Source organism: Corapipo altera, unplaced genomic scaffold (assembly GCF_003945725.1).
Source record: "Corapipo altera isolate COAL_440 unplaced genomic scaffold, ASM394572v1 1b, whole genome shotgun sequence".
NCBI lineage: Eukaryota > Metazoa > Chordata > Aves > Passeriformes > Pipridae > Corapipo > Corapipo altera.
In genome coordinates, this window is record NW_020884881.1 from 12,442,753 (window position 1) to 12,514,841 (window position 72,089).

General features: G+C 38.1%; 2 protein-coding genes across 10 annotated transcripts in view; one reads left to right on the top strand and one right to left on the bottom strand.

Annotated features, from left to right (window-relative positions):
• The first annotated feature begins 4,181 nt into the window (after nucleotides 1-4,181).
• CD36 (CD36 molecule) lies at nucleotides 4,182-35,488 on the top strand. 6 transcript variants are annotated; one of them, XM_027639768.1, is made up of 15 exons: nucleotides 8,583-8,716; nucleotides 9,479-9,591; nucleotides 12,659-12,895; nucleotides 20,456-20,616; nucleotides 22,573-22,717; nucleotides 23,525-23,704; nucleotides 23,852-23,943; nucleotides 24,376-24,422; nucleotides 26,727-26,796; nucleotides 28,393-28,580; nucleotides 29,383-29,501; nucleotides 30,844-30,917; nucleotides 31,668-31,722; nucleotides 31,920-32,084; nucleotides 33,054-35,488. In XM_027639768.1, exons 3-14 carry the CDS (start codon nucleotides 12,776-12,778, stop codon nucleotides 32,082-32,084), a joined length of 1,416 nt encoding a protein of 471 aa, XP_027495569.1. In that variant the 5' UTR covers nucleotides 8,583-8,716; nucleotides 9,479-9,591; nucleotides 12,659-12,775; the 3' UTR covers nucleotides 33,054-35,488. The 6 variants fall into 6 exon arrangements, with proteins under 6 accessions (XP_027495574.1, XP_027495569.1, XP_027495571.1 ...); XM_027639770.1 differs by having other exon boundaries at nucleotides 12,662-12,895; XM_027639769.1 differs by having other exon boundaries at nucleotides 9,502-9,591.
• Nucleotides 35,489-58,111: 22,623 nt separating this feature from the next.
• Nucleotides 58,112-72,089, bottom strand: part of SEMA3C (semaphorin 3C) — a 113,021-nt gene continuing 99,043 nt past the window's right edge. For all 4 annotated transcript variants that reach the window (XM_027639788.1, XM_027639786.1, XM_027639787.1 and 1 more), the window contains 6 exons: nucleotides 70,971-71,059; nucleotides 68,864-68,905; nucleotides 67,438-67,595; nucleotides 64,085-64,152; nucleotides 61,316-61,446; nucleotides 58,112-59,580 (listed from right to left, as the gene is read on the bottom strand). In XM_027639788.1, the coding sequence (XP_027495589.1) occupies nucleotides 59,167-59,580; nucleotides 61,316-61,446; nucleotides 64,085-64,152; nucleotides 67,438-67,595; nucleotides 68,864-68,905; nucleotides 70,971-71,059 (902 nt within the window). In that variant the 3' untranslated portion in view covers nucleotides 58,112-59,166. The remainder of the gene's footprint in view (nucleotides 59,581-61,315; nucleotides 61,447-64,084; nucleotides 64,153-67,437; nucleotides 67,596-68,863; nucleotides 68,906-70,970; nucleotides 71,060-72,089) is intronic.

Consider the following 72,089-nt stretch of genomic DNA (forward strand, 5'->3'; position numbering starts at 1 on the left):
CATCCTTGCTATGATAAAAGGATTTCTCAAAGATCCAAAAAGACTGGCAGAGGAAGCAATACCACTGCCACTTAGCTCAAAAGTTCATTTAGACAACCAAATTCTGAACCAAAGCCTGTGGAAATTGCTAGAAGGAGTCCTGTGAATTTGAATAGCTGTACTCACAGCTGGGATCCCTCATCCTGAACTGTCTCTGTGTTTTGTGTAAGTAAATATAAAAAGCCCAAATTGGAAGAGTTATCTCTAATATGACACATTTCACCTGGCTTCCAGTACATTGTGGGGATTAACTGGGATTAGACTATGTTTGCAAAGAGTTACTGCAAAGAGCAAAGTCAATTAAGCTGTTCTAGATTGGCAACAGGGACCTGAAACATTGGTCTGACTGCTGGGAATTGCAGAAGGTAAAGATATCAAAGGCAAAGGCTGGTCCTGAAAGGGTTTCTTGGAGCTAGTCTTTCTTGCAAAGCATAAGTGTAAGAGTGTATTATCTTGGGCTCACAGGTTTTATAGTTCCTTATCACTTGAGACAGTTTAGCTATTAGGGAGTTTAAAAGGTCTGTGCAACTTTCTCTTTGTGAATGATGAAAGATCAACTGGCTGGTAGGGCGCTGGGCAGCAGGGTTGCTTTGGGTTGCTACAGCAACTTGATTTTTCTGTGAATAAGGAGATAACTTTGCAGGCTCTTCTGCACCTCTTCAGTTCCTGGTGGCAAGAGCAGTGAGAGCAGCTCCCTGCATACAGGTATGTGACCCTGCTCCAGGGTTAAGGGCAGTTTCTCAGCACACAGTTGGATATTGTATTCATTTCTCGTGACCATACTATTGCATCCTATAACTTGCAAAATGCTCTTAATTGCTAGTTATTAAAAGCAAAGACAGATGTCATCCAGCCTCTATTTCGTGCCTGTTTATAACTCTAAGTCGATTCACTAAAATTTAGAAAGAGTAAATATAGTGGTAATCAAATGATTTCACTTGCATATTAGTATCTTGATAATATTGTACATATTACTAATGTTTCACTGTGATTAAGAATAAATATATTGATATTCAAAGTACAACAAGTGTATTAATAATTTACCTGTGAGCCATTATCTTATACACCTTTGTTATAAAAATATTAATGAAGATATCAAATTTATGGCTGTATGCATTTAATAACTGTGTTATAAAATAACATCTGTAAATACTGTAGTAATTATTAATTATGGGAATTATGTAATTATTCATTAAGGTAAAAGGCATATGTCTGCATTTCTGTGTCAATTTAAAATTATAATTTGTGTGCAGTAATTATGCTGATGTAACAGAAATTTATTTTTATATGAGAATCCTGAGATCAACTCAGTAAATACAGCATAGTCATTTACTGTTTTAGTGATCTGATTCTCTCAACAACTGATATAATAACTGATATTTACTCAGTGTTTTGTTTTTATTTTTAACTTGGCAAAAATATCCTATTCATAATAAATGTGTAGTCCGTAGTTCAGTTTGGGATTTTTTTTTTTCCCTCAAGTGAGACTTCAGAAGCTTTTATATAATTGGCACAACCAGGAAAATGGTCAGAAATGTAAGGGGTTTGGATTAAATTACTGTATTTTGGAACTACTTTTTTTTTCTTTTTTTTGTAACTGATAGTTATATGCATATTTTTGTATCATGTTTTCATCTGACAGAATAATTTCATGTCTTAGCATCAGAAAATTACATGATCTCAGAAGTTTAGTATATTTATTAGTTCCTTCTTGCATTCATTGCTAGTGCACAGAAATCACTGCTAGTACTTTTCTACTGCTCTGTTCTTCATAGCTGTTAATGTTTCTTAATACACAATGATAATACACAATTTTTTATAATCTCTTTAGAACTTCAGCTTCTACCAAGATATCTCTTGGGACAAGGGTGATTTTATTTTTCAGTTTAGGGTGGGGGGGGGTTTTGTGTGTGTGTGAGCTACATTCTTTCATTGTGGTAGTTAAATATCTTCTCAAGAAAAATATGTAAAAAGGAAAAATTCATTTTTTTATCACACACAAAAGAGCATCACATTAGCTCTTAGAATAAAGAAGATTCTTTGATGTAAACATCCTTTGATATAAGAAAATTTATATAATTAATTTTCCATATAATCAAGTCGTTTAAATAAAGTCTAACTAACCAGCTCCATAAAGAAAGGCTATAAAAGGTGAGAAACTCTATGACAGTCATAGCACATGTTCTTTAAAGTACCTGAATGTTTCTCCCTCACCCAGAGTGCCAGGCAAGACTCCCCCAGTCTGCACCTCTGCTGCAAGCTGGAGAAGAAAATCTGCTTTTCTGAGAGTGTTTCCATCAGCTTCATGCTGCCACTGCCATAGTCTCTGAGATTTCCTCTGGAGGGAGAAAACTTACTTAGGAAGGTCTTGGGCCTGTATTAATTCTCAAGAGGATTTGCTATGTCTCCCTTTCTATTGGTAGAAAACACACATCTGGATGGCAGAGGCCTGGATCCTGTGGAACAATCCCAGCCACCAATTCTGGTTCTCAAAGTGGGGCTGGGCAGCTGCCCCAGGACATGGGATGGCTTCAGTAAAGGTTTCTTCTTGTGCTGGCCTGATAAGGAGCAGGGCTTTTCCTAGCAGTAGGCTCATGTTTTGGCTTTGGTGTCTGAGGCTGAACCAGGTCCCAGGGAAGATCTTACGCACATTGTTCAGACCAAGGACATTTCTCCACGTCTGGAATATTTGAACTGAAAGAAAAGGATTTCAGTTATTTCAGGGGTCCTTCAACACTTGAGAAGTCATCAAGAATTTGACCTTAAACTTAGGTCTTCACGACTGGAAAAATCCCTTGTATGTTTGTTGTTCTTAATTATTACAGAGACAAAATTGCAGTGTAGTTGGTAGGCAAAAACTAACATAAGGACTACCCAGTCATTCATCAAAGCCACTGACATTGTCTGAGGTGATTCATTTGGTGACTATTTCTCAACTGGGTATTGCACTGGTGACAGATTTTATAATTACTCCATTATTCTGTGACTTCTGATCCAAGGAGAAGAGTTTTGCAAGAAGTGGAATATATCCAAGTAGGGGCAAGATTTATTAAATTTCTCTTGACTTTCAGAAGATGCCTGCTTTAAATTTTTTCTCTCCTACCATTGGAATTTCCTCTCTGTACCCTCCTTGTGAAGTGTAAGGCAAATTTTTTGTCAGTAGAGTTGCCTTATTAAAGTTTAGAGCCTGACCTGCTTCAAATGTCATAGACTCAGTGCTATAAAAAATTTTGGGAAGAGTGTGCTACTGCAGGTCATTCAGATAAGAAGAAACCAAAGGGTGAAGCAGAACACCCAAGATAAGAAGAAAGTAACAAACCCAGCTCAACAATAATAGAATATCAAACACTGATGACCACCAGGCTGTCCAAGATAAGAAGCCAGATCAGCAAAAAACAGAAATAGTCAAGTAGTAAATAATGAATATATTAGATAAGCAGAATATATCAAAATTAACAGCATATAAAGAGTGCTTGTCTTTTCTGCTTGGTGTGCTAGCTTTGTGTACTTACCACCTAGCACCCAAATTTATAAAAATATTGAATAAACAAATACCTTGGCTCTGGGTGTGATTGGCTTACTGGACATCCTGATTTTTGGGGCAACACTTCGGTTGCAGTGAGAAGGGTCTCTAGCATTAATAGACTGATCCAGCCATTTAAATAACAGATTTTTATATCTCCTTGCTGTTTCAGACTCACAAGAAGCGTATATTATTATATCACAGTTTCTGTATTCAATTCTTTTGTACTAAGTTCCTCCCTATCTATGCCCTGAGTGACTCTCACATGAATCCACAATCAGTGAAGAAGAGCTGAGAATTAATATTTCCAGGGGAAAAAAAGTGAAGCAACTGCTGGGTCTTCCATCACCCATTTTCCCCTTAAAGAACCTAGTTACAGTTTGACAGAGGAACTCATCGGTGACAGGAGCCAAATATATCACACTGTTTCCACTGTACTGCTGCCAAGTTGGCTTGAGCTGTTGGTATTTTAGGACGTTTTCCATATCGTCAGGAACACTGAGAATCACAAGGGACAGCACCTTAGGTCCTAACTCTTCACAGAGTTGGGAAAGCTACAGCTGGGAGTCTTTAGTGGGTAATGATGGAGCTACACACCAGTTTGGAATGAGTCTTCCAAGCTCTTGTGAGGAGAAATCAGGTATTAATGCATGTTTGGGAGCATCTTTTTTCAGGGGATTGAAAACTGTTTGATATGAGTGGTTGGAATATGCTTCAGGGCATGCATTGGCAAGCCTTGAAGGCCAACACACCTGCAGTAAAAGTCTGTGACGTGAGCTCGGAAAAGAAATGCTACACCATGTCTGCAATCTTTGGCCAAACTTTCCATTAATGTCAGGTGGTTAATATTTTGAAGTTTTCTTCGTACATTTTCTTCTTGCTTCACAAGATGTATGCATTTAACAGAACCTTGTATGGCTGCCCTGGTACTACTGTCAGCATGATGCACTGATGTGGAGTGGAACTGAAAGACCTGTTTGGAGAGTTTGAGTGGAATTGTTCGAACGTTGACCTTCTAATCATTAGAGGTCTAATTTAAGTCAGCTGTTTAGATTCTCTGCAGTTAAAGGAGAGACATCTGTAGATCTAAAGGTTATGCACACCCTGGAAGTGTTCAAAAACTGACTAGATATGGCACTTTGTGATATGGTTTAGTGGGCATAGTGGTACTTAGTCAAAGGTTGGACTTGATGATCTTGGAGGTCTTTTACAACCTTGATGATTCTACGATTCCATATATTCTTGCCTAAGATAAGCATTTAAATCACATGGGATGAAATGTGTTCATTCCTCTCCATTGAGAGGAATTCCTAATTCCTAAGAGGAATTAATTCCTCTTCCTTAGGCCAGCTGTCTGCTTTTAGCTGGATAAGTTTATTTGCAACAAATATTTGCAATTAACTTTACACAAAAAAAGAATTATTAATATGAAACTATGCCTTTCTTTTATTTTAGGTCCTTAGAGATAAGATATTAAAAGCAAAACTGAAACAACTGAAATATCTTTTTACTTCCTTCCTTTTTATGTGAGGTGACTATTCCTGACCTACAGAACTCTGTTCTATCCTGTGCCTTTTGGAAAATGAGGTGGTACAAAGTAGCAGTCACTATGAGACAAAAAGAGTAAACACAAGGAAGAAAAATATTAGTTCTGTATCATTATTTTATAATTTGTGTGTTATATATTCACGTTCCTTATAGGTAATACCTGAAGATAGCCCGTGTTCACTCTAGGGGAGGTTCTCGTTCAAAAGAAGTGAATTCACATGTGGTTTGGATGGATAGCTCAGGTGCTACTTCTCATGTATTATGAGATGAAGGTTTTAATTTCCTTAGGAAATCAAATTAACTTTCATGGATACAAAATTCACTCTGTATAAAACAACACCTTCTAGTATCTCCAGTACACACAGAGGATCAAGTCTTATGCAGCTGGTGGCATATTGCACATTTTCTTCCCTAGACTGTTCATCTTGATTATTCTTCTCCTCAGTAGAACTAAGTGCACATGGGCGAATATGAGAGCTTATTTGGGGACAGGAGCAACCAGGGGGTTTTTTTGTTTGTTTTTGGTTTCGTTTGGGTTTTGTGGGTTTTTTGAATGATTTAAGTCTTTCACTACTGAGCAAGGTACAACACTTCCTGTGGGACTTCTTCACTTCCCACGAAGAAGCCAGAGGGCCACTAAGTGGTAGCAACAGGATTTTCAGTAGAGAGTGTAAAAGCCACATAAGATGATGCTAATAAAATAACCTGGATAAACAATAAATTTGTGCTTTTACTTACCATAGAAAGGGCAGAAACATAATTCCTCACATCTTTATTTCAAAATAGGGAGAGTACCCAAAAGTTCCTAGAAAATCATGTTTTGAATGCTGAGAATATTAACTTCATCTTTGGCTTGGCACTTTACCTAAGAACTAGAAAGTGGATTTTGTTGGGTTTTTTTTAACAGTTAATGTCCTTAAAAAGTTGTTAGGGTGCAAAAGCACAGACAGGAGTTTCCCAGAGCGTTCTAGTTTGCTTCCTAACCTCATCTAACATATGGTAATATTTCCACATCTGAAAAGGAATTAATGTTAAGATTGGCTTTTATAAGTTTCATGATAGGCAGCTGAAGAAAAACTCTGTGTCATGACAATGGAATCACAGGAATATAAAATTCTGTGCTGTGCTGTATATCAAAGAACTCCCACAGGGATGTGGGAATGTTTATGTAAATCTCCTAAAAATTCAAATTATATGTACTGTAAAGGTATGTCATACCCTGATGGAATGGATCTTAATGTAAAAAAAAAAAAAAAAAGGAAAAGGGAAGCATAGACTGTTTAAGACCTCAGGGCATGTAGGAAAGAATCCCAAATAAAGTGCTTAAGTGCTTTCCAAAAGACCCAGCTATGAGATACCTATTAAAGGCATAAATAACACCTCTTCAGCATTTTCTTGTCAGCAGCATGTTTACTCCAGGAAATGTAGGGGGACTTCATTTGGAGTTAACAACTGCATTTCTCTTTTTATGCTTCTTGCAGTTTTCTGTGTCTTCATCAAGTATGTGAGTGTCATTTACCCTATTTCTCCTTCTTGACAGTTTTTCCTGGTGGGGCAGCTTCTTTGTTGTTTCACCACTGGGAACTCCGATGAAGTACATAATTTTTTGGTTTTTGTGTCTTTGCTCTGTTGTTGTGTGTCTCTACTTTCTCCTCTATAACCTCTGAACTCTGATGTGAAGCCAAAGAACACAGGACCATTAGGCACTTATGGTTTGTTTTGGTTTGTTTTTAAGAAACAGAAATGACTGACATCCAGAAGTTCACAGCTTCTCTCTGAGTTTCCAGTCCTTATAGCTGGTTTCTGCAGTTGAACCAAGTAGTCCTCATTTCCTGGGTGAGCACTGCTGCTAGGAGAGATTTTGCTTATATGGGATGATAATAGGTTATTGTAAGTCACAAAATTGGGTGATACAACTCAGCATGTGTATGTTGAAAACTGAACTTCATTACATCAGCATTAGTGCCTTTAGGATTCCAACAAAAAACAATAGTAGATATTTTCATCATGAATGGTGCACAGTGACTCCCATAACACTGCAGAAAATGAGCATGGCAGGGACCACCTTCATGGGCAGCAGTGAAAGAGGCAGTTCAGCCTGGGAGGAAATCTGGGGGATCCCAAACAAGAGTATCCTCAAGGGAGCATCACATGAAGACATGTCCAACAGAAACAATTAATGACAATATTGATAAAAGTAGTGTATGGGACACATAGCGTGGAGGGCTGCTTCTTTCAGTGCTTAAATTCCACTCTTTAATTACAAAATAGAGGAAAACAGATGTACTGCACTTTTCAAGGATGTGAAACTGGAGTTAGCCAGGGTCACTGAAGTTCCCTGGCAGCCAGCCTTGTACACAGACTCCCCTATAATAGGTTTCCTTCAAAAGGCCAGGCTCACTTTCAGTCTTGCCTTCACTACTAGGAGATAAAACCTCAAATTCATTAATCTTCATCCACTTTAGATTTACTGAGCAGAAGTAGATTAGAAAACAGCATATTCTTCCACAGAAGCTTAACTTCCTAATAGGGTAATGTGAAAAAACAAAACAGCAAACACTAAACATGGGAATCACAAACTATTCAGTGCTGTACTCTGAAAGTCTGGACCTAATAATCTATTTTTAGGAATATTTTCTCTCTTATAATTAGGCCAAGTAAAGATCACTTCCTCTTGCTGCTGCCAGAAGAATCTTTTAAAACAATGCATTCATTTAATTCACCTGAGATGAGGACATATTTAGAAAATACTTGTGCAAAAGCTTGGCAAACTTCATTATTAGTAGGCACTATGATGGCTGGTTCACAGAGATAGCAATGTAAAAATAAATAATTTTTAGATATGTTCAGAAAAAGAAGTTTCTGGCATGATGTTATCACAGAATATTGCAGAATATCACAGAGTATGATGAGTTGGAACTTGCAGTAAAAGAGGAAGGGCCTTAGCACTTTGTGAGGAAATGTCATAATCCAGTATCTGAAAAAAAATCCTCTGAAAAATATTCTAACATTTCTTGATTCTTATTACTTTCAAATATACTATCATGATGATTAAACTGAAAAGATATTTAGTCTGTATTTTAACAGGGAATGACTGCAGTAGTAAGGCTTTATTTATACTTATATAGCAGACCATGCTAGATAGAAAAGAATATTTGAAAATATTCTGTATCTTAAAGAATCTATCAGGAACTGGTTGGTCATAACCTACTAATGTGAGCAGTTTTAAAGCAAATGTATATTAAAGAAGTGACTAGGAACCAAATAAGTAAGTTACCCTTTTGTCTCCTTGACCTTTGACTCACTTGGATCAAAATTTGATAAAGACTGCAGTTGCTAAGTATATTACCACGCGATGTAGGTAGTGGCTTTTAGTCAGACTGTAAAAATAACCCCCTCCCCCAGCACGAGTACAACTTAACTTTTTCTTCTGGCAAAAAGATAAAGAGGGAACTGACGTCTCTTGGAATATATAAACACTCCCTCAGAGTTCAGAGCCTATGTGCTTGGTGGGAAGATTTAGCTGCTTGTCTGCTGGTAACTTGATGCAAGTCATGTGTTAAGTACTCGTTTGTTCAGCTGAAAAATCAGTTGCCCTTATTCAAGGTGAGTCATATGATACAACATTTAAAATCAGAAGGTTTTCCTCAGAAATACTTCACAGGTCAGCTGGTGGAAAGCTCTTGAAAATGTTTATTTGTAATGCAAAAAAAAAAAAAAGATTTTGCAAAGCTGTTTGCAAGCAAGAGTGAAATTGTACATGTATTAGTAAAATGCTTTGGTGTTATGATAACAATGGTATGTTATGTTCAGTATTGCTGGCTTTCCCAATTGCATTCTATCTTTTGATATTTAATATTCTTCAAACTACTGTTCTGAAGTCATGTGAATTTATAAGAAATGCAGATTTTTAAAGTGAGATTTCTAGCATTTTCTATTGCAATTAAAAAGCTTGAAACTATAATTTCTAAGTGCATCAAATATTAAAAAATAGCAGAAATAATGTCTTTTCTGCAAATGCATCTCTGAAGAATTTCAGGATTTTTAAGTCCTCCATCTGACCTTGAAGAAAATGGAATTAGAGTATGATATTGTGTTGCAACTCTTAATAGGAATTTTCAAAACACATTTCAATTTTCACTGCTTTTTCACCACATAATTGCTCTCATTTGGAGCAATAAAGATGATGCTGTTTCAGAATTGAAGTAATGTCGTGTCAAACAGTGTTTAAAAATTACTGTTAGAGTTGGAGAAAATATAGCTGAAATTATTTGGGTTTTATAAGGACTTGTTTTAAACTGAAATGTACAGAAGTCGAAGTTGAGAAAAAAGAATTTAATAACATTTTGCATCTTTCCTCCTATACAGTTGCTTATAAATTGTCTTTTCAGAGATTTGAATGGACCATTTTCATTGTCAATATTTTGTGAAGGATGTTTGAAACAATACTGAAAAGTACATATCCAGCACTCTAGAATGGGGTAAATATTCTTATTAATCCTGTAGTCAAATCTAACTTTAAATGATACTATAGTCTCATAGACCATATCTAATTTAGTTATGGTATTTTCTATTCTGCTTAGGGTACATAATAGTCACTTGAATATGAATCCCCAGAAAGTACATTCTCATGGGAAATTTCTACCTTAATCTTTATATTTTGCATTCAATTCTGATAGATGAGAATAGTTTGTTGACTTCTCTGTGCAATTGAGTGTTATGGTGTGAGTCTCTTCACTGCAGTTGTGTAATGGATAATTTGAATTGCATAAATTGGGATGTCTAGACTGCTATTACATTGTGTTTGGTGGGAGAAGGGTGAATATTTTACAATTTGCAGAACTTGGAATAGACATAAGTTGTTAGCAGTCAGTTGCTTGCTAGCTGTTTATTGCTAGTGCTCATGAGGGATGCCTAGTCTGCCTAAAACAAAATAAAAACATTGGAAAAGCTTGCAGAAACTTAGATGGAAATGTTTCTTGGTGGAAAGTGTATTTCTGTTGAATTTGAAAAGCTGGAAGTTAAGTCAAGAAAAAAAGCCTGATGATATCTAAAAGACCTCTTTAAACACTTACGAAAAAGAGCTAATTTCCATTTTAAATTTTAAAACATGTATTTCCACACTTTAAAAAAGATCTGCTGAATAGATAGTATTATGGGAAAAATCAACTGGAAATATGTACTTTTCAGAATGTGTTCAATTGAGAATTTTTTGCTTTTCCTTGGAATTGCTACAATGTGTAACCACAGTCAGGTTTTCAAATCCCCACACCAACTATCCAATGAGTTGCACAACCATATCACAGTCCTGTCTTTGCCAAACTAAAACTCCTGATCTGAACCTACCTACAAAGATATGAGATTTGGTCCTAATGACTTTCACTCATAAGTTCTTCAGGTCTAATGAATTTCTAGCTGAAGTTTGCTTCGAAATTTGCCATTAAACACCTTATGCATCCATCCATTATATCAGAGTCTTTAATGACTTGACAGTTTTATAATTCAGTTAAGTCAATTTTCAGTTATCTTTGTGAAAAGTGCAACAAAATGCATGAAAAGTCTGAGAAAACTGATTTTTTTTTTAATGTTACCCCTGTGATGAGTTTCTATTGCTAAACAAGCACAGAGTAACAGAGCTGGTAGTAAACCTGCAGTTCAAATAAGGTATACCACCTCCAGTAGAAAAGCCAGTTTTACTGATGTAAAGTGACTCTTCTCAGTCCCTAGCGAGTGTCAAAAACTTAAGACAAATGTAGCTTCTTTTAGCTCCCTTGTATGGCAGGCCAAACAATCAAAGGTTTAAGCTTTGAAGTGGGAACCATGTGGAATGACCTGGTGGCAGGTGGACAGACCGGATGACTTTTATAGTAAGGACATTTTTCTGAGGTTGCAAGCAGTCTTTTGGTCATTCTGCTTGCAAGTACCCAAGGAGAAGTTATTAACATACCAAATGAGCTCAAATGTACAGAAATAGACATTGTTAAAGGCAAGAGAGCCATAAACTGCTGATGGTGCAAGAGCCCACAAAAGGTGGGTTTCCAACGCATCTAAAAGGAGTATCAGATGTATCAGATGTGATACATTGTGAGTTTGGGATGACAAGGGAGGACACATCACTGGCCTGATGAGCATGCTAACTTATCTGTTAGGGCATGCTGTATGTCCTTTCTTTAATAAAAGGACCTCATAACTGATTATGAAAATGCAACACACACTATTCCTATAGCTGCTTTACTATGTAGAAATTAATGAAATCCTTTTAGTCCTTTAGGTATCATGAGCAAACCAGTTCTTTCATTGTTCTTCCACTTCATCTTTCTGTTTTCCTTTTCTCTCTGAGTTTGCTCTTGAATGCAAAATTAAATCTGCAACTAATACCTCCATTGAAATTTATTTAGAGATGATAACAACATATTAACAAACAGAAATTGATAAGAATAAAAAGGACATAGTGGCATCTAAAATAGAAAAGAGCAGATTTTCTGTTAACTGGTGGTCTAAAACAAATAACAGACTTGCAAATTCTCTGAATGTGATTAATTCCTGACCAAGAATAAATTTTAAATTAGGCACTTCTTTGTCTAAATTATTCATAAACAATAACAAGTCAGAAAAAATATCACTATGAGCTTATGTTTTACCATATCTTTCAACACTGGTGCCATTCTGATTTTCTTTGCGACTCCTTTCACTAGGGGCTAGGTCTTAAGGTATGTTAACACATATTACCAACGACTCTTGTTTTCCAAGTAATTGCAGATGTTTTTCTTTTGAGACTGAATAATCTTGAAATTTAAGGTATTACATCTTTCAAAGATCAAGCTCTAAACTCGCTTTAAAATCTCTGCTGCTCTGTAAGGCAGTTGGGATTGATGAAATTTGGTGGTAGGAATGCAGCTCAAGGAAAAATCCAGTTGTGCCTTTGTCATGAAGTTGCTGAAACAAAGTTTTATCCCTTCAGTAGAGGACTGTGGACTGATGGACATCTGGAAAGAGGCTTCTCACAATTGTCTCTCTCTAGGGACTGCCATTCCCACCGAGGTGTTGATGGACTTGGGGACTATCTCACTGGCATAACACAGAAACAGCCTGAGTAGCTCACACCAGTGAGTGGTGTAACTCCTGGTTTTGCCTGAAGTGGGAGCCATAGGCATGGCAGGCTGAGATCAGAGAACTATCCATGGCCTCCTTGTTTGGCAGAGAGAGATTTCAGAGATGTCTACATCAGGAAGGGTGTCAGCTGAATAATAACTATATCAGATTGCCCTAGTGCAGCAGAGACGAAAACAAACAAAAACAAAAAGGCTAATGAAAGAACTTATTAATCTGTTTAGAGAACCAGAATGAAGAAAGATAATCATACATAATAAGCGATCAGCTTTCCAAAACTACCTGCAACTTGTTGTTTGTTTGTTTTGGTTTTTTTTTACCAGTGGCTGGCCACTGACTGGCTGTTGTAGACTTGTTATCTTCCTATCTTCTTCATGTCATGTACTTTGTACTTTGAGCTTTGGAATTTGATTTTGGTTCACTTTTTGCTTACATTAGCAGCTTCTCTGCTGAAGATCAGTGAGACTGTTGGGACCAAGAAGTGAGGAAAAAGCATCAAGCCTTACAGCAAGGATACTTGTACATTGTCTACCTGCACTCTGACAAAGGAGAGGAATGGGCTGTAACAGAAACTGTGGGCTCCTCACTGGGGCCATTGTCGGTGCTGTGCTGGCTATCTTTGGGGGAGTCCTAATACCAGTTGGAGATAACCTCATAGGCAAAGCAATAGAAAAGGTACGGTTTTTTTGATTTTGTTATTTTGGGTCCATTATTGAATAGTCATTATTTTTAAATCTTGTATTCTATTTTTGCTTTGTTTCCTTTTTCTTTTTCTTTATTAAACCTAGTTTTTGTAATAGATGGGATCCAAACTTCTGTGGAAATACAGGCTACAGCACTATTTTTTTAAAAATATATTAACTATATGGCCATGTTTACTTGCTTGCTCTCTTTTATGCTTCATATTAGAAGTAAAAATATTTTTTCAAGATGTGTTTTCATTATGTAATTTAAAAGTAAGTGGGGTTTATGTTTGTTATATTTATGATTGCTTCTAGTTTCTTTATCTTTTTCTTTATGTATTTTACTGGGGCTTTTTTGCTTATTTTGGTACTCATTTCATGCACTTATATTTATGTACTGCAAATAATCTAAACAGTATTCTGCTGCAGAATCCAATCCTACACTTCATGTATTCAGCTACATTCTGTGATTATATGATCCAAGTCAATGCGCTCCACAAGATTGTAGGATCTGATCAAATACCTCTCCCTGGCTTAAGTGTGGAGAACAATTAAAGTAGAACGTTGTAGACCAGGCAGACAGAATTTTTTTTCTGCTTTTTAGATAATTTTATATCTCAAGTCTAGTTTTATCTTTAAAGGAAAATGAAAAATAATTTGTTAGACCTTTGGTGAAAAGGCTATATAACTGAGGGTCTAAATCATGGAGTAATCTGGAGCAAAAGACCATGGAAGCCCTGGCATGTCCATTATGGAGACAAAAAGTCTCCTTGGGGTCACTGCAGCAAAGGTGGGTTCTCCAACAGTTAAATATCTAGAAATCTTAAGGTCTGTGGCTATTGCTTAGTCCTACCAGTGGTCTGCTGTGGTGCTGAAGACTGTGGAGACACTTATTCAAAGGCTTTTCTGGAAGACTACCCTTAGCTCAACAGCTGTTGAGTCAATTGAGGAGGTAGATATATGAACTATCAGGAAATGTGGAACTGTCTGTTGAGTCCCCGCCTAGATTATAGAATCACTTTTTAAAAAATGAAAAATAGATGCTTCTATATAACATCTTTATTTTGTCAGCCAACTCAGTGAAAGCCCAACTGTAGAGGAATTTTCCAACTGTTGTATTTTTCAAGAATTTTTCAAGTGTATAAAGAATAAAAAAAAAATCACTAGAGAATGTCTCAACCACCTTGCAACATTTAAAAAAAAAATCATACTCTATATTTGCAAATAATTTTGATTGCTGTATTGAGGAAGCGAGATGTTTTCTAGAAAACACATCATTTTGAAAATGTGTATCTCCTTACATTAAATATTTACTTTGAGTTAATCCAGTGTTGTCTTATGCCATCAAGTATTTTGAAAGCAAATTACAAATATTAGGAGTATTATGTGTTCATCTGTTTACTTACAATAATGAACCAGTTATACAGCATGGTTTGCAAATGTCTACCTATTTAATTATACCTGCATGAGTGCTTAGTGGTAAAGCATTAGAGGGAGTAATTTTTCCCTGCACCTCTTTATAATTTTCTGCATTGTGATCATGTTTTAGATGCTCGTACCTATTTCAAGGCAGCTTGTTTGATGTGTATAAAAAGGAAAATTTGTATCTGTAATCATACAAAACATAAAAGAGTAAATTTGTAGAGGCTTTATTTATTTATGTAAATGAGTAATTTTTTTCTAAGCACAAGTCATACTAGACTATTGTCTTTCTACTAAGTGTGCTGACTGTTCAGTGAGACCAAAAGACTCTTAAGACAACTCCTTTTCAGCCAAGGTGTGCCAACGTACAACAGCTGACATATGTGATCATTTCAGCTGATGCTCAAAAGGGACTTGAATATAACTAATTATGATTTAATTATGTTGATGAAAGGTTTATTAATAAAAGCAAATTTGTCATTCACTGCAGTTATATTTAGGATAAATACAGAGCTGACTGCAAATCAAACAGTTTACTGATCACGGTGTACTGAAAATACATTTTTTCTGGAATATTTCACTTTTGGAAATGTAATTTTTACATAAAATCTTTGGTAGAAACAGCTCAGTTTCAAAGACAAATTTTTTTTGAATTTTTGAAGAATAGTGACTCTAGGACAGGAAAAACCCAAGGAGTGAGTTATTCTCTCAGATATGGCCTGTAAGCATTTATATGGAAAAGACTGCCTAGGGAAGTGGTGTCATAACCAGCCCTGGAAGTACTAAAAAAATTAGTAGATGTCACACTTCAAGATATGGTTTAGTGAGCATTTGGTCAAAGGTTGGACTTGATGATCTTGGAGGTCTTTCCCATCCGTATTGATTCTATAATTCTATGATATTTCCATTTGGACTCATATGACGCAAAATTTAAACTTAGGTACTCACTCGCTGGATGAAATAAAAACTCAAAATGCCATATTTTTAATGAAAGGGAAAAACTGTTTCAGATACAACCATTAAATTCAAAATCTTGTCTTAAATTCTGCACAGTCAAAGCTTGAAAAAAGGCCCCTAGTTTTTCCTCTGCCTATCCTACCTCAGTGTACATCTCAGTTCCTTACACAAGTTAACACCAATGTAGTTAAGACCAAATCTATATTTCTAGGGGAAATGTTGCTATCAAATGTTATTGCTGGATTAGAAAAACAAATATTGAACAGTTTTAGGACACTTCATACTATAACAAGTCAAATTCTCATAAATTAGCTTCTTATCAAGATTTGGTGAAATAACATGACCATCAGTTTATTCTCAAGCAAGTTCAGCTAAACCTCTTAGCATCTCCCAATAAATAGGGAGAACTTTAATTTCAAAAATCAATGCAATCAATAGTTCTGTTCTTTTCTGCTAGCAGTGGAAGCCTAAGCGTGCTTCTCTTGAGCACACATCTTTACACTTCATCAAATCCTACCGGCCTCATTTCTCCTTTATTGCAGTCATTGTGAGATTAGCCTGAGTAAACACTGCAGAATATCTTTTGCTGGAAGGCTGCATACTGTTGTTGAAGCAAAGAGAAAGCATCTGGGTGTAGGAGTAACCTCAGGTGCCATTAGAATTTGTACAGAGACTTTGAGGCTATAGGTTCTTATCTCCTTGCAGGCAGGTGTTGTGCGCCACTCACGAACAGTCCATAAGCAGACAACCCAAGCAAAGTCCATGTAACATGGAACACCTAAATGTCACCTCTTGTTGTGTTCCAGTTTATTATTGGGCATCCGTGCTTCAACACAGAACACATGGTGGTGTTCTCTAGCTCCAGACCTTTTTTGGATAAGTTGTTTCAACTCCTACCTCCAGCAGGGGACGGGTTGTTTTGGGTTTTTTTAAATCAACATTACATATATTTTGTGAGTCTTTTTCAAGGCTCTTTAAAGAAACTGTTACTTGAAGAGCGCACTCAAAATGACACCAGCAGCAGCAGCATCTTGGCAGGGATCCACTGCAGGAGATTAGTAGTAAGCTATTTCAGCCCTGATACTATTCATGGATAGGAGACTTCCCCCTTAAAAGGTGTCTTTGATTTCAGGACCAAAGGGCAAAAGTCCTAGTTTCCCCAAACACTGAATCTATCCAGAGGGGAGGGACCTTTTCATGAAGGTCTTAGAAAACTGGCCTTGGTACAGTTACAGTGAAGTAGGAAAGTTTCAGAGTTCTTTATGAAAAATATTTTGTTTGAGATTGTCAAAATGTACCTTTTTAACTGACTCCACACATTTCAGTTGCACATTAGCATGTCTGTTGTCATCGTTACTGGATATTATCGTGTCTAAAATTAAAAAAAAAAATACAAAGAAAAAGAAGTGAATTCAAAACAGCAAATTATCTGATACTGTTGAATGAAGATATTTTGACATGGCTTAGTTACTACTTTTTGCCTTTCCTTCCTTAAAACAATATTATCTATTTAGGAAAAGTTCCCATCACTTCAGTTATATTTTTTTTTTTCAGCTTATCAACTTTTGTTTCCAGCTAGGTTTAACCACTCAAAGCTACTGGTAAAAGATTCATTTACCAGAAAAGTCTCTATCACCACTTCTCTAAGATCTTCTGCCTTCTGAGTGCGTGAGCTCAGGAGTTTCACAGAAGTTACATAATAATACTTAATACATTGAATTCCTGGTGAATTGATAATACAGAATGGTGTATGATTTGCCACAATGCCTCAGTGCTGCCTTGGGTTAGTCTCAGTTATTTTTAGAAATAAGGCTATCTATTTTAGCTATTATTATGTTTAGTCACCTGTCTGTCTACATATATCTTTTATCTATGATTGGCCAGATTATATCTTATCAGCTATCAGAGGCATTGGAAACACTTCTAATTTAAAACTGCGTTCATGAAATTCATATGCCAGTTCTTTATGCAAACTAGTGAAGCAAGTTCTAGCTCTCAGCGGAACATAAGTGATCTAACCACACATATTCCTGCATTATCAATTATAAACTTGATTGCCTCCCTTAATTTTTTACTTTCAAGGACTGAAAAAGGACTAAAAGTTTTGATCCAACAAAGCCTGAATAGAAAGGCTAATAATAAGCTAATAATCATCACTTAAGAAGTAATAAATGTATTCCTACTTCCAGCTGCAAAATGGTTTTCTGGAGCTTAATTTGTTAGGGTTTACACAATTGTATTGTTTTTTTCCTCCAGTTTAAATAGGCAGACTGACACATACAACACATAAACTAATAACAATTTTGTTACAACCAAAAGTATTTGTGGCATCTCTCAGTTTTCAGAAAAATGGCATCTTTTGTCCATCTGGCCAGATCCTTCATCAAGACAGAAACCTTGCCTTAAATTTTGTATTTCTTTGTCAGAAATCCTGATGGCTGAGTTTAGTGTAAGTTCAAAGTACAACAAGCTTCTATTGCTGGCTGCTCAGCATTCCTTTGAATTTATATGTTGCTAGTTGACCCACATCAAGTGGGGAGAAAATTATATCAGAAACAAAAAGGTGTTAAAATTCCCACTGGTTTCACTCAATGTTGCCCAGATAGGTCACGATATGAACTTGGCTGTGTAGAAATTAGATATTGTATAGCTACTTTTGCTAACAGTAATTAACTATTATGTAAGATATTAGAACTGATGTAGATTGAATAGGGAGTTGAGAAGTGTTTTGTATTATCAGTTGCAAATCACTTTCCAAAATTACTCCATGTAAGATAGCATAGCAGTATTAATAGAGAAATATACAAATGACCAGCCATAGAGAGGTAATATCTAGGGATGGATCACCTGTGATCAAACAGTGAAAAGCAAGGACTTGCTGGTGTGAGGATATTAGTTTTATTAAATGAAGACATGAATAAGGACAGAGCTCTAGATTGTCTTCCACCTTAACTCACCATTGGCACTCTCAAAGTTTGTGACAGAGAATCAAACCCAGCTCCTTTGTGGGAGAAATGTTATTAACAATAATGGCTGAATGCCACTGAAAATAATGGTTTTGCTCCCTTCCTCCCCCTCCCTCTTTTGTCTTTCTGCTTCCCTTGTTTTAACCCTGGTTCCCCCTACACAGACCCCTGAGCCAAATAGCTAACTGGTAGAAAGGTAATACAGAATGAAGAAAAAAAAGGGAAATCATCTTCCTCCTGTCCAATAGGGAGAAATCCCTGAGGAATGAGAGCTGGCATAAAGGAAGAGGGAGGCACATAGATCAGGTACTGCAGGAGCCACTTGCCTCTTTGGCTACAGTACTGTAGGTTGGATCAGCTGTAGTCTTGGAGCATCCCCCAAGAGTGTTCACAGTGCATTAGTACAGAGTGAGTGGTGGGCTGCAAATCCACAGTAAATCATTGTGACCTGGCAGAGTGCAATGGCTGAGTTAGCACATATTTCTGAGCTGCTCTAACCCCAGCAAAGGGTTATAAGGGGAAGGGGAATGGATGGAGAAGAAAACTTTTATAAAGCAAGTAACACCACCTTAAGATCTATTGAATAGATCTATTGTCACAAGGTTGAAAATTTATCCACCTATGTTCCTGAATGTTGTCTTCTAGAGAGATCAGTTTGTCCTCTTGACCATATAGCTGCAAAGAATCCTTAACCATCTCCCTACCCCAGTTACACAGAGGTGGGAGGTCAAATCCCACCTCTGTCCCCATCTCAGGATCCTGCTGAGTACAGATCACAGGCAGACAGATTTGAGCCTTTATATCAGCCTGTTTCTCCCAGATGCTTTGAGCAATTCTCTGTGAAAACTGCAAGGGTGATTTCTGAACCATGCAAGCGTGATTTCTGAATCATGCAAGCTTTTCCCTCTTCATCAAGGACATGGTCTGTCCCACGCTGGATCACAGCTGTGATAGTCTTTGACCTTCTGAGGTTTTCGAAACAAGGCTGAATAGAATTTTAGCTGTCAGGTCTGAGTGCAAGGCCTCAGGTTTGTAACACACTTTCTGTGGCAAGGTTTTCTTCCATTTTTGCCCATAAATTATAGCAGATATTTAGACAGCAAGCCCAGTGCTTTTACACTAGTGATTGCCAAGCAAACTTTGGAGGCATAAACTAGAAAGAAAATCTAGCAACTTCTGATTTAAAATGTCTTTCCTTGCTATCTAGAGAAATTAGAGCCTTTTTATTCCTGGAACTCCGTAAATTGTGCAAATTAATTCGTATTGAATCACTCCAATAAAAAAAAATATATGTTTTATGTTGAAGACAGGCAGCCTAGATTTTTCTTCTTATTGAAAAAACTTCTCTGAATTTTTATGACCAAGGGGAAAAACTACATTATCCCAAATCTTTGGGAAAATCCTATAGAAGATGATGCAAACCAGGCAAAGCAGGCATTCCCCTGACTATGCAGGTAGCATACTTTCAAACTCTCCTCACTGTACAGTCCTGAGGACTGAATTGACATTTACCAGATGGCTGAATGCCACAGACTTAAAGGTACTGATTCCTCTAATGTGGTTCCTGATGTACTGTCTTGTCCTTATAGCTGTATTCTACCCTGATTCCCTAGACCTAGGAAACTTTCCTAACAACATGTTACCAAAAGTAGAGAGATTTTTTATAAAGTCTCAGTTTTGGTGATGAAAGTCTTCTGACAAAAAAGCAGTTCTTCAAGAGCACTATTTGACTTCTCTGGGTGCATAATTATCTAGTACCTGAATAATGCTCAGAGATAACACTTTTTTCCTCCTTTGGGCTATTTGCAAATGTATGAAAAGTAGTTTATGAATTCTATAATCTGCTGGGTGTCATTCAGTCACTCAAAGATTTTCTCTTTATAAATAATCAGTGGCTTTAGCAAGTGTCTGAGAACTAAGGCAGTGCCCCACCACAGCAATAGGAAAGTTCTGCTACTGGGTACATCAGCAATTATATCAGCTTTGTGGTCATTTGTTTTAGGGGGACTCACTTTCACTCTCACTGAGCAGGAATGTCAAGCTGCCTTCAGATGCTGGCCAACTCCACTGTATGCCTCATATTGATGATAATGGTGCTTTTTTTCTGTTTCCTTGGGAATCTTCTACAATAATCCATAAAGTAAATGCAACTTGTCACTTGGGGCTTTTTTTGTGGATACTTTTAGCTTTGATTGTTGTACTTTCAGGAAGCTGTCATTGCAAATGGTACCACTGCTTACCAAAATTGGATTGTGCCAGGAAGCTCAGTTTACAGAGAATTTTGGATTTTCCATGTGCTAAATCCTTCAGAGGTTTTAGATGAAGGAGCTCGTCCAAAACTTGAACAAAGAGGACCTTACACATACAGGTAAGAAAGGATTGAGACTCTGGATTGAGTCTCACATTAGGAAAACACAAATAGAAATATGTAATTGGATATGAAGCTGCTTGCTCTTGTGAAAAACTATCGCTCACAGCCACAATAACACAGAGGCACTTACATGTATTCCTTTTTCAGTTTTACCAGCTTTATACATAGAAGAAAATACACCAGATACCCTAAAACCAAGAGATTATCTTATCACCCATAGTTATTTTAATAATGTGGTTTGGGTTTTTTTCTCCTATATGACTTTTTTTCATCTATAGCTATTCCTTTTCGAATTTTCCTCGGAAAATCATTCCTCTTTCTGATTGTACTAGCTAGGGCCTAGATGCAGTAGTCTTCCCAAAGTCAAGGAAGCTTTTACTTATTTGTTTCATTTTAAATGTGATGTTGACATAGGACTATTTGATGCTTCCTGAGTTATTAAGTGCAGTATCCAGCTATCACTGGTACTCTTGGTAGGAAATTGCTTTCCTATGATGATAGGATATTTCTTTCTTGATATCTTTGAGGATGTATATTATATTTGCAAGATGGTTATCCATTGCAGCATATACAGCCTAGGTGCTTTGATGTCTAAAAGCCTATTTATTTCTCATTGGAAATAGAGAACTCTTGGTTCATAGAATACCTGGGGAGACAGAGGAAATTGTTACACAGGAATTAGGAAAACAACCAGTTAAGAACTACTGCAGACAGTGAATTCCCACCAAACAGAAATGTTTTACTCTGGTGCTGACCATGGTCCCTGTTTTCTCAGGGACAAATCTCAGCCAGAAGTGTAGATAAGACTAAGTAAAAAATTATGACTATGGCTCTTCTCAGAGCTGCAGTCATGTCACCTGGGATATTTGGTCTACCTGAATAACTGTGACATGGGGTCTCTCTCTCTCTCTCAATCTTCATTTAAATACTTAATAATTTATTATAGTGTAGAAAAACTTGAAAGCACTACTGTCCCCCTGATTTTGTTGGGAAATCTTGTTCTAGATCTTCTGTTTCAAGTTAGAAGTAACATTAAGTAGAAAGAAAAATCTCTCAACTTTCAGGTAGGTGCTCTACACATTAGGGCATTAATTAAAATGACACTCACACAAACCAGTTCTGAGAAGCCAAATCCAGCTGCTCTTCAGAGAAGACCCACCTGAACTGGCTACATCTGTACCATGGGAAAATGTTCGCTGTATTTTTTGTATCCCCCACACTCAGGCTGGAAGATCTGATGGAGTGTCCTGAAGATCCTTTCTGGGACTCAGCTGGAATAAGCTTTCTTGAGCCACAGCATAGGTCAGGTGATTTGATCCCAGCTGGCTGCCATGCCTACAGAGAGGTCAGCAAGAGGATAGGAACTGGAAGAGTTGAGCTAAAGCTGGACCTTAGAGATCTGCTGACAGGGCATGTCTGAGACAATCTCAGTGGGGCTGAAAGAGTGCTTATAAATCTCTATGTGCATATGAAAAGTTATCAAAATGGTATTATAGGTGTAACTTGTAATCTGTTTTGTTGCAACACATGCCTATCAGATCAAAACTAAAAAGAGTATTTATCAACCAGCTTGTGTCATCCCTTCTAATTACATGCAACCATGAATTAGCTTATGAAAAAATGTGACAAAACATAATTAATTTAAAACAAAATATAAAAATATACAAGGTACATTAATGATATAAAATTAAAAAATAAATATTTGTTTTCATTTTGGTATCAACAAAAATATTGCATTTGACACTAAAGAAATATTTTCAAAAGAAAAATATTTTGCAGAAAATGAAACTTTTACATGAAAAGTTTAGAACCTTTTCACTGGTTATAAAATATTCAACATTCATCTTACAAAAATTTTCATCAACTTTTCAAAACCTTTGAAAAGTTATGGTTATGTGTTTTCTCAAAAGTCGAAGGTTAAAAATATTCTGCGTTTGTGTTTTGTATTTTAAGGGTGCGATATTTACCCAAAGAAAATATCACGGAAGATGAAAATGGCACGATATCCTACATGTTGCCTAATGTTGCTCGTTTTGAACCTAATATGTCTGTTGGGACAGAAGATGATAACATCACCTGCCTCAACCTTGCTGTTGTTGTAAGTAAAGAAAAAAAAACACATAATGTCCAGATTCAAATGCTGAGGTACTGAAGGAAATAGTGGAGAAGTTCATAAAATCATAGAATGGTTTAGATTGGAAGGATCCTTAAAGACCATCCAGTTCCAAACCACTGGGATGAGCATGGACACCTTTCACTGGACCAGGGTGTTCAGAGCTCCATCCACCCTGGCCTTGAACGCTTCCCGGAATAGAATTAGCATTAGTAATAATGAAACTGTCACAGGATAAATTCCCTCTCCATAAACACAGATGACATGAGTGTCAGATACACTGAGGAGAGCTGTATTACTGTATTAACAAATAAATATAAAATCTTAAGGTTGTATTGCCTGACTGTCTTGTACTAACAGTGGTGTCTGCATGTGAGCACTCAGGATCGCTGTGAGAGGCGGAGTATAGAGACACATGGTGTAGATACAAAATAGAATCATAGCAGCAATCACAGAACCATAGAAGAGCCCTTGTTGGTAGAGATCTCCAAAGATCATCTGATCCAACCTTTTCTGCAATTCTTACTTGGATATGTTCAGAATCCATCTGGCCATGGTGCTGGGCAACTAGATCTTGGTGGTCCTGCCTGAGCAGGGGATTGAAGTAGGTGATCTCCAGAGGTTCCTGCCAACCTCAAGTGTTTTGTGATTCTGTGATGAGGGATGATCTAGTGAACTCATGTGAGCTGGAAACTGGCTTTGCCAGAGATTTCTTGAAGTCGGTCTCTGTGGTTTTTGATGCAAAGCACATGCAGAATTTGATGCTAAACATTAATTGTGTTGCTGTTGTAGGCTGCACCTGCCTTGTACCCCGGCACTTTTATGCAAATATTGTTAAACACTTGGATTAAATCTTCTAAGTCAACCATGCTGCAGAACAGAACAGTAAAAGAAATACTGTGGGGATACACAGATCCCTTCTTAGACAGTATCCCCATCTCCATAAACCCAGTTCTTGGAGTGTTCTACCCGGTAAGTGAAACCAATGAGGAGGCAATGCCTTCAGTTATCATTCTGTGAATAAAACTTAAGAGAGCTGCTCTGACGAAATAAAATCTGACAATGGTACCAATTTTTTTCAATATTTCTAACTTATATTCCTTCTTGTGTCTGTTACAGTATAATGGGACAACTGATGGACCTTACAAAGTCTATACTGGGGCAGAAGATATTACAAAAACAGCAGTAATTGAAAGCTATAAAAACAAAAGGTATCATAGCAATGTAGATCAAAAAACCATATATATTTTCAAGGTATGGCTTTTAAGCCTTGATTCACTGAGAGCTATAGATAAATGGAAAATCTTCAACAATTCAAAGGAAACAAGATCAAACCCTGGGCTTAGCAAAACCATCTCTTTCTTTCAGCTATTAACAGTTCTGTTAGGAGCTGGATTTAAGACAGTTATTGGTTCTTTGATATAACTAGTTTTTTCTGGTTTGCATGCTTAAGTAGCTAGATTCCTTTTATCCTATTCTAATGCATCTTACAATTTATCTGAATAAATGAACATCTCTATCCTTTGCCTTTGCTAATGGGTAAGGCTTATACTGGAAAGTTATATTTAGCAATAGAGGTAATTAAATTGCTTACATGGTATAATATACTACATGCAGCATGACTTTTTTTTTCTATCTTAAAGGAATCTTTCATACTGGGAAGGTCACTGTGATATGGTTAATGGCACAGGTAAGCTATTAAGTCTTTTTAAAACTTCAGCACTTTTCTTAATATTACTAGGGAGTAATGAGATACAATATTTAAATTAATTCCCCTGGGCTTCAGCAGTTCTATATTCTGTCTATTAAATATCTTTATACATGTGTATATACTACTATAATGATGTATGCATATATGTATCTATTAAAATACATATTATATGTTACTGTACATTATTTTACATGTACTTGTGCACATAGTCTTTATATCTACAGCAGATGTGGAAGAGTCACAAGAAAATAATCTGTTTCTCTTGTTGCTACTAATTATCTTCATAGTACAATATAACTAGGAATCTTTTTCTTTGCTATAGCAGTTGAAAATTATCTTTGGATTTTAATAATGCACATTCATTTACACTGTTGAAAATTTAATTAAATGTGCCATAGTGGGTGTCCTGAGTTATGTAAAGAAATTGAGGTGACAAGGGAGAAGGCTGTCAGATGGATGGTTTGTAGGTCACTAGAAAGTGAAAAGGGATGAAGAAGAAAAGTAGTTTAGATTGGGAAAATTTTACCATAGAGGAATATTTTTAAATTTGCTTTTGGTATACATATGAAAAAAGGTGAGTTGTTTAAGATACATTTGTTCAAGGTGATATTTTTCTTTTTGGTAAGTGAAAGAATCACTGTGAGGACACAATCTGTGGAGCTGAGGCTGACAGATGTCTCAGTGGAGGCTTTTGCAGAGAGCTCTAGGCCTTCAGTAAGCAAGTATCCAAACAAGCAGGCTTTGTGTTGGCCTGTTGGTTTTTTTTTGTTCTGTTTTCCATTCTGCTTTACCTGGCATAGATAACTTTCCTTGTAACCCAGAGCATACAGTCAGTTATTTTGAAGTATTTAAAATACATCACAAGAATCTGATTTTCCAAAAGTCTGTAAGTCACAACGGATTAGTTCCTTTTTTAAACCATGCAATTAATTTTATAAAAAACAATATTTTCTTAGATTCTGTGACTCTTACAGGGCCTGAAGTCTTTTTTTTACCTACCAGCTTTTTGTTTTTATTTCTTCCACAGCTAAAAATAAACAACTCAGCTAACCAGATTAAGTGCTCCAGTACAGTAAAAATATGGAGCTTTTCCTTGTTAGCAAAGATTATTGCACAGTGTACAAAAGCATTCAGTGTGACTGCTTAGGAGATACCATGTGTTTACAGAGGCAGCAGGTTTAAATAGTCTTGTACATGTGAGAATGTCAGCCTATCTTGTGAGCTTTCACACAAAAGCTCAGCATGTACAGTATAAGAAAATACATAGACAAAAACATTGAACAATATACTTGTATGGGCTTGGAATGACTCCATGTTTGCCAACCTTACAAGACTGCCAAGACTTAGAAATAGTGTGTTTAGGATGATCTTGAATTTTCTTGAAGAAAAAGTGCTTCTGTCAGCAGTGGGCAAGTGGCAGTATGCAATTTAGCTTTCTTGCTCTTGCCAATTAGATTCAGAGACATCATAGATGTTTTCAACTCCGTTGTTATGGCTGCTGCCTGAGAAACTAAACAGAGATTGTAGCAAGAATTAACCAATGTACTGGTTTGTTACAACACCTTGATAGGGAAAATGGCAGAGGGTCCTCTTACATAACTCTGGTGCTTGCAATGCAGAAATACACATCTGAACTGTCTGAACTGTTTTTGTATTGAGTGGAGAGAAACAACACCAACGTGCTACTCCTCTGACCTGTTTTGCATATCTACTATGGTGTGACACAGAATAGACTGTGCTCTAGAAGTGCTTTCTTCTCTCCATTAGCTCTAGAGGGGACCTCAGCTTGCAAAGAACAGGCCAATTTGAGCAATCTTTGGTGAAACAAGGTTTGATTATTAAACAGACAATGTTGAAGTCTAAAGCTGTATTTCTTGTAAGTGTTGTGTTATAACTGCAGGTGAACCAAAAATCTCTAGGAAGGTTTAGGTCTATAGGCTGCATAAACCTTGAAGCAATAGCAACAGGCTTCATATTAAGCAGGATTTTTTTTTTTTTTAATATCCTCTGTTTTTAATGGGCTTGATCATAGAGCTTCACATCTGGGAAAAAAAAAAAGGTCCCATAACTTGGCTCACTTTCAAAAACAATTAAATCTTATCTGTGGAGTGCCTGTCACTGTGCAATAATTTACATAAATATTTTCCCCATAAATGACTCATTTGTTTACCTTTTTCACAGGTTTATAGGAAACCAACAGCTGAGTATTGAGCTAGAAATTAAATCATGTCTTCTAAGTGGAATTGCTTTCAAGCCTTTTTTTTTTCATTTTTTTGTTTACAGATGGAGCATCATTCCCACCATTTATTAAGAAGAATCAGGTACTACGCTTCTTCTCCTCTGATATTTGCAGGTAGGCTGGTCCCTTCCTGAAGTGTGTACACACCTGCATGTACCACTGAGTGCTCTTTCCTTTCAGAAAGTGGCTGCAGTGGCTGTGCTTGGGCTAAGGTCACTGAGGCAGTGCCACATAAACATTTCATCTAAACATAAGTAAAGTCATGAGCTGGGCTCATGATTCAGAGCTTGATTCCACTATTTTTTAATAAGGTCAAACAGCAAGATATTTACGATGTATTTTATTTCAGACAATTACACATGTATAATTCAGGAAAATCTGACATCGTTGTGAGCTGTTAGAAATCTGTAACTGCCTTGATCATAACCTGCCTTGTTTGATCTGAGAAGGCAACAGGTACAGCAGGGTCCAGTTAGATCTGTCTTTGGCATTTCTGGAGAAAATTATCTATGTAGAACAGGATTTACTGTCATTCATTAGATACTTAAAATTGTTTTCTCACAGGATATTTTTACATATTTTATTTTTATGTATTTACAAACAAACAAGCCTGCTTAATACATCCCATACTGATGACTTTTAAGCCTGCTGCTTCTGCTGTGGCTATCCAATGTCCCTGAGTTCTCCAGTGGGATCACTGAAAGCAATGTTAAAAGACTTAAAGTGCATCACAGTGTATTTACGTTGGGAGGTTCAACCTCTTTATTTATTTTGCTGCCTGGAAACAACTACATCCTTTTTTCTTGGTTTGAAGTAGGTCATTTGCTTTGCAGAGTGTTTATTTTCAAGATCAGTGTTTTTACATGAAGTTAAAGTTCTTTTTTTTGTGTAGAAAATGCATTCCCAAACTGGAAAACATTGCATAAGTTGTGGAAAAGGGAATTCTATGTAGAGGAGAAATGATAAAATTCTTTGGATCAATTGCACAGAGTTTAAGAGATCCCTTTGGCCATTTAATTCTCACAATTTATGAACAATTAAGGATGGTAACAATCACCCTAAGGTCTTGCTGAAACAAGGTCGGGGAAAATGGTTCTGTCCATGTTGCAAAACGCGGAACCCTTCTTTTGTTTGGCTGCAATATGAAGTGCTGCTGTCCTGGTTACCTTATTGTGTAACAGCCATATCTCTATATCAGCTGATAATGAATTAGCAAAAAGAAGCTTAAGTGATATTCTGATTCATATGCAATGGAATAAAGTTATATGCAGGATGTTGCCTGCTTTATAAAGCTTAGATTATCATTAGATCTCCAAAAAACTATAGCAGAGCTGATTTACTTCTCTACTGCAGTCCAAAAACTTTCAAAAACCTCATAATGACAGAGGGTATAGAAGTATGTAGGCAAAAGAGATCTTAATTTGTTAGTTTTGTCTATATTGTTTATTATTAGTATTAGAAGTTTTGTCTGTCTTTTGTGTATTGTCATGCTCACCTCTGAGCTTCTGCAACCTTTTGTGAAGGTGGGGAGTATTCTCCACTACGGAGGGGCACCCCTACAAACTGCTGAACACAGTGGTGGGAGCCTGGACATTGGCTAGTTGTTTGCTTTAAGAGGGAGACTGTTGGGGGATCCTTCCAGGGTATTGCCACAAATTCAGATTTTTAATCCAAAATGACTGAAACATGCTTCTCCTCTTTTGGATTCAGATCAATCTATGGAGTTTTCCAGAGCAAACAGAACGTGAAGGGAATCACCCTCTATCGTTTCGCAGTTCCTCGTGAAGCATTTGCATCGCCAACCGAAGTGGGAGATAATTATTGCTTCTGTACAGATCAAGTCATATCACGGAACTGCACGTTAGGTGGAGTCCTAGACATCAGTGCCTGCAAAGCAAGTATGACACCGTACTACCAAACACTCCATTTAACTGGGGAGAAAGAGTGTGTCCTGTAACTGAGGTGTTGCTCTAACATCCAGGATGTTTGTGTTAGTCTGTAAATTCTTGCACAGACTGCCTGTGAGACTGTTCACATTTCTGCAGCCTCATTTTCCAAAACGAGGACTATAATATTTCTGTATTTTGCATAGTGCAATGTAAAATTGTGATACTATAGACTGTACATTGAAACTGCAGGAATCTGTGTAGCGAAAAGAAAGAAGGGGCGCTGTATAAAAGACAGACATAGTCACAGTCCCTGCATTTGTGGCAATTCACACACGGCAGGGGGTGGATATGTGCACAATTACATACACATTCAGAGCCTGAGAGACACTACTGGCTTAGTTTACTGTTGGCATAATAAAATAAATATATACAGAGTCTGTGTTCAGTGCAGAGTGGATGGCATGGCGTCCCTTCAAGCTAAAAAACAAGATCATGAAGGTGGGGGAAACAGTGACAGTCATGTCCTCACTTCAGCATGAAACTGGCAGCACTGCCAGCTCCACAATGTAGACAAAGACAGGCAGGATTTGTGACTACAGTTTATTTCACCATGCAAATTCTCCTCATGACAAAAGAATCACAGAAATGCTCTTTTTTTTTTTTCTTTTTTTTGGGGGGGGGGGGGGGGATTAGACTTAACATTTTTATCAGGATTGTACATATTTGTACTATATTTGAAAAATTACCACAGAAGATGAGCACCGTAACAAGGCTTAATGATTCAAGAGAGTTTGGTTTTTTTTTCAAACAGAAAGACCGGTATACATCTCTCTTCCTCATTTTCTTCATGCAAGTGATTCTATATTGCATGACGTGGAAGGCCTGAGTCCAAATGAAAAGGAGCATGAGACATTTCTAGACATAGAACCTGTAAGTACAAGTATTTAATAATCGTACCTCTGTAAACTTGCAGTGTTTAAATTGAATAGTAGTAGAGTTGACCTTTTACCAGAGGGATGAGCAGAAGATGCAATATTTTCATGCTTGCTTTTGTAAAATCTGCTCACAAAGAGGTATGGTTTTAACAGGGAAAATTTAGAGCAAAAGTGTATCTCATTCTGACCTTCAAAATTTGGAAAGCCAATTTTGATTTTTACTTATTGGGAACGTGGTATTAAATAGATTCTGTGGACTGTGAAGTGTCCTGTAGATATGTATGACCTTTAAGTACTTTGAGAAAATTATATTCTGTGAAAGTTCTGCTTCCTCTACACTTGTGGGTTTTTTTGTTTGTTTTTTTTTATGTTGGTTTTTTTTTTTAATTTTTTATAACTAGCCATTTTTGGATAATTACTATCTCAATTGAAGCTAAATAAACATAGATTGACTTATTTCCAATTGCTAGAACTCTGAACAGACTGATCTAGAAAAAATGTAATATAGTCTTTGTGGCTTGGATTGTCCAACAGAGCTCCCAAACAGAATGAATTTACGGCAGCTCTGATTTTGATTGCCTTCAAATTGACCTGTATTTCTGTTCCAGTGATTCAGATCTTTTAAGTGTATTTATCAAAGTCTTCTGAATTGTATGATGAATTCTAAGGTTCCAAAATTTTACTTTGTTCTCAATTTGAATGAAAAATTTAGAATTTTTCACTAAAATATTTCTAGTCATATAATTTGACAGTTAAGCTATGTAACTTCAATGAGGAGATATGAAGTTAAATCTTTGTTTCACCTTATTTGGAATAGAGACATCAATCAGATGTTCCTAAATCAGATATGAAATTTTCAAGAATGACACCCTATCTTATTTTTATGGAGGATAGAGAGTAGAAAAAGGAGATAAAGAAAAGGTTTGACCTTTATATAGATATGTTTCTTCTGATATGAAAAGTTTGGTTTCTGCCCTATGTAAGTTAAACATCCTTCATTTTAAAAAAGAAAATTCAGCTGATTTCTGGTGGAAAACCCCCTAAATCATATTTTATATGAAACATTTCATTACTTATTTAGTATTTTTAATTTTTTTTTTAATTTACCTTCAGTTTTAAATGTAAATTACAAAAGTAACTACGGTAAAGCTGCAAAATTAGAACTTAAATGAGAGACCCTTAGAAACATAAAAATTTCATTAAAAAAAAATCCTTCAAAACATAAGAATAAAATAATCCCAAAGTGCTTATGGACACAGTCCATATGCTAGGCTTTGGCATCAAACTAAAAAATTTAAATTAATGGGTTTGGTTGTGGGTTTTTTTTCTGGTTTTAGATCACTGGTTTTACACTACGATTTGCAAAAAGGCTGCAAGTAAACCTTCTTGTAAAGCCTGCACCAAAAATTGCGTAAGTGCTACTTCATTATTTTATATTTAAAGATGTTTTTTCAAGAGAGATGACTGGTTATGAGAGTGTCAGTAGAAATGTCTGGGAGAAGAAGGAATAAAAATAAGCCTGTTCATCTTTCTTCCAAAAATTTCAGTCATGACTTTTCAGAGAACATGAACTTCAGCAAAAGAGCAAACCTTCCTGCGAAAGGCACTGCCCAAGTATTTTAACACACGTTTGGTTTCCCTACAGAAGCTTAGAAGGCTACATGTTCTTAAAAATAACATTCTTATAGAACCCAAATGGGGACCATGAGGATGAAGTAGTAAACAAAATGTATTTTCTGTAAGAAATCCAATGAGAGACAGAGTTTATGTATTCCCTGTCACTAGATGGATTTTATCACAAGGATCAGTGGGTGTCCAGCTGTTTCTCTTCTCTTTGTTGGCCCAAATGTACATGGATAGACATGCCCTTGGGATCTTGTACATCTGGTGGGTGAACACCAGACCCTGCCACCACACCTCGCTGTGTCCAACCTTTCTTCTGTCTGACTGCCCACATATGGAAGATCAGACAGAAAGCGATGGTTGCCCAATATGAAAAATGGCTCTTATTAAATGTAAAATTATTTTTTTTCACTCCATAACTATGTTAAAAAGGTACATGTGGAAGTCAGAAATACAGTTAGAGGAGAAGAAAAAAATTAAGTAGAAACTTATGTAGCAAACTAAAAAGTAACACGCTGTACTTATTTTCTCATTTCAGCGCTTTATCAAAAGTTAAAAGCCCTTATATTTTTCCTGTTCTTTGGCTAAATGAGGTTAGTATATTTTATCTTTATTACTCTTCACTGTTTAAAAACAAACAAACAAAAAACTACCTAGCGTTTTCAATCTTTGTGCCCTGAAATTCGGTAATCAAACTCATGCTGTGATTTGCGCACACCAAGAATATATTCAGCAAGTGAGGGCTTGCACATATACACCTTTCACTGACATTTTTCTCGTACTGTTTCAGTCTGCTGTTATTGGGGATGAGAAAGCAGAAATGTTCAGAAACAAGGTCACCAATCGAGTCCAGCTGCTGAACATACTGCAGTTGGCACTACTGATCGGAGGTTCTGTGCTCTTCCTGGCGTTCATGGGCTCCTTTTTCATATGCAGATCGAAGAAATTAAAATAAGTAAGTAATCACTAATGGCTCAGTCCTCAGTAGTAATTTTTCCTCAGGATTTCAGGAGTTCAGAACAATTACCTATTTAGCTGTTCTTATTTTTTATATACTAGAAAATTCAGTAGTTGTTCTGTGGGAAATCATCCAGGTAATTTTCCTAATGTTTTCAAATTCTCTTCCGGGCCTTAATCTTTCAGGATGCTCTTAACTTGGGAGAGGGCATTGGGAACTACATGAGAAGAACAACATTTATTTTAATTTCAGAAAAGACAAGAGGGCATGGCCTTAAGCTGCGGCAGGGGAGGTTTAGGTTAGACATTAGAAAGAAATTCTTTACAGAGAGAGTAATCAGCCATTGGAATGGGCTGCCCAGGGAAGTGGTGGATTCTCTGTTCCTGGAGGTTTTTAAGATGAGGCTGGACGTGGCACTTAGTGCCATGGTCTAGCAACTGTAGTGGTAGTGGATCAAGGGTTGGACTTGATGATCTCAGAGGTCCTTTCCAACCCATCTGATTCTATGATTCTATGATTCTATGATTGTAGGGATTTTTTTTTAAATGGATATTTTTGTCAAGACTGCTAAAATTCTCAGAAGTGTTCTCTAGTACCTCTCTGAGAGAGAGACCTCACGGCTGCAGATTACTGTGCTCTTCCAGGACATACACCTATCTAAGGTTCAGAGAACCCACTGTGAATGATACTGTCTATTGAGTACTGGACAGGGTTGCTTACTTATTTCTCTCAGTTGTGCATCACTGTCAAGTTAGTCTAAACATCTCCTGAACATACCTAGCCCACAAAGACAAATTATAGTCATATCAGAGGTAGACTGACATCTAGGGAAGCAAACACATTTTTTGGAATTATTTAAAAAAAGTGCAGAGGCATGATGGTGAAAAGTATGCTATATTAAAGAGATATTTTTAAGATGAAGACTTACCTCATCATATGCTGAATTCTGATTTTATTTCACTACAGGTAACAGAAGACTTCAGAGGTAGTCAATGTTTAATTGAAATTTCAGCCAAGCAGCATGTTAAAATTCAGAGACAAAAGGTATGATTCAAGGCACAGTCAGTCCACATGCTGTGGAATTCAGTATGTTTTCCATTTTGAGAAGACCAACTCACTAACCCAAATAAACTGATATTTCCAAAGGCCCACACTTCTGACATCACTAAAGAGGCCACCACGGAAACTACACTTTCAAAGAACTTTATTTGAAACTTGTTACAAATTTTAAATTACATTCAAGCAGACTGAAGTTGAGGTGCAGTGGATTTTAGTCCACTTTCTGCCATTTATGCAACTTGCTACTTATTTTCTTCTGGGATTTGCAAGACAAATGAAAGCTGTTTGCTGATGTTCTGTCTCTGAGCGCAGGCTGGGAATGACAAGACTTTTGAGCTCATGCTGTGCTCTAGATGCTCTCATTGCAATACTTCTCTCTGTTGCTTCAAGGAATGGAAGCTGCTGCAATAGCACTGCTCTCTGTCCTCTATTCAGGGATGTGAATTGCATTGAATGTGAAGTTTATTATGTAAAGTTACTAACTGTAATACAGAAAAAATTTTATAAAAGACTTACTAAAATATGTGGTGTATACATTTTATATGGAGATGGCTCACAGATACACCATAGTCATTCATATGTTGATGGAGCTCCTCAACATTTGGCTCCACAGCTGTTTATACTCTGAACCACTCCCTAACTCCCAGCCTCCTCCACTGCCCTTCCTGTTGCCTCCTGTGTGCTTTTCTTTTTGGCTCTTGCTTGAACACCAGCCTGTGCTCTGCCCAAGGCCTCCCTTAGAAAATGATTTCACCTGACAAGCCAAGAGAAAATACTCCAGAATGCTCCAGAGACAGGAAAGACTGGATAATGATTTTGATCAAACATCAGAGGGGTCCACTTCCTTCCTATAGAAGCACATAAATGAAAGCAGGTAGCCCCAATTCTTTACTGATAAACCACCTGCCACAAGGAAATTTGTGCAACCATTTGTTTAACGAGGTGCATCAACCTGTAGACAGGTAGCAAACACTGCCATCTGCAAAAACGGTTCACTTTTTCAAGTGATCTTGATGCCATGTCTTATTCTGAGAGTCAATGGGGCAGATATTGAGCATTGTAGGGTCTCTTTTCCCATGGACTCATTGAATTCAGAACAAGAGCCTAAAGCCAGCACTTTGTAAGATTTCTTCTTGGATCTTTTGTCTTCTTATTTAAGAGCTGCAAAAAAAAAAAGGAAAATCAGACATGACCAGACTCTCAGAGCCAGGTGTTTGGAAGCAATGCTACAATGGACTTTAACCATAAATGTTTGTCTTGCTAGTAAAGGACGATATCTTTGGTTGGGTATCTTTAGTAAGGTGTTCTTACCCTTTGGAAATAAAAGGGAAACTTAACAGACTAAAGCGTTGGTGTTTTATTCCCATATTCCTTGTGGACAAAATTGTGTAGCTATCGATAGAGCTGAGGAGTCACAGAAATCCCAAGGGATTATTCTTGAAGGTGAGGTCTGTGTGGTACATGGCTACACTCTTTCCAGCAGTGAGCTGGAAATGTAAGGTAATAGGGCAGGAGATGTGAAGGGGGCATGACACTCAAGAGAAATGCTGCTCTCAGCCCATGCAGTTGATTACTTATGGTGCTTGCTAGTCAATGAAAAACAAGACCTTTCTCTCATATCTACATTATTGTGGGTGTCTTATATGATACTCTGTTGCCAAACTAGTCTGGGGAAAATCTGACACAACTAAAGGCATCCCTGCAGTCCTGTGTTAAAAAAAGTATGAGGACAGCTGAAGTTATTGTCACCATCTCCTCTGAGTCAAACACAGCTCTGCTGTGTTTCAAGACCTGACACCAAGTTTTTATAATAAAATGTCTTTTGTGCCAGAACCTATCATGAAAAAAACAAGAGCAATGCTCCTGTCATTTTTGATGTACTAACATTTCAGCTTCATTTTATTTGAGTTCAAGTACATTGTCAGTAAGTTAGTGTTTGCATTACTAGTGTTGTTAAGTGCTATGTGGTGCTGCAGCAGCAGTGATCCAGCAAGTCAGGCCATGATTTTAAATGTCTCAGGGCCAAATTTTACATGCACAGAAATATGTTTGTCCATATGTATAATCTCATTGATCTCAAAGCAGGTTTGGACTTTCAAACGATGTTCAGCACCTAGACTGCACTTGAATTATTTGTAGTTATTTTATCCAAAGCATCAGTTACAGTTATTGTTAATTCATGATAATGAGGGTAATGTTAAGTATTTACACTTGTTCAAACAATGCAGGATAAAAATTTCATGGAAATGTTAATGAAAATACAAATACGATAAAGCTCAAAACCTTTTTTCTGATATACCTATGTCTAATTGTAAATAAAGCCTTCTGTGTTGAATAATGAAGTCCTTGTGTCTGCTTCCTTGGCTTTTTGGAGTATGTTTTCTTTTTCTAAAAACTGATTTTATAAATTGATGAATAAATGAGCCTATGGCAAACCTTGTTAAGTCATTGTACAGCTTCTTAGAAGTGCATATCACCATTTATGTTGCTGCGTGATACATTATAAATACCAGTGACATGCAACATTTATACTCTGGATTACAAAAAGGAGAAGACAAGGTGAGCACCAGCATGTCTAAACTGAAGCAATTCTAAAACAAACCCAGGAAGCCAAGCTCAGAGGTAGACCTGTTTACCAATCCCTTGAGCTGGAGGTGTTGGCAGTGTGGTGTTAGCACATCCAGCAGCACATTACAATATCCTTTCCTGGCACTGCTAGCCCAGCAGGTTGGGTGGGAGGCAAGCCTGGTTATGCTCATACCTCATGTTCCCCACCCATCCCAGGTCCTTATGTCTGAAAATTACTGGTGAAAGTCTGATCTGACCCAAGATCTAACAGCCCACAGCTGGTGTGCCAGCTCTTGATCTCTAACTGTAAATATGCTTTCAAAGCCTTTCTTAAAACCTGTTCTTCCCACCTAGCCTACTACTGTCTGTTAAGGTAATGTAAACATGCTACTATACTATGAAAAAGAAAGAAAACCGATGCTTTCTCTGTTCTTTTAACTGTGAGAGTAGGCAAGAACTTGTTTTGTTCATGGGTGTACATATCAACATATTAAAAAAATAAATTTCATAACTAATTAAATATGCTTACAGCTGTTTTTTTTTTTCCAGTAGCCCTATAAAAACAGAAACCAGAAAGACAAGTGACTCACACTTACCAAATGCACTCTGCATTTATAAATATATGCTATTCATTTTCTGTTCTCTGTTCCCTCTTTGCATATCAGATAGCCCTGGTGCTCTGTGGTTTCGCCCTCTCCCAGCTGTACCCAAAAGAGACAGGGACTTACAGCCCACCCAGCCAACACCAGGCTGGGACCTTTCTCAGCTTTATCTTGCAAAAAAACAAACGCAATTTTTTGCAGTGGGCGCCACCCAAAGGGCATCCAGGTTTTTACAAGTTCTCCTGCTTCATTTCGGCATAGGCAGTAAAAAATTATGCTGGCTAAAATTAAGTTTTGCTTCTTCTGCTAGTTGACATCACCAAATATAATTACAACACTTTTAAAGCAGTACAAGAAAAAAGGCCATCATAAGTGTCTGCTAGATGACAGATTGTTGAATGCAGCACTAATACAGAAATTTTAATGGCCATTAACATTCTGGAGTCTTATGCTAAGATCAGGGTTTCCCTTAGGTTCTGTGAATTGGTATTTCACAAAATACATGGTGGATATAAGTAGGTTACACCTATAATTTCCAGGACTCTATTTCTTGCCCAGCATCCCTTCTATAACAGCAAGGATGCATGGACAAATCAGGACTTACATGGAGCCCTGTGTGTGCTCTTTTATGCGACTTAGGTTTTGGATGCACCTTAAACACATTTGCAATTTTAACTCTACTAGAATATTTGGGTGTAGGACTAGGAAAGTCACATTTTTGCCCTTACTTTTTGTTCTCATAAATTTTCCAGTTGGAAAGCCCCCATGTGAATGCTTCTAAAGTTAAATTTCTTGATTGATACCTTCTTTCATGATAGGGGCTAAAACCAGCAGCAGAAGGTAAAAGCCTCTGGGAGATGCAGGTACTTTTGTGTACTGACATATAAATCCAGATATTTCCTGTGTTTTTTCCTCAAACATGGAAGCATATACTTTTCTATGCATTCCCTCTATGATTGTAACTATATTTGCACTGGTCAAACACTGGGTCTGTTTTGCAAAATCAGAAGTTATCACTACAATTAAATACACACAGACACACACAGACACTGTGATGTGGCAGCAGATACATTTTATCCTGCACACTTTGCTTCACGGCTTCACGAACATGAGTGGTCTGTGGCCCTGGCTGCAGTGATGGAGGTCAGATCACACAACACCAGAGCCTCCCAGACAGCAGATAATGGCTTTTATTCCATAATGTCTAATATCTCCTTATTCGCTAATAGCTGAAAACTGAATATTATTAACATTCTTAAAGTGGACCGAGACAGCCCAAGTCAAATAGTTATCTGAGTTTAAACCATTCATGATGGTTCTACCGTAAATTTATACATCTGACACTGGATTTCAGCCTCTCTAATGAGCACACAGTGGAACTATCTTTGATCAATCAAATCTGAGCTGAGACCTATTAAATGGTTTTATGAATATTTAAATCTTTGGATAATGGTTAAATTCTCCTCTTTGGTCTTCATCTCAAAGAGACCAGAAGTTCTCACTATTGCACAAAGGATGATGAAATATGTTTACAGACACAAAGATATATTTGTGGGGTCCATAGTTCATGGTATACAACTGTAATAGTAACTCTTCCAAAACAAAACTCAAAAAAATATAGAAGGGAAGGAAGACGAAAAGAAAGAATGGAAAAAAAAGGGAATATGTTCTCAGGTGGCTAGCTGGGATAGGAAATGACAGGGCTCCCTCCAGAAGAATATCCTCTTCAGGGTATCTTTTCCGGTAAAGCATTGCCTGCAAACACCATTTTCAAAGTAACTGCAATTACATCTTGATCTTTCCGTTGTGACACTTTTTCCCCTCTCTCATTGTGCTAAAAGAGTTGGCTGAGACAGGATTCAGTCTGGAACAGATTTTGTATCTCTAATTGGCTGCTGAGCCTTGTGTGTGTATGTTGCTTGTAAATGCTAATTGTCTTATCGCAACAACTCATCTACTATGCTCTACTTTCTCCTGAATATACGGCTTTGAACTAAAAATTATGAAATCGGGAATGAAATGTAGAGGCACTCACATGGTGATGGGAATGACTTTTGACAACATCCAACTGAACAGCCATAACAGCAATTTTTGAGTGCCCCTTTGCAAAGTAATCAAGATAACAGCACTCTGGAAGGCTAGGATAGGGAAAACAGCTGCAGATGCTGGTAGGGGCATGCAAGCAGATGACTATAAAGTGAAAGGTAGGCTGAAGTGCTTCACAAGAACTACCAGGCTGAACACAGCAGGCCCTGGGCACAACACAGGTTGGGACACCAGGAACATCATGTCACTAGTGAGTTTGTTGCCCACCAACCCCAAAATGCTATCTACTGATACCCTACCAAGTATTGGTGTGTACCTACACACGTGCAAGTAAACCAGGGAAAGCAGGAATGCTCAGAGAAGTCTCAGTTGCCTATCTGTATAAATGCAATATATCTCAGTACCTCATTTTTTATTAACATCTAGTTTAGGATTGCATAGGTCTCCCATTGAGTCCATACCATACGTCTTGTCCCTCATGGATATCTCAAATATCTCAGAGGATGTCATGTGAGAAGTCTTGCTAGATAATTTGACAATCTCTCTCCATGGCTGCCTTTTTCAGGACTGGGCTCCTTAACACAGTTACTGGCTGAAAACCAGGCAGAAAGAGAGGTCACAAGTACAGGAGGCCACAAAAGTAACATAGGAGGTAAGTCACTATTTGTCTAGCTTTGGCAGAGTCACTCTGAGACAGCTGGTTTTGCCTATCCCCATCTCAGATACCCAGTCCTCACTTACTGAGCAGGCAAGTTACCTTATTCATAGATATTTAAAACTTAAATCCTTTGCTGTTCTTGCTTCACACCTGAGCCCTTCTATGGAACCTTCCCTAAACCTCTTTGTAGGCAGAAGAAATGAATGAAAAGAATACCCAACTAAATAATTCAGGAGCAGTTTTCTATTAACTTCTCTTGCTAATCTCGTCTAAGTTTCTTTCACAGTGACTTCTTGGATGTTCCAAAACAATGTTTAGGAAGAAATGCTCTCTTGTAGCCTGAAACCTCAAATGCTATGTTTAGATACAAAAAAGCATATTTTGCTGTTTAGACAGCATTGAATATTTTTGTGTATTGGATTTGTGTGGCAAGGTTTTTGTAGCAGAGGGTTATAGGGATGGCTTCTGTGAGGAGCTGCAGAAGTTTCCCCCATGTCCAATAGAGCCAATGCCAGTTGGCTCCAAGACAGGCCCACTGCTGGCCAAGGCTGAGCCCATCAGTGACAGTGGTAGCACCTCTGGGATAACACAGTTAAGAAGGGGAAAAATTGTAGAAATTGCAGCTGGAGAGAGGACTGAGAATACATGAGAACAGCAGCCATGCAGACACCAAGCAAGGTCAGTGAAGGAGGAGGAGGAAGTGCTCCAGGCACAGGAGCAGAGATTCTCCTGCAGCCCGTGGTACAGACCATGGTGAGGCAGCGGTGCCCCTGCAGCCCATGGAAGTCCATGGTGGAGCAGAGATCCATCTACAGCCCCTGGAAGACTTCATGCCTGAAGGAGGCTGTGACCCTGTGGGAAGGCCACACTGGAGCAGGTCCTGGCGGAACCTGTTGCTCTGTGCAGAGAGGAGCCCACACTGTAGCAGGTTTGCTGGCAGAACTTGTGGCCCTGTGGGTGACCCATGTGGTAGCAGTCTGTTCCTGAAGGACCACAGAAGGGATCCACACTGGAGCAGGTTGTGAAAAACTGCAGCCTGAGGGAAGGACATTGGAAAAGTTCATAGAGGACTGTCTCCCATGGGAGGGAGCCTACCCTGGAGCAGGGGGGAAGACTCTGAGGAGTCCTGCCTCCAAGGAAGAAGGGGCAGCAGAGGGAACATGTGATGAACTGACCACAACCTCCTTTCCCTGTCCCTCTGTTGCCACTTGCAGGGCCACTTGACCCATGAGCCTTTCATTATATTTCCTCTCCCCTGCCCAGCTGAGAAGGGAGGGATAGAGTGGCTTTGGTGGGCACTTGATGTCCAGCCACAATGGTTCACATGCATGCATGCAGCAAAGCTTGGGAATGACATACACCCACGAGAAGTGGCAGAGATCAGTGTTTTACAACTCACTGAGTCACTGTTCACAGTGTAGGAGTAATGTGCAAAATATGGAGCAATCCCAAAGGCAAACTGAATAATTTTGAATGAGAAATGAGAGTTCTGTATTTGCATTCAGATTGCAAGCAAATACGGAGCTGAAAGAGGAAACACTGTGCAAGGGTCACCTGCAGCTTTTCGTTTCTGTATTTATAGGGAGAGGGTACGAAGGCTCTTCTCTGAGTTCTCCTACATCCAGGAAAGGAAAATAGAAGAGCTAAGAGTTTCAAATTGCTCTTGCTGTTCCCTCAGAACATTGATTCCTACTCCTTTAGAAAAAGAAGGAATGAGACTGGGGAGTACTATTAAGACTTTTGTTCTGCCTTTGCACAACAACCCTGCAAGCAAACTTTTCTGAAACCTCTGCTTCCTTTTCCAGGTGTTTAGTGCTGGGCATCTCAACTTACCAGCCTCGCTGTGCAGTCTCAGCGATGTTCACTAGATGGCAATGCAATATCTAGTCTGACAGCCCCAAATCCTCCAAATGTCCTGTCCAGAACAGCTTGCCCTGCACCAGCTTTTGGGTGGATACACTTGGACGAGACGAGCCTTCAGTTGAGGCCCCTTTTTTCACATTAATCCGGAGCATAAAAAATATGCATCACATCACCACCTCACACAATATGGAATGTTGTAACAGTTAGGGTATGGCTTCCACAGGAAACAGATATAGGGGAATGTTTCTTTTACAAAGCTACATTTCAATATTTTAACTAGAAAAGGCTCTCAGGGTTAGTAAAGATAGTAAAGATACTGCAGTTGCTGTTTGCCAGCTGCTGCAACTCCTGATGCCTGCTTTGTGAGTCAGACTGGACACCTCTGACAAAGGACATGAGAAATTATGCTAGACCATCATGCTCAGCAAAACCAACAGCTGCCCTCTACCATACCATCAGAACATCAGGTCCCACTTTTCCTCCTTTTCTCCATCCAGAAAGCTCACCTGTTCTGTTTGTCTCTGCTTCCTGTGGCTATACATAGGAACATCTGATCATGACCTGCCTGAGCATTTCAGCTCAGTTTTACTTACAATGCTGTCATGTCTAAAAATGGCTCTGTATGTATTTCTGTAATTTTGTATTTAAAATATTTGTTTATATATGGTTACAGCATCCTTCACAGATTTTCTGTTGTAAATCAAGGCTCTAACCATTAAATGATATGCTACCTTTATTGCAGGAGATGTTTTGATTGTAGATAAAGGTTATGTTTCTATTTTCTCTATATAGGAAGAACACACGTATTACAAAAAAGTGGCTAGGCAGAGACTGGGAAAACATATTTGTACCAATGATAACAACATCCAATTAATAGGATGCCCATGATACAGTCCTGAATGACCGGAACAAAAAAAAAAAACATGTAAATTGCAAACTTTACTTTTTTGCTTGCCTTCAAAAATGTGTCTACAGGGTGTTCTGCAGGGTTTTTAGAGTAAGCGGGATATGACCCATTTCTAATCCCCATTGTCAAACCCATAGTTCAAGACCTGGTGAGAACCAGCACATCAGTAAGCTGGTCAGGTCTACTTGAAATTCACTCCTCACCTGTGACCATTATTCATGCAAATGAAGTATTTATCCATCTGCATGTATTTTTAAACATAAAATATATATACTTCATGGAGTTATGAAGATATGTTTTAGAAATATTTAGAAATATTTTTTTAGAAAATCAAACATAAAAAATTATTTTTGGTAACCAAATCATATTTTAAGCTAAAAATATTTAAAATATAAAAGGTCTTTGAGGAGAATATTGAAAAAACTTCTCAAAAATATGTTTCCCTCAAAATAACAATTTTAATATATTTATTTAAAATAATTTTTTTGGCATTGATAAACTTCAGGGAAAATATGAGAAATTTTGAGTCCTTCCTGAAACTCAATCACATTAAAATTGAAGACACCATAAAAAAAAGAAAAATAAGGTTTTTTGGGGTTTGACCACCTGGATTTCCAGGTGATTATTTGTGGATGCGTGGGAGGCATGATATGTATATCTCTATATGGTTTTATATATAATTACTGCCACAAAGAGTAATGGTGGAATCTGTGCCTAAAAACTCATGGGCTATGATGTCTCATCCAAGTGAGATGACATCCCAATACCTAGGTAAAAGCACTTCTTGTAACACTCAAAAGATTCTTTTAAAAAATGGAAGATCGGTTTATTTTTCAAAATTAAACAGCTCGAATTGTATGCACAGAGAATCAGAACTAAACTCTAAGTTCTTCCTCAGAGAAATAGGGACCAAGATGTTACATCAGAAGTTCTCTGTTCTGCTAAAGAGACAAGGTGTCAAATGCTGGGCTTATTAAGGTTTCCCTCTCTGTTCCTATTTGCAACATGCACATGTGGAAGTCCTGAAGATATGGTTTCAATTGGCTGACCTACAGCTGGTATGAGGAGGATATTGAATGTGTGACCAGTTGTCACTCTATATTATGGAAGGCTCAAATAACAATTTTAGTATGAGAATTTAATCCTAAATTTTACAGTAATTTAGTATAAAATTTCTCTTATGGTCTTTTCATATATATATAATTACCACAATGGTCTTTTCATGTATTTTAAGAAACTTCTATGTCGAGGACCAGGAATCGGAATGGGAACGATTCCGGAAATGGAAAAATATGTACAGCGATTGAATGGACTTCACACATTGTGTGTTTCCCCCGAATTTGTATCTTCCGGGCATGTCCCGGCCTGCTCACCTCCCTGCACCTCTGTCTTCTCTGCCGACTGGCTGGAGAAGCTGCGGCAGGAGACAGCCCCCATTCGCCCTTTCCTCCCCTGGTCCCTCCTGTGCTTCCCCCCCCCCCTTTTTTGCCCACGGCTCAATCCTGGTTTGTCCCCCCGTCTGTCTGTCTCCTGATCCACCCTATGTTCTGGCCCTTTCCCTCCGGATAAAAACCCCGTGCGCACACTGGATTAAAGATTCTACCTGCACCCCACCTTTGTGTCTGGGATCCGTACCGTGTCGCGGCCCCATTCCCCTCCCCCGCTCGGACCGCGGCACTTCTACCTTTGACTACTAGCTGAAATTAGTTTTTGGCATACTTGCCATTCACTGCAAAAATGAGTTTTAAGTAGCTTTACCCATACAAACTGAACTTGGCACCGAGATAATCCTGTGGGGAGCTGGTACCATAGTGAAGGCTTTTGTGTTCTTGCGCTTTAAATGATTTAGAAATTTGTATCCATTATCCAAATTAGCTCCACAAATGAGCTTTGCAGCAAGTCTTCACTGATTGAAGCTCAGCATATGGTAGTTTATCTCCTTGATGAAGACTAAGCCTTCAAGCTGAGTGCCTGGAGGGCAGGGAGAGTGTTTCCAGGTCTGAGTGGGTGGTGGAGGCGTGTTAAAATGATGGATATACAATGTGCATTAAACTTTCTCCATTACTGGCTTTGCCAAAGAAGATTCCATAGGCAGCTGCCATCATATGAATTCATCTCCAGCTGCTGAATCCCCAGGGAGCACACACACAGCTGCTCTTATACAAAACACTGTCTTTCGCTACTTCTGTCCCCATCGGTCTGCTTCCCCCAGCCCTCAGCAGTGGCTGCTGACAGCTCTTCCAACCAGGCACTGCCAACTAACAAACACTCAAAAAGCCATATTGTGAAGCAGAAGTTGCTGCACACATGACATCATTACCACATACCCACATAATTGAGAACAAAAAGTGAAATTGCACTGCCTTATGTAAGGCTGGAACTCTCCATTGCACCATGTGCAAACACACCCATGGCATTGCATGCTACATCACACTCTCCTGGTTACACATTTCTTCTGCGTTGATAACCACCCATTGCTTTGATAATAATTGTTTTCCAGCTCCCTGCACAATCATACCTGAAACCCCCAACTACTCAGAGGGATAAAGTCAGATAACTGGCAGTGAGGCAACAAAAACACATTTGAGAAGACAACAGCTACCATGGCCCTTCAGTTGGGTGTGGCCCCACACTCTTGAGCAACTTTTCCATCATAAATAAACAAAATAAAAGTGAATGCTATAGGGGAAAATATGCAGAAACGTGTTTTGGACATGCTCTATCTTTTTCCTGCATAATGCAGCCTTGTACACAAATCTGATAATGACTTCAAGTTCCCTTTGCTTGAAGAACCCTATGTGTCAGTCCAAAAAATGTGTCCAGGGCTTTTCCACGTGGGGTATTAATGACTTAGTGTGTGCCGACAGTTTGTTCACAGCATGGGGTGATGTTTCGGTGCAGAGCTCTGCAGGGCCTGAGCTGGGCAGCCTCAGGTCCACAGGCGTTTCCAGGTGCCATCCATTTCTGAGCATTACAGGATTAGGAAAAGGATTGGAAAAGAGTCACAGGTTTCTTGGCAGGACTAAGGCATTTTATAACTGTGCTACCAAAGGATAAAAACCTTTTACACCTTTTCCAGGCCATGGTCCCAGGTCTTGATGGTAGCAGGTGGGACTCAGGGAGGAACTTTCCTCAGGCAGCAGTCCTATCTTCCACAGCTTAAACCTGCACATGCAGGGCATTTAAACCCCAATGTTCACTGATCACTGCATGTTCACAGATGATCGCTGCAGCACTGCTTACACCTAGGACTCCTAATAATTTCAGTAGATCTTAGATAACAGTTAGTTAGGCTCAGGTTGCTTTGGTTGTAATGAGCCCTGAAAATGTGAGCCCAGGGTAAAGGATCATAATACCTACTGATACCCACCTAACCCAAGGAGCAGCTGATAAGTATAACCCAAAGCTAGCTATAATGGATGCCATTTAAATAGCACAAGCTTTGATGGCAAACCACTTGTGAGCTGCTGCATGTGGTGACCTGGTTTGCCTTCAAGTAGATGGCCCACCCCAGCTCCCATAGATCCAATGGAAACTTTGCCATTAGTGCAGTCAGTGCTGGTTCGAGACGTTTGGTCTTTACCACAGGTTTCTTGCAAATGAAAACACATCTGCTGTGTCCTGTTTCTCTGTTGAGAGATCGTGTGTTGCAAACGAGAAGGCATGAAAGCAGCAAGCATTTACCAAAGCTCCAAATAATGCCTCCAAGTAAAAGGTTTTACTCTTTCTTGTATGCATTTTTCTACTGAAAAATCAGTGGTTAGTAGTCAAAGGTTAATAAATGTACCAGCTTTCAGCATCTGGAGAAATCATAGTCCAAAAGAAGTTTTATGCTTTACATATTGTTTAGCTCTGGTGTGGTCACTTGATTCCTGAGGAATGAACACATTCTGTGTGTGCAGGACAAACTCTTCACCCTAAGAATGCAATCTAGCAAACAACAGCTGTTTAGGGTTTTAGCCAACAGAACAGGAGTAAAAAAATCAAATTTAAAAAAAAAAGCTAGAAAGCTGTATTTACAGCTGCATTAACACTTAATAACAAGAATTTCTTTTAGATTCAAGAACAAAACTGACCTTTAAGAGTAGCAAACTTGGAATATAAATGCAAAACATGGCCTGATTATGAAAGCTATGATAGAAAGCAGGTTTTATTCTTACAGTGCTTGTCAAGCCCTGGACTTGGAACCACGAAGCTCTTTGCTTGCTGTGTATTTCCAGGCAGATGATAAATCTGCCTGCTTTGTGCAGTTTGATATGACAGCATGGCTCGTGCAATTCTTTTAAGCAATGGAAATATGCCCTAAACCACAAGATTGTGTCACAGATAAAGGAGATCCCTCTTGTGTTGTTTTTCTTTTCCTCAAGGATGTTAAGGGTATTGAAATGTTCAAGGTTCATGCACATATGGTCAATTATTGATTGATTTTCTAGATCCAGTTACCGCAAATGACATTATACGCCCTCCTCCCTAATTACTTAATGAAATCCCCTTGGGCTGCAACAATTTCCATATCAAAGTGGGTGGTTCATGCATAAATATAATGACTAGAGCTAAAGCAATTCTTTAAAAAGCAGAGGCTTAAGGCCAAAGGCCATTTCCTACAATTAAATTAGGTAATTTAAAATGAAGTTGGAGCAGGTGCTGTGGTCATAGAGGTGTGCTGGGTAGTCTCAGTTACTTGCCAGAAGTAACATTAACATTGTGCATCTCTTCTGTTGTAGTGGCCTGGAAGCTGGAAAAGGTGAAGGAGGCAGCTCCTGGAAGCAGATCCCCAGCAGCATAGAGAGGTCAATGATCATCCAGATGTATCTGCCAGAGTCAAGCAACTTAGTTATCACTGCTGCCTTCCACTGTCCTGCCCTGTGATTCCTGCCTCTAACCTGCCTGGCTGACCTAGAGGAAGGCCATCATTTATGTATTTGACAGGGGCCAAGAGCAGAGGAGTGCTGCTCTGGCCTAGGGTCTCTAAGTGTAGTGACAGTGCAATATGGAGGAAGCTGATAGTCTTCAACCAGAGCACTCTGCCTTTCTCCTAGAGCCAAGGGATGAGGGGAAGGAACCCAGGGCACTTGCTGTATGTATGTGCCAGTGCATGTCCCTGGGTGAGCTGGCATGTATAGTCTTTTAGCTGCTCCATGGTCTTGGTGTTACTGCTCTTCCTCTCTTCCAGTCATCCCAGGAGGCAGCTGTGCTGAGGCTTAACTCACCTAGTGTTAAGTGGTGTTGGATTCCAAAAATTGGATATGAGAAAAAGAAAACTGTTAGGTTTAAACAAAAGCCTTGGGCTGACAGAGACTGGGAAAAAACCTCCATCTACAGTCCAGACAAGGATCCATTGATGTCGCGGATTTGGAATGTCCTGTCCCAGCCTGGAGAAACCATGCCCTGACCTCATCAAACCTGTGCAGAAGACCTTTTGTGTTTTATCTCTCCCTTTGCATTACCTGTTCCCTCCATGTAATCTCCCAAAGATATAATGGATTTTCCCCTATGATGTAAGTGCTAAGACCCAAAAGTTTGTAATTTAATATTTCCCCTTTACCTTCATCCCTGTGAAGTCCCCAGTTGTGATAGTTCTGCCGCCTGTTGAATATGTAAACCCTAAACCCTTTAAATATGAAGTTGTGAGACCAGTAAAGCATTCCAGTTTTCTGCCTCCACTGGGATCGTCGTAGTTATTGACTTGGTACAGTTAAGTGTCCTTATCATTGGTATTATACCATGACATTACACTCTCTTTACAATTAATGGACAGAAAGAGGTACTTATCAGTCATGATTCCTGTAATCTTAAGGTTTGTTATGAGATACACCACAAATGACAAAGGCTTATTTCTAACTCTTTGACCAGGGAATTGAAAGAAGTATCTCATATTAATGCCTCCACTCGTGATATTTGGTGTGTTTAGGGCTGCCCAACACTAGAGAGAAGGTCTGGGGTTTTATTTTGGAATCAATCTTTCATGTTGCTATGTGTGTCATGGGATCTACCTTCAGGAGAACTGTCTCTTCAATATGTTGCATCTGTTTCTGGATGCCTAAATCAAAACTCCTACTTGACCTAAGTTACACTTCCTGTAAGCATCATCTTCCATCTAAGCATCATCTGCCCACATGTGAGCACACTGGTTGTCTAAGCTCATAGGAGTTTTGAGGTTTTCCACAGCAGGTATCATTCTGATTAAAAAGTATGAGTCTTTGGTTGTTCTCAGATTATGTACAACCCCATCCAGAGGATGTGTATCCATCCTCCCTTTTCAGTCACAGGTCATGGCCTAACTCAAATGCCAATCTCTCCCCAACCAGAAAAGATTTTTATTTGCTTCTCTCAACCAAGTTGAGGCTAGCTCTCTCACTGCATCTTGAGCAGGGGAATCTAAGTATCACTTGCTGAGGTTCCTTTTGCATGGAGAAGGGAAGAAAGGAAAAAAGAAATCTCACAAGCCTCAATAGCACAGTGCTTAGGGCTGTCACTTAGCAGACAAACCAACAGTCTGCTCTCTCTGAGCATTGAAATCTCCCTTTTGCACAGATTGCACTGAAAATCCAGCTCACAGTATCCACCTAGTTTATACTACATGGAGCAGCCCAATGTTGTGGCCTGAGACTTGCTCAACACCTCTTGCCTCATGAGGGAAGACTGACAGCAGCAAGTTCTAAATGAGCGAATCAATGAGTGCTGCATTTATGTGGCAGGTCTTTTTGCAATAATTTGAAACTTACTCCTGCAGAAAGTGTGTTAATGCTTATTTGAAAGCCCTTTGACCTCATAGAGGTATTGTTTTTCTCAGTATATTGGGCAATAAACAGCTGCATCAATATTTACCTTAAGAGAAAAGTGTTTTCTCTGTATCAGTTCTCTTTTTTTTTTTGTTTTCTCCAGCACATGGGCTCCAAAAAAAAAAAAAAAAAAAAAAGTCTCTTTGTAACTTCAGATTTCAAACTGGAGGGAAGAGGGAACTTCTCACTATTTTACAAACATGCAGCTACATCTGTGGCAACAGGTGAGCTGTGGTCAGCTTTCTCATGTTGCTGAAAGTCACTGTGCGATGGTAGGATGCTCCTGCAGACCTTGCAGCAGTCAGCACACACCAGCAAAGGTCCAAGTCATCTTGCCAAGGCTTGTTATAAAATACCAGCAATTGTTTGCTTACAAGCAGAATATGATGGTTGTATAGGTATACATTATGTTTATTTGGTTTAACTCATTTTTCAGCAGTTCAACCCCTTTTTTTTTAATCTTTCTGAGAAGGCCAGGATGCAATTTGGGGTCAGTGGTGATAAGATAAGCTGAAAATATTGAGGTTAAATATCCTCTGAGACTTACATTTTCATTTCAGCTGTTGCTCTGTATGTGTAGCTGTCCACAGAACAGAGTGTGAGATGTGGAATGACATATTCATTTTGAATTGTAACCAATTCTCTGACCAGCCAAATGAAAACATAAATTCAGGCTGTGCTCAACTGTCTGTGCAGCTCTCCCATAGTAATTAAATCACATGTTTCTTCGAGTCAGTGGACCCAAGTGAGTTACAAATAAACAAACAAATAAAAACGCAGAACCACCCTGAAAAGACAGTTTGGGAGATCAAGGGTCAAGATTTGAGGCAACACAGAAAATTAAACTGCACAACTGGTACAAATTTCTATATTAAGGAAGACAAAATAACCTTCAGAGATACGAAGCACCAGTTCGCTATGGCAATGGAAGGGATTTTCAAAATTTACATTTTTTAAAGTTTTTATCCTTAAAATCAAGTCAATATTTTGTTAATGGTGCACTGTTAAAAGTTTATGGTCCAGGGCTGACCTATAGAACTGACTCATTTTACAATTTTTAAGTGTGGAGGCGCACTGTAAAACCAAGCTTTAAGTATTCTCTGATCAACAGTAAGGAGAATATGAGCCACATGCTCATAAATGTGATCCAGCAGCATGTTCTAGCACCATCTAGCCAACTTTAAAGGCAATTTCAAGGCAGCAAACAGGTCCCAACTGTCACAACTCATCAAACTGGAAATAATGGTGTTGATGTAGTTGATGAACTAAACAGAATAGTCACAGGGTTGTAAATTCTTCCAAGTTTCCCCGTTTGGTTCAGGATTGCATCCACTCTGGAAAAACTGTGGTTCTTCCCACAATGGAGAACCTCCAGTGAAGAAACTGTTTAGCAAACTTACTTATCACTCAGTGTGGAGGAAATAATCCAATGGTTTGGGATATAGAGATGATGGAGAGAAATAAAATTGTCACAGTTATAACTGAGATTTGTCAAATAAAATCAACAGAAGAGTGCATTTTAATTTCTCTTTTACTATATAATGCCAGAAATCTGCAGGAGATCATTTAATTCTAATTTTGGTTTTGACTTTTTTCTTAATATTGCTGAGACCATTTTTCTCTGCTTACTTTTTTTGTTAAACATTTTTGAATAATTGAAATACTGAATAAACATTGAATAATTGAATAATTATTATATTGAAAAATTGAATAATTTCTTGTTACTGTGTTTGCAATATCTTAAATTTGTATATGGTTACTATGGCCATAGTAACCTAAAATAAATAACACAGGAAACAAGTGTTCTTCTCAGTGACTTGGAATGAATTTATGAAGAGAGGTTATAGATCACCCTTGACCAGGTGGTGAGAAAAATTTCAAATTCAGAAGACCCTGGACACAGGAAAAAGGAAACTGAGCATGATTCTCAGAAAGCTAAATCCCTCAGGCCTTATTCAGTCCTCACTCATCCAAGTTGAGTAATGTCAGTAGGAGTTTTCACTAGTAACCTGGCTTAAGGAGCTGAGAAAGGGAGTGCATTAGACTTGCCTGCAATTTAATAAGTCTTCAAGGAAATACTTGCTGGATCTTTCCTAGGATCTGTGGATAGGAATTGCTAAATTATGTGTGCATTAGCCAAGTAGTTTATGACATTGCACAAGATTTGGGATATTTTAGCATGAACTGTCTTGACTTGAATTCTGATTCTTTCATGAATTACATAGTTCTTGCTTTTCTCCAGTAGCTAATTTTCAAGTTGAAAATATGTTGCACCTTGTTTAGTGAAATACAGGTATGCAGCATGCAGAAAGCACTACACAAACTCTTCTCCCATCTTACAGCTGAAAGAGGTCACTACCAAGGATTATTTCAAATCAGAGAGTTCCTGGTTGATGCACCAACCTTCCCAGTGCTGTGCCCTTCTTTAGGTGCTAATGTGGCCCAAAGCTGTCTTTGTGCAACTTAGTGCTTTGTCCTGGTAGAAGGATTTAAAATAACAGCCTAGACCCAATGGTTGCTTTGCAAAATTCTGGTGATGACAAGCAGCTGTGAGTTGACTTAATCAACCAGTTAAATGGTGTTTATGACTGTCTCAGCTTTCTGGGACAGCACAGAGTAGTTGGAGTAAACCAAAGGAGAGGCCCAGAGTTACCAATCTGAGGTAAATGAATGGGGACTACACTATCTCCTTCTCTTCCCACACTGACAAGTAAGGTAAAATCTGGTGTAAATGGGGCTGGGGGAGGGTATGCAGCATCTGGCATGGCATGACTCTGTCTGCCACACTCAACTCTGCCTTCACAGCCAGGAACAGCTCAGTCAACAGCAGTTACTTCAGAGGTTTCCCTCTGAGTGAGATTTATTCTTGGCACCCAAACCTGAGTGCTCGCAATGCAGGAAGGCTTGTACCAATTCCAAGATTTCTTCTGGCTGACTTTACAGTTGGCTAGAGGATACAGGGGAAGTTTCTGTTCAGCTTATATGGTTTTCGCCATCGTGTCGTTAGCTCCTTTCAAAATAACAGCTTGCCTTCTTGACAGGAACGAATAAACTGGCAAGGCAATTCTTTCTTTGTTAATCTCTAACTGGTCTCCAGCAACACTATAAAATGAACTGTTTCCAAGTCCATCTAGGGCTCCTTGGCCAGTGTGTACAGCACCACAACAGACCTTCTTCAAGGAGATGATTAGTATCCTCCAGACAGCCAGGTGCTGACCAGTTGGCACCAAATATTATTCCTTACTTCTGGAGCCCTGGATAGTTCACCAGGCATGTTATTGTCTGCTTTAACCATTTCTTGGTAGCTCAGACATTGCTACGTGGAGGGCACAGCACAGGACAGATCCAATCCATACATGGGAAAAATCCATATATAGGTAAATATCGTAAATCTTTCTAACCTTTAGAAAACATGCGAGGGGAATAAAACTTGTGAATTCCTTTTTGTGAGCTCCTTTTTATCACACATATGCAAAGGAGGCACCTGGATTTGTTGCTATGATAATAAAGGTGATCTTTCTTTTCTGTGGCAAAGCCATTTAATCTTTCCCTCCAAAGAAAAGAGTCTGAGGAACAATTTTTGTGCTCATTGTTTTGGATAGCTTGAAATAATTATTTTCGTTATTGACCTGAGTTACAAAATAATTTCTCCTACAGGTAATTTAACTGAATGATTTGTGACTGGTAACCTGACAAATGGATCTGTATGACATAATGTATTGATATTTTTTTCTCTCTATCCTTTACTTTATCTCAAGTTCCCCCCCAAAAAATCTTTTAGCTAGGGTACTTGTAGTGTCAGGCTTGCAATAAAGAATAGTCTGCAACATGAATGTAGAGCTGAAAATAAGAGAACATAATGTTACATATATGCTTTTTGAGTGTGAACATATACATACAATTTAGTAATCTTGTTCTGATCCTTGTTCTTAAGCTCAAAGGCTACAAACACCTTGAAGGTACTTTTTATATTATTTGCTAACTGAAACTACAAAGCAGAGAAGCTTGATGAAGCAAATAAAGTGCAGCATCTTTTGAAGATTATGATAGGAAATATATTTCAGAGCATTGATGTGAAAAGGGGTTATAATGACAACAGTTAAACTAAGTAACCCTTATGGGACTACTAGCCTGAGTTCAGCTGAGGAAAGGAAAAGAAATAAAGAGGAGTCCATACAGGGGAATAGTAGAACCCTATAGGAAGAAGGGCTTTTGAAGGAAGCTATGGTTGAATTATTAACAAAAATTAAGAGGGGTATAAAAGCTCTTGAAAGGTCTCAACTGAATCCTCATTGTGAGCTGTGAAAGGACATTAGTCTTGGTGAGCTTTGACCTATGGGAAAATTGGGCTTTCAAGGCTAATATAAGAATTATATTTTTATATGTAGAATTGAGTAAATGTTCACAGTGTTCATATGACCATGGCATGTTCCATGGCTGTGTTTTTTCTGGGATCCTGTTCTTCTCTCTGTGTCATTCTGAGCAAAGTCTTACAAATACTGTAAAGTTTTTTTCCAAATATCCTATCAACTGAAGAAATTATTTGGGCAGATATCATGGGCAAAACTGTATGTAATACTATTTTTGCTTAGGTCTTATTAGACAAAAGACCTGAAGAGATGCTGTGGACATCATGTCCTAAGTTATCAGTTTGAAAACAAGCATAAACCCTATGACTCTCAGTGGCCTTTGAAAGGGAGACAGGGAGAGCAGATACTGGAAAAAAACTACTGCAAAGAGCCAAGGAACAGCAAGTATCCAAAAGAGTTGTGAACCTAAGGTTAAGCAAATGCATTTTTCTTACTCCTTCCCCATGCTGCATGTTGCTGTACAAGTTGCTCAGCTAGAAAACAGTCTTTTTTATTGACTCTCATTTCCCACAGACAACAATACTGGCCATTTTTTTATCTGTGGTTTTTTTTCTAAAATCCTTTGGAAAAAATGTAAAATGTTGGATATGTGGAAATCCCTTGGCCTAAACTGTCTTGAATGTGGAATTCAGCAAACATTGGGTTTTGTTTATAAGACTGGCATATAAGGCAGTTCGCTTACAAGGCATTCAAATGAGGAATAATGAAGCTGATAGAGTGCTAAGAATACACAAACGCTATTTGCTTTGTAAAGCTGTATGTGGAATCCAGTAATGAGTCCTGGGATACAGCACAGTCTATCACTGTAAAGTAATTATTTGTTGACTGCTGAGCCAGCTGGGTTGAATTTGCTTCTTGGAGTGTTCAGAATGCCAAAGCACCTTTAAATCTCAGTCTTCGGTTTAGATTAGACATGTTAAATGACAGCACATTTTTTATGTCTTACACTGTCTTAGTCTCCTGATGCTAAAAGGAAATTCTTGTTGAGATAGTACAGAACAAGGTAAGTTAGAAAGGAGAATGAATAAAGAAAGAGCTTTTGTTGACCAATTACTTGTCTTTTAAAATGCTCTCAGAGATAGTAATAGCTATACCTACAAGCTATTGATATCTTGGGACTGTGAGGTCTGATTCTGCCCATGTGGAAACAGAAAAAGTACATATATATAAATGTTGAAGAAAGGTTAATACTGTATGGAAAGAAAAGCTTCTCTGGGTGCAGGTAGCTGTTTGTATGCATGTGTGTCTGGGACCTGCTGGTGAGTATCTGTGTGTGTAGTATACTTGGGCTTAGAGCACACGAAGTCACTTCTCCCCAGACCACCCTGGGGTGCATGAGAAGGGCTTAGCAAAATTGCAGTGCAAAGGATAAAGAAGCATTGGTCTCCTGAGATCTAGTCCATTGCTTCAGGCAAAAGCCACAGTGCCACAACCTGCCTTTTACGGCCTGCCTCACAGAATTACATCTGCTGACTTAATTCTGGAGGCAAGAATTAATTCCAGAGGCAACAATCATCTGGTAGCATTGGGAGCCACCCCAGTGTTAGTGGTACCTCCTGTGCAGTCCCCTCTGGGCTTCTCTGGCCACCTAGAGGAGGTTGTGCTTGACACTGCTCTGTCCCATGAGGAAGTGAGTTTTGCATCCTGCTTTTACTCAAAGGGAAACCTTAGAAAGACACTTGAACATCTCGTATCTGATGTCCAGAGAAGTCCCATGTCTTATTTTGCCACTGCTCAGAGCTAAGGAATCAAAACCTTAAGTGTTGAACCCTGCAGAAGGGGGCAAAGAAGAGTACAGGGAGAAGACCAGCAAGACAGCTGAAGAGGATGGACAGAGGACCAGACCTAGGAAAGGTTTCTCAGAGCATAAAACTCTATAAATGTCCATCTTTTTTGGAGCCTAGTCCATACACTTCCTACAGCACGTGGGAGTGCTTGAAACCTCAGCTTCCAACCCAAACTGGTCTGAGTGCCGAGCAGGTAACTATCCAATATCAGCACATCTAGGAACCAGCCAGCACGGAAATCCTGGAGTGAGGTAATCTTATCCACTCACACCTCATAAAGCCTTGCAGCAACCTATCTATCTGGGAAATCCAAATCCGGTTTAACGATCCAGAACCTTGTTGTGAAGGTCAGTATTTGTGACATTTAATTTTTAATTATTATCCCAAAGAACTGAGGAGGCCCCATGCTTTCTTATTAAAACCCATCTGGAAAAACAGACAGTAAGAAGAGCAGCACTAACATTGCTTGGATGATAAACACAGGAAAAAGCAGTGTCTGTAGGTGTCAGGCAGGTTATTTCACTCCAAGTACACACCAGGAAACAGGAGAGAGCTGTGACTCCCTGTGGCACAGCCTCAGCAGCCCTTATTCCCTGCAGTGGTGCCTGGAGAAGGCCAGGAGCATCAGCTGAAAGAAGGACGATTTCCTAGAATGTACTTGTTTTTTTGTTGTTTTTTTTGGGGGGTTGTTTTTTTTTTTTTGGGGGGGGGGGCTGGTGGTTTGCTTTTTGGGGTTTTTTTTGGGTGTGTGCTTTTTTCTTTCTTTTTCTTTTTTTAAATGTAATACAAGTAGAAAGCATTTACACTTAACTCCCCTTTTTTTGTCAGACATTTCTGACTGACTTTATACTAATTTTTTCTTCTCTTTTTTTTTTCCAATGAATAATAAGTTACTCTGCTTATACGCAAGGTGTTTATAAGGGATAATTTCTGAAAGAATTAACCTCTGACTCCTCATGAGTTCCTTAATATCTCTGTGACTGAGTATTCAGCCCAGAACAGGGCTCAAAACTGACCAATACCTGATGCTACAAGTATTTTCTTGTTTGGAAAGTCTAAGGGATTGCTTTTCAGTTGTTTTTTTCCTAAGCTTCCTTATTTTTAACACACATCCATAAGGGGGAAGACAAAAAATTTTTAAGGTGTTGCAACACACTTTATTTTGTCAGGCAAATAGCATTTTAGATATTCAATTAAATAGCACTATGTTAAACTACTAAACTATTTTGTTCTTTCTTACACACTATATGATGCATATTCACTGTAATGACAGTTTCATCATGCTAGGAACTTATACACATACCTACACTTTTAAAAACCAGATTTTCTTAATAAAACACACATATCTACAGTAACAACAATTGCAAAGAACACACTGTTAGGTCAAGATTTCAGCAAACTTTACAAACTACACCAAATAAAAATAGCAAAAAAATATCAGCACACGGTGAAGTTCTTAGCAGAGAACATATCTTTACATTTGGTGAAATTATGCCTAGAAGTCATTTTTGCTTTCATATTTTTTTAAGGAATAAAATTATATACATTATTTAGTAATTCTCAAAATAGGAAGTATTAAATAGCACAAATAATATTACAGTCTTAAGTTTTGGTGTTACCTACAGTAGAGGGGCTACTTTAAACAAATAAAAATTGCAGTTTGTCTATTCTGTACACTAAGGCCAAACCCTCAGCTGGTATCAACCACAGTAGCTAAATGGACAGCAAGGAAGTTACATTAGTTTATACCAGCTGAGCATCTGGCTCCTGACTACTCTATACATGGGGAAGGTTCCTAAAGCATGGGAGCTTGGACCAGTTATGCACTGACAGAAGCTTATTATATATATATATATATATATATATATACTGACGTTCTCATGCAGCAGGAAAAAATGTTAGCTTAAGTATAATCCCTTAAACAGTCATACCATAATAATGGTATATGAAGCAGCTTTAAAAATATTATTTTATAATCATATGAAACTCTGAAACTCTGAGCTATGCTGATTGTTTTAATGGAATCCCTTATTGCCAATATTCTATTAGAAAACAGTGGAACTGTAATTTCTGAGGCCTAATGGGGGCCTATTAAACTATCACTGTACCTAATCACTTACAGGGCAAATTGTACCCTTAAATACCTATTAATCACTGTATTCCATCTGGAAGCAATTATGAGCCTCACAATAGACATTAGTATCACACTAACTCTGCAGTGAATCTGCTGGGAAAATAGGAAGGGCATGGCAGCATACAGAGAATATGCACTAGTGTCATTCCAGGAGGTAGTTCTATTTCATGGCACTCAATTTTTGGTTTGTCACTTACACACTTCAGAAGTCAGTCATCCTCAGGAAAAAAAAAAAAAGAAAGCAGTGTGCTGCACTGAAAGTCAGCTGGCAAAAAAACCCAAACCCAACCAAACCCTTATTTTCTCTCACCCATTTCAGGTTTTTTTATTTTTGTTTTTGTTGGTTTTTTTTCCCCAGAGTCTGCTTTGCCAGGTCTTGGGGCCAAATCCAAGCTTGCTGAAGTCAAAATTTCCTGACAATTTCCATAAGAAGGTCCTTAGTTACCAGTGGCTAAATATTGCTGAAATATGCATTTAGGCCTTGATTAAGGAAAGCACTTAACTAGATAGCAGTATATGAGCAGGCTGGCACTGTCATGTTTTTTGATGCAAGCAATAATAACAAATTAAATTCAAAGGGCTCCCACCAGCATCAAAGGGATTTAGAGACAGTGTTTAAGTGGTTAGATCAGGGCCCATTTCCCAGCTATTCTGCATCAGGTGGTGATAAAGTGACACATCTAAGTGATACCAGGTAAATACCAGTGTTACTTCCATTACCAGATCTGTGGGCACAAAACCCCATGCCTTGTAGAGTTACTCCCAGAGTATTCTAATAGAAGTAGCATTTTAACTTAACATAGCTCAGTCTTGAGCCGAACATCAGTTTGTATTTTTGAATAGTATCATAAATAATCATAATTTTAATAAGGTACTCACACATTTTTAATGCTTCGAACAGATGCAGTGGCTTCCAGAACACTCTTACATAGTAAAATGATTGATGATTTGTCCCTGTTTTTTGGCATTAGTGTTGCTCAAAAAAAAAAAAAAAGGTGATTGTTTTTCTTAGGATGGCTTGATGCACATTCACCCACGTTTTAACAAAACTTACTTCATTAGACCTGACAGCTGCTTCTTAAGCAAAAGATTTCTTTTTTTTTTTTGACCAAAACCCATTTTCCAGTTTTATTTTTCCCTCATTCTTTTTTTTTCTTTTCTTTTCCTGATCTGCTTTTCAGCAGACAACTGAAAGCAGGAAGAAATTGGCAAAATAAGATGGAAAAGAAAAAGGGTACAAAGACTGGAAAATGGGAATGGTTTAATTAAAAAATTCAAGTTAAAATATTTGCAACTTTGAGAAAACAGTTGAAAAAATAATGTTTTAAATTTTTCTAAGATACTTATGACTTGTTTCCACATTGCAGAAACAGCTCCAATTTAATCATGGAACAGAATAAAAATAATCTATGATTTTCATTTCTGAGTAAACACTAAACACTATACCTACATTCTGTCCTTTGCAAAAAAATTGGAGTGTAATCTGTTTGAAAAATAGCTAAAATACCTAAGTCACTTAGGTGTTTTTCAAAATTCTGTGTATAATGAACATTCTCTTGGTACCTTTGTGCTGCTTAAAAAGCTACATAGTGTTGTAGGACACCCTATTTTAATAAAAATCAATATGAGCAGAGATATTTTAAGTTACATTCCAGATCTCACTAATTTATTACAACTCATACTATGCACAATAATCAGTGCTTCCTTTGATAAAGTATAAAGTCTTTGTTTTTCTTCTATTTGTTCCTTCATTTGACCTCTGAATGAATGAAACATTTCTACTATACTTTAATTGCTTCCTATCAGCATGCATTCACATGATTTGGACAATGAGTGAAAGCTGTAAACCCAGTATTGAGCAGTAAACAAGAAGAAACTCATGTTCTTAAATGCAGTGCAAGAAATCCTAGTACCACCCTACTTTGAGCATACATCTTACCCCAGACTCTTTCACCACCATTCTAGCTGGTACAGTTCCAGAGGTGCAAGTTAATTTTGTAAAAATTTCTACTCAGCTGTAATTAAATACTGAGATGTTAAAGATGAATCTGTTTTAAGATGAATACCCAGTTCTGCATCTAGGACAGAGCCCAGCCTAGTGTCAATAAGCATCTAGGAAAGAAAATGCTCTAAGTTATTTTCTTTAGATAAGTTACACTGCATTTCATTGGGAGAGAGATCTTTTCCAAGGCTTGTTGGCTTTTCATTTAATTTTTTTATCATATTTGCTCAAATTTGTTCTCAACAGACAAATATAAGCCCCCTACAGTGAGGAGAAAGATACCTATTACTACAAAATAAAATTAAGATCCAGGTAATTGATTCCTTCTATTTCTACTTTTCCTGCTATTGATGAGGGCCTTCAGTTTGCTGTAGTCACCTCTCATTTTCTGGGATTCTTCCCTCTGCTGACTTGGCTGTCTGCTGTCTTTGCAGTACTGGTTAATCATCTGCATCTCGGAGTGGCTGAAAGCTCCCACAAAGTCCTTTGGGTGGAACTGCAGTGCTCGCACTGAGCTGGCCCAGGTCCAAGGGGACCACTTGTCAGTCATGACGGCCACCATCTCTGAATCCAACACCTTGAAGTTGATCTTTGCCAAGGTCTGCTTGAAGCTGTTCTCCGTCGCGATGCAGTGGTAAAGCCCCCGGTCACTGTCCTGCACAGAGCGAATGAGGAGTCCTTGCTCAGTGGCTATGATCCTCTCATTCAGCTTGACCTGAAGAGCAGAAAGGCAGAAGGAACTTTTTAGGGAATGTTATGGAACAACATAGTATTGGACCTTCTGGTAAGTTTCACTTCAAACACGACTTCCTTTCTCAAAGTTGCAATATTTTTATATATATATGTTTTCATAATGTTCAAATAGCAGAGTTGAAGAAATGAACTTTTATTTGCCAGAATTACACCCTTGAGAATGTCTCTTCCAGCATCAGAGATTGCTGCTGAGACTCAGCTGAAGAAAGGTGCAGGACTGAAGGGGTTCATTTGGCATTGAGCACAAAGTGGCTTCTCATTAAATATTTTGACTTTGAGCAGGTTCCTAGGGCTAACTTCTGAAGAACTCTTATCTGTTCTTCAGAGGTTATAGCTTGGTATAAAAATTATCATCGCAGTAGCCTCAGCTTGGACTTGGCTCATTGGAAACCGAAAGCTATTCTACTCTCCTGTGTTCTTTCTGGCTTCAGACTCTGGACAGTCCCAGGAGACGGTCACATGATCTGAAAGAAGCAAGTTACCATAGCTTGTTGAGTTATCATGCAAAATAAATGACTGTGCAGATGTCCTTTTGCATATCAGCTGTGAAGTAAAAATGTCTAGTTCAACCCATTATGAAAGAAAACCGGTGCTAGTATTTTTGTGAATGATTTTTCTATTTTGCTACTGCACTTTGCATTATACCTAATACTTTTGCTTCACTTATTATAGTATTATTCTATTGTAAAATTTTGTAGGCATTGTGGAGGATTTCCAAAAATATGAGGGCTTGAAATGTAATTAACCCTTTGACTGCTTTAGTTTGCCTGTTGCTATTTGAAACTGCATTGATTCTAATTCAGTTGTTGAACATAAGAACAAAAAAGGGAGATGTTCTGTTGAAGCAAAGGGTTAAAGAACTGCACCTATTGCCAGCACATGGCTTGAGTCTTTGAAGAATAAGTGAGAAAACTCACTGAGAGGCTTCTAAGTCCCCTCTGTTTTTGCAAAATTGACTGATAAGAGAATAATGCTTTTCACTATTTATAACCTATCAACAGACACCACATTACTTAATGGTTCCTTTTGAAAGATGTTTCTTTTTATTCATATAGTAACTGCCTTGGATTTGAAATGGATTTTTTCCCCTTTTAAATTACTTAAGGAAGGTACATTCCCCATAAACAATCATACTGTATATTACAGTGCTGAAACTCGAGAGCCATAGAGACTGCAGTAATGGAAAATGTGATTGCACCATGGTGAGGAAATGCTTTTGTCAATACGTGTTCTTACCCTGGACTAGTTTCCTGCTAAAGAAACCTTTCACATTTCTCCCACTTTTGCCTTTTATCTCTTCAATAGCACAGAGGGGCTACTGCATGCTGACTTCTTCCTGAACTTTATGCCAGTTATTGCTTTTGTGCCTATTTCCTTAGATCAAGAAGAAGTTCTGAGTGCTGCAAACCTTCAGTTTGCAATTAGTAAGGTGTGAGGGAAAAATTCTTTAATTTTCTGATAGCTGTTTTGATCTGATAGAAACCAGTGGGGCTGAGAATGAAGTCCCAGCTATACTGAAGAGTCTGCTCTTATTCATATGAGTCAATGCTGGTCACTGTCCTGCATCCACAGAAGTTCTCCAGCTTCACTGTAGTCAGACTGCCTGGTGAAAACACAAACTGTCCCCTGCCTTTGTCTGGGGAGGGAATGTGATGCTGACTGAGGATCCTCTCAGAGCTACTGCTCACATTACTCACCTCTTTCCTCCTGTCATTGTCTTTCTGTAGCAGCCACTTAATAGAAGCCTGAGGAGATTTAGGTGTGCATTCCAGAAAGGTGGTGTTGTTTTTCACTCCATACTGAACTATTTCTGCAGCATTTCTGTATGCTGGGAAAAAAAAGAAAACAAGTCAGGATACTGTGAATGGTGATTTAATGTAGAAAACAGGTAGCTGTTTGCAATACAGACAAAATGAAGTATGTCTAACTCCGATACTGGCCAATAATAAGTAATTTAAGGGAAAAATTTTTCAAAGAAAATAAATGAAATGTGAAGAAGTACATTCAGTTCCAAGTACCAATGTTTTTAGAGTGACGTGGTCTGTTCTGAGAAATTAGGATACCTGTATCCTGGTAAGCCTTGCTGATGGGGTAGCTGAACCCAGGGATATTTTTCTCTGAAATTATTTCATTCTCCACTGTTCCAAAGGAGAATGAAGCATTTAATATATTTCTTCACACTTCACCATTCACAATGAGTTGAGGGAATATGGTTGTATGACCAAAATAGAGCAGCATGCCCTAAAGAAATCTCCAGCTACTCCAGCTGCGAGCAGCATCACAGGGAAGAGAGAGAGAGCAGGCTGGGCTCCTGCTCTTCTGCTTCTCTTCCAACACAAGGAAGGGACTTGGCTCTCAATCTTAAATGTGATGAACACACAGACAGGCCAGCAACAGAGAGAAGGACAGATTTATAGCACTCCAGTAACACCTGGGCAAGTGCTGAGCATATGTCATCACTTAGACTTGTTGTGTCCCTTTATAGTCTCGATGGATGAACAATTGGCAGTCACTGACAGAAACTTTTAGGTGCTTATTGCTTGGCCCTAACCATAATATTTGTCCTGAAAACAAAACACCTCCAGATTTAAAAGCTTGCTTCATAAATGAAATACAATTCTTTTTTTTTTTTTTGAGAAAGGCGCAATGGACACCAAATAATATGAGAAGTGCAAATACCTAGAGGTTACATGTCTAAAATCTGACTCTGTTTTTGAACAGTCTTAAGACTGGTTTTCCTCAGACTCTACTTTATCTCCCATTCTTTTCAGCTACTTTCATCAACTGATATGTGAAATTAAAATCTATTCTACTAAAGGAAGGAGACTGCCTGGTTCTAGTCCTTCAAACTTTTTAGCATATTTATGATATTGTACCAAAACCAATTCTAACTTTAGCAGAATAATGCAGAAATATTTTGCATTCAAAGGCCATAAGCCACAAAATAACTTATCTGTGGGCTGACCTATCTGTAGCTGTGGAGAATCACAGGTGTACCACAATATTACTTTTATTTATACTGGAACTAGGTGTACCACAGACAGACAATTTTCTCTGTTTAATTGATCAATATATATCTAATGTTCTGCTTACTCTATACTACTACAACTTATACATGCTGAGAAAAAGATTGAGAGAACACAAATGCATTTCTCTAATGGCCATAAGGGCTAACACAAGCATAACAATATTAAACAGACATTTGAAAAGCAACCAAACAAGACCCTTAGTTCTTGACGATGTATTTAAAAATTACAATATGCCAAAAATATTGAGTTTATACATGCTTAGAGGTCTAACGCACACAACCTAATGTGTTTAAAGGCTTTGATTCAACATTATGGTTCTCTATGAACTTGGAAGATTTCTTGCTATTGCCTGTCTATCTGCTCTTTTGTCCTGTAGACAGATTTCATTTTTTCCCCCAAACATAGTAGTTTTGCTATAAATGGTTCTAATTATATTTTGAAATAGTCTAAATTGCTGTTTCTTTTTATCTTGTGTTCCACCAGGGAAACAACTGCCATCTACCTATGCTATATCCCACTTCTGCCACCGAGACATCCTTTATAAAGTTTCTAAAACACATAAATCTATAAATACATCCACATCAAAAAAGTGGTTGGAAAACAAGAAACCTGTTTCCCAAGACTGTCAAGGTTGAAACATTTGTTTCCCCTCAGCCCAGAAGGCAGAGAGTTGACGTTCTCATATTTTCCACATGGAATGAGAAGACACCCACCCTTGGGACAGACAATGGGTGGGAGGTCACGGCACATGCCTTCGAGGGAGGATACACAGCTCAAGTTGCTTCAATACAGATCTCTCAGAGCTCAGGTGCATGTTCTAATGCTGGGGTCATCTTTTGTAGTTACCTGTTCAAGCTACTCAGTTTCATATAAATGACCTAATACTGAATCATGGGGAAAGACCCATTTGAGCTGAGGAATCTACAACCGACTGACTGCTGTGGTCTTTTTTGATCCAGGTCATTTTTCTGAGACCCCGTGGAGACCGTTTCAGTAGAATTATTATTAATGGAACTTTTTTCACAGGTAATTCTAAAAACAGTGCTCTTCTATTAAAAAAAAAAAAAACAAACCAGTAAAAAATTGTCAGGTCTATTATTTGGTCTCCAGATGGTACGGATGAGAATGTACTTCAAGATTCAGGATCATAAGCAGAAGTGAAAGGAGTATAATTCTCTGATGTGTGCCCTGGTCTGATGGCATATATGGCCAACTTCTCATTTGGAGTATGATGAACTATGTATTTCATGGTTCATCATTCTATCATATATATGCAAGTTTCATGCAATTGCAAGAAAAGATGCTGAAACCAAACCAACCCAAAACTTGGACTTGGAAAATAATTATGCTTTACCAGTAAACCACACAGATAATGTGAGTTATGATGAATCACATAAAGGTTCTTTATATAGCATGAGGATCTCTAAATTATAGTACCTTTCAGGTTGAAACCTCGGCACTGAGTCAGAGGGTTTCCATGTCTCACATCTTGCCTGCGACTCCTCCTGCAGTATTTTGTAAAAAAAAATGTTATTCCAAGATAACTACACTGCAAATAGACACTTTTTTATTTTTGGATTTGTTATTTTTTTTTACTAGATCAACTGTTAGGGCTAGTTCATGACCTACTGTGAGTGTGCTTTACTCTTGGCAGGCTTGCTGGAGTGGAGATACTGTTTAAGTGAAGAATCAGTTTGTTGAAGTTTATAAAATGGTTGTAGTTTTGGTAGGTAAATTAGTTTTCCAATGGAGGTACAGAGTTGGAAGGATTAGAAGTGATACATGAAAAAGACATCTGTTCACTCATGAAGACCTAACATTCAAAGCCAGAAGCCCCAGCTGGAGCTCTTCATAAAGGCAAACACCTAAGAATCTTGAGATGCATGAGAGTCATAGTGCTCATACCTAATGCACCAGCAGAAAATTATGATATAGGGCATGCTCCCTCCCCAGTTTTAGCAGGCACCATATTTTTGGAGCCTGTAGCCACCTTGGCAGCAGAGTGACTGAAGTGTTCATCCAGAATGGTGGAGAGCTATGATTCCATTCTGTTATTTACTTGAGGGATGCGACTATTTCCAAAATATAATAGAACTCAGTAAGTATCAGAATACTTCTAAATGGAGACTTTATCATATTATCTGGATGACTGATGCAAAATCATAATTCTGTACGAAATTGTCTAGGGAGCTTACTGGGACTGGGAATACTGGCATTTCAGTCCTCAGCTAGGAGGTCACTGCTCACAGAATTCAGTGCATGAAAAGCTGGTACACAAATTTTTTAATCTTAAGATATATTATTTTCTTTGCTAAATATTCTGTAAGGTAGTTCAGTATTTATCAACTAGAAAAATATATTTGTGATAGGTTGTTGCAACTGGATGTTGCTGTGATATGTGACAGCTTTATTCCAAACCATTGCACTAAGGGCTCTCAGGATCTGAAACCAGAAAAAGCCCCAGGAGCTGCAGTACCACTGAGTGAAGGGTGATGCCTCTATGGCCACATTATTCCAGGTAGTGCACAAACACCCAGAGATAGTGCTTATAATCCTCTGTCACCTGATCCTTCACTGTATTGTTTGAAAAGGAAACATTTGAAAGGTAATGTTTCAAAGGAGTAATTTCTGACATTCCAAGTATAGTTTTGATGTTTACCATCAAAAATATTTCATGCTATGCCTTGGGTTGTTAATCCTTGTAAAGTATTTATGTGAGTCAAAGGAGGTAATGGAGAATTTCTGAGTAAATGTCAGGATTCCTGTGCTACTGTGAGCTGCTCCACAGTGTCAGAAATGGCATGTCATTTGCATTAAGCACTTCTGAGAATGTAAACTTACAGTTCGATATTTATAAAAAAAAAAGGAAGTGGTGGTTAGAAAATTAAGCTAATACTGTCAGGAGTTTGGGGATAAATCAATATTGGATGAGGAACTACAGTAATTCACGGGAGACAGAAGTGTCAAAAGAAGAAAATAAGCAAATGCATGCAGCAGAAACTACTGTCTAGACTATAGGATTTGGCTCTAATCACCAATGTTTTCTCCTTCATACTCTGTCTTGTTAGATAAATTTCCTTCACATATGAAAACCAGACTTTTTTCCAGACAGTTTTTAGGGGTTTATTTTGGTTTGATATAAAAATTGCAAACAAAATGTCAGCGTGAAAGCAAGTCCCAGTGGAAATAACCCTGGGTGGGTGTATATAATGGGGATGGCAAGGCATCCACTGGAAACTGCAGAGGCTGGGTATATCCGACTGCTTCTTGGACCTTTCAGCAGCTATGTTAGTGTAGCACTAAGGTGGTCTGAGACTTGGGGATTTTTCTTTTCTCTCCTCCCCCCTCATCTTCTGACCTTTGTTCTATGGAAGAAAACAATCAGTTTGCAGACTTGTGGCTGAACGAAAGCAGTAAAAACTGCATGTACTTTACCAATTGCTACATGGCCAGGTTGGGCTTTACTTTGTAAGGAATGAGTCAAGAAAACTCTACAATGACAAAAAACAATTGTCTTTAATCCCAGGGGATGACATTGTTATCAGCTGTTTGGATCAGTGGAGCAGATCCAAGCTTTGCCTGTCTCCCTCCATGAGGATACAGGAGTAAAACCCGGTAACTGTATTTGTGGCCTTCTGCATATGCAGCTCAGGTGCAGGCAGTGAGCACTGTGACACACAGTAGGTAAAGCTCTGGCATGGAACCATAGAATAGAATCATGGAATCATCTGGGTTGGAAAAGACCTCTAAGATCATGGAGTCCAACTATTAACTCAGTACTGCCAAGTCCACCATTAAACCATGTCCCTAAACACCACATCTATGTGTTTTTTGAATGCTTCCAGGGACAGCGAATCCACCGCTTCCCTGGACAGCCTGTTCCAATGCTTCACCCTCTCAGTGAATAAAATTTTCCTAATATCCAATCTAAACCTTCTCCAGCACAACTTGAGGCTGTTTCCTCTTGTCCTCTCACTTCTTACCTGGGAGGAGAGTCTGACCCCCACCTGGCTACACCCTCCTTTCATGTAGTTGTAGGGTGCATGAATCTGAAAGGTTTGTCTCCTCTGCAGTAAGACTTCATTGTGTATTCTGTAAATTTATTTGTATGTGAACTGAAATCTTAGTAAGACATGAACTCACTACAGCCTTCTGCTCTCAAAAGCTTCCCCTGGGAGCAGGAAAGTTGCTCCTGTTTTGCATAAGAATTATGAGATGGACTATTAGCTCTGTTGTAAATTAAAGAGAAATCACTTTCCCTGTCTGCTTTAATAAATCTCATGTCAAAAACCCCAAATCTGTAGGCATTACACAGAAATCACATTTGCCTAGAAGTTCCCTGGCAATAATTCTTCTCACTTAGGAGCAAATGAGGAACAAAAAAATATTAATGAATTTATTCCTCAGACAGCCCAAGAGATATTTAGCTGTATTCAGGGCTACCATAATTACATCCATAGAAGGCAACTGAATTTAAAAAAGGGAACAAGTGTTTCACTGATTTTTGTGTGCATGAGACAGACGGTTTAATATTTATGATTAGGAACCATTTTTTTCCTTTTCTTTTTCTTCTTTTTCTGTCCATTGCTTTAAATATGAAAAGCCAAGCTCTTTATCATACACTCTTGCAGCATACAATCCTAGGTGATGAATAATTCCAAGCACAGTCGGTATGCTCATGAAAGGAATGACATCCCACTTCTCCATCACACTACAACACTCCAGGCCACACAGCAGAACAAAAGCCTTCCCTCCTTGCAGATTTCACAGGGCTGCTTAATACTGCTCACCTTTTTCCTGTGGGATAAAACCTGGAGCAGGAGTTGCCATCCCAGGCGCAGTAGGGATCTCGGGCCAGGCAGCAGTCGGCACAGGCGGTCCCGTAGATGTGGCAGCGGTGGAGGGACACCTGGGTGACCCCTTCATCTGAGCTCACATACAACTGTTGCTGCAGGAGGAAATGGAAAGATTTATTTCAGATGTGGAGGAGTTTCACCCAAGACTTGGCTAACACACCTAAAAACCTTTTGATTAATTTTGGAATTAATTCAAGAACCAAGAGGGGAGCCACTAATATAGATAAAGTCAATATCAACAGAAATCTCCCAGCTGAACAGGCCTATAATATTTCTACCTTCCTGCTGGAAAACACCTAGAAACATTGGGGAATGTAATGGATTTTTAAACATTGAGTGTCATTGTTCTGTTCTTGGGCAGACAGGCTGAGTTAATATTGCTCAGATTTGAGAACTTGTTTCTTATTCAGTGAGGATTACTGGCTCGAGCCTTTGAACTAAGTATTTTCACTACACATAGTCACTTTAATAAATATTATGCAGAGTTCCAAGCTGGATTCTACACAGCACAGATTTCCAAGATGTAAAAGCAAGAGATTATGTTGAGGCTTAGGGCCAGATTCTGACAGCCTTATATACCTGGAAAAATAAGCCAAATGAACTTTCATAATAAATCAGAACTTTTGAAAAAGAAGTTCAAAGGGAATAGGTTATTACCAAAATCTGAGCCAAAATGACTGTTTTACTCAAAAAAATTAATCAATTGTTCTTAAAATAGAAATTAATTTTGAACAAAACATTTGAAACTACTTTGATCTTTTTGTCATAAAAGTCAAACATTACACTGAATTCAATTTAGTGACTAATGTTTACTTAGTAGTAGCTTTGTGAAATACTGAGCAACATCTTGCTTGTAAAATCATAGAATACATCTTTTTAGTTTGCATGGTTAACATTTCAGCAGAAATCCTCTCAGCTGTTTTCGTTATTCTTATTGCTATCTTTATTATTAATAAACAAACGTGCACAATTGCACCATGGACCCAACAGCCCCAACAGTGCCTTTTTACATTGATCAGACAGACTTCCAAGGGAAAATTTCTATTTAGGACTTTTGGAAAACAAGGGGAGGGCAAATTTCCTCTTTTAGTACTTTTTTTGGTTCCTTAACTGCCAAACAAAACAACAAAAAAATCAACACTTTCAGTGATTTAGAAATTATACATAATGAATAGAAATTTTATCTTAGTGGTTCTGGGGCATATAAACAGCTCCTGCAAATTTCAGTCAAGTTTTCTGTATTCATTATGGAAAATATGCCTATATTTAGTATGCTCCACAAGAATTGATATCCTAACATCTTTAAGTCAATTTGCTTCTCAGTTAATAAGCACTAATTAGCCATTCCACTTTTCTTTACCTTTTTAGATGAAATCTTCATTGTTGTTATAGGAGAATTACTCTGAAAGACAAAGTTACAAACCAGATTGTCAAGAACTCTCTTTTTAATACTGTCCCAACATTAAAATTTAAAAAGTAATAAAACCTAAGTGCTATTTTCAGAACTAAACAAATGACATATATACAATTAATGTCTTGCTAATTGTTTTACAAGACATTAAACTCAACCACGTTATTATTACTTATGTGCACCAACAAGGTTTTTGTACACTTATAAATAACCTGTCTGTGCTATCTCAGCAATATAGGAACAATGTGTTTTGAAGCCATTACTCTAACTGTGTAATAAGAAAACATTTTTTTCTTAGATGATAATGATAAGGATAATGATAATGATAAGCTCAAGATGCAGATAAGAATATGACAAATTTTTTCTACAATTTACCTACAGTGCATACAGTTTGGTTACCATCCTATATACAAATTCAGATAATCAATTACTAGAATATTTAAAGTGGCATGTGTGTTCTTGAACATTTCTTTCCCACAGACAGTACTGGATACTACTGTGTGTCATCACAGCAGTCAGTTAGTGTCTGTGTCCAAATCAAATGCTAAAGAGCTGGAAAAGAAATTACTACATTCCTTGCCTTAAGCAAGTGATACAAGTCATTATTTTCATCCAAACAAGTGATAAAATTAATGGTAAAAAAAATGTTCAGCATTTCTTTAAGATTTAGCATTTGCTCAGTCACAAATGAAAGCCATAACACTGGGCTAGGATTAATTGCAGTTGACTACAGCACAGCAGGGAGGTCAGGACTAGAAAATCTGGCTGTGAATCCTATGAATTGGCATAGGTTTGAAGGAGTTTAGAGCTGCAGTAGTACTTCATGAACTGTCTGGAGACTCAAGGTCAAATCCAACATTGGATTCAATGTCACATTCTCCTTTCCTTGCTTATACTCTGGAAGAGAATCACTGCTTTGCTGCTCTCAATATTTATTAGCACACAACCAGTGATCTCATCCCTGCTCTCTTGGAGAGACTCATCTAAATACCACCGTGCTGCCACACAGATTGCAATGGCAGGGGTTATGATATCATGATTTTTAGGGTTCAGGATAAAAAGGTCTGTGCATGGAGGCCCAGAAACTAGGTTTAGGGTGAAGATTCCTCTCAGCCCACCTATCTTCTTGCTATATAATATCTGTTTCAGTAAGTGGAATTAGCAATACTTTACTGAAGGGTATGATTTTAGGTAATCTAGGGAAATCTTCAACAAAAGCCTAGAAAGACTAATTGTGCCTTTATGAGGGTTAACACAGAGTGTATTCTTTTTCTTAAAGAAACTGTTAATTCTGCCTAGATAAAAAATCTTAAATTTTCCTTTCTGTATTCCCTGAAGGAAATAGACCATGACAAAACCCTTAACTAAGTGTATAGATGCATACTACCATTTGCCCCGAGACCACTGTTTAATGAATAGCCCATTCAAATATTTGAAAGAGATTTTTTAACATGAGGGAGAACATTTTCTTTAGGTTATTACAAGCTGTTACATGCCAGAGTGATTGACAGAGGCTATTCCCTTATTTCTCCCTGCAGTTCTTGTGTTTCTTTTCAGCTTATGTTGTGTTCACAGCTCATAGCTTTCTTGACTCCAGAGGCATGTGGCTTTGAAGAACTGAAGTTAAGCAAAAACAACACTAATTTGGTTCCATTCTGCAGCTCAGAACCAGGAAGATTATCAGATAATCAAAGTACAGAAGTCTTAGATTTCTTCTGTAAATAGTGACAGTCTCAATACATGATGCCAGTGATAAAAGTTGCCTTCTGGCAGCTACTATAACATGACCTTGTAAAAATGTGATTATCAAAATCCTTCTAGCCAGTACAACAATATAAAAAATAAGCAACTGAAATATAGAAGAAAAGGACTTCAGCTAGCTACAGCCTTCATAACAGTGGACATTTTGTATTCCTCTTTGTGTATTTATCAAGCTGACAGTATGCACATTTACTTGATCTTTTATCAAATCACAGTTGCCCTTGCCAAAGTCTGTTAGAACAAGTGTTTGTGTGAACATACACATTGGAAGAGTAAAAGTAGGAGCAAGTCAAACCTGAAAAACTTCCAACTCTTCTAAAATGAGTTCTCCACTTGCAGAGAAGTTCGTGGGTAGGACAACAACTTTCTGTACAGTTCCTTGATCTGGAAAACATGAGAACAAGTGAAACCATGTGAAGAGAGACCAAGGAGTGAGAGAAAGAAAAAAGGAGATCAACCTTTATTAATTATAAAAAGAAACCATCAAAGTAATTACTATGACATGGAGAAAGACATGAAATGTTCAGTAATTTAGAGGGTTTGGGGTCAGAAAGAATAATAAGATGATTCCTTACATAGGAATATTATATATAGTATTATTCTCATATATGAACATGAAGAAGTCATGGTAAGATTGGAGTTACAGTACTACCATTAATGTTACCATTCTACACAAAAAGATCAATCAAAACCAGTATCTTCTGTAGTAGTAGTTGCTACTACACACAGACAGAGGCAGAATCTATGCTAATGATCTTAAAGTAAAACAAAGCAATATAAACAGGTAAAAGGGAGCTACTGCAGAATTTAACATACATTCATATTCAATAATAAAATGCTATGATAACTGATGACATGACAGGTAAGCCTGCCAAAGAATAACTCTATCTACACCTAAACACAGTAAGATAAAAACGTTTTCTTAGGAAATTCAAACAATAATCAATCATTACATACTGCTAGGAGTTAATATTTTGTCCATATCGTAAAAAGGAAAAGCAAGGTAAAGTTATAGTAACTATTATATCATAGCTGCCCTCTCAAAATACAGTTCCAAGCCTCCCAAATCCACTCAGATCAAAGGAGTAAGAAATAGAAAGGATGTGGCACTGACAGTGTTTTTGCAGGGTAGATGTGATGAGTGAGACCAAAGGGAAATTTGTGATTAGTTTTCCAAATTTGTTATGCGGAAAAAATATATGAGATGAAGGAGTCCATCTGTGAAGGCTCTTAAAGGCTGAGACAGCCTCTGAAGTATTTCTGGTGTGGCAGAAAAGACAGACTGTGGGATAATCACAAGGACAAGTAATTTTACTTGGAAGAAGCACAGCACATAGAATTCCTCTTGCCTGAAAGGCCTAGAAATTAGTCTGAGTAGATTAAATATATTTGCTCAGTATTGATCCTGAGGAAT

What these genes read in the sequence shown, in the direction of transcription:
- CD36 (XM_027639773.1), top strand. Translation starts at nt 12,776, where the DNA reads ATGGGCTGTAACAGAAACTGTGGGCTCCTCACTGGGGCCATTGTCGGT. An exon ending in TTCTCCTCTGATATTTGCAG is followed by an intron (nt 26,797 to 28,392) that starts GTAGGCTGGTCC and finishes TTTTGGATTCAG; the next exon opens with ATCAATCTATGGAGTTTTCC. An exon ending in AAGCCTGCACCAAAAATTGC is followed by an intron (nt 30,918 to 31,667) that starts GTAAGTGCTACT and finishes TTCTCATTTCAG; the next exon opens with CGCTTTATCAAAAGTTAAAA.